At 46.1% G+C, this 72089-nt stretch overlaps 2 protein-coding genes and 1 long non-coding RNA gene across 4 annotated transcripts; 1 reads left to right on the top strand and 2 right to left on the bottom strand.

The window, feature by feature from the left end:
* Positions 1-25235: 25235 nt before the first annotated feature.
* Positions 25236-31659, bottom strand: ZNF485 (zinc finger protein 485). Its single transcript, XM_069460946.1, is given in 8 exon segments — positions 25236-25474; positions 25477-25770; positions 26115-26255; positions 26258-26588; positions 26590-26658; positions 30893-31010; positions 31463-31545; positions 31654-31659. Coding segments are annotated over 8 exon segments (1281 nt in total).
* A 4899-nt stretch (positions 31660-36558) lies between these two features.
* LOC138376367 (uncharacterized) lies at positions 36559-38688 on the bottom strand. 2 transcript variants are annotated; one of them, XR_011231660.1, is made up of 3 exons: positions 38368-38688; positions 38197-38274; positions 36559-37063 (listed from the first exon to the last, which is right to left on the bottom strand). It is a non-coding gene; the product is annotated as an uncharacterized lncRNA (long non-coding RNA). The 2 variants fall into 2 exon arrangements; XR_011231661.1 differs by having other exon boundaries at positions 38375-38688.
* A 5698-nt stretch (positions 38689-44386) lies between these two features.
* On the top strand, positions 44387-56740 carry ZNF239 (zinc finger protein 239). Its single transcript, XM_069460700.1, has 2 exons — positions 44387-44461; positions 54880-56740. The coding sequence occupies exon 2, from the start codon at positions 54972-54974 to the stop codon at positions 56358-56360; it is 1389 nt and encodes a 462-aa protein (XP_069316801.1). The 5' UTR covers positions 44387-44461; positions 54880-54971; the 3' UTR covers positions 56361-56740.
* Positions 56741-72089: the final 15349 nt, after the last annotated feature.

The following is a 72089-nucleotide window of genomic DNA, read 5'->3' as shown; positions in this document are numbered from 1 at the left end:
TAGCTGCTGCGGTGTGATACAGTGTCAGGCGGCTCCCTTCCCCCAGCCGGGGGAATCTCCTGAGGAGCACTGCCCTTACACAACCTACATACGGTCAACTAGCCTAACCCATTTTGATGTGTAAACTCTGAGTGCTTCTCCGTCCTAAGAGACTAGCGCCTGGATCTTGCAGCCGCTGGGGCAGGGGAGGCTATTGCCTTTAGGACTTGCAACCGCTGGGGCGCTGGGCAGACAGTGGCACCAGCCCTTCCCCCCAGCCAGCATCTTTTGCGTGGAAAGTGGTAGGCACCACCTCTAGAGGTAGGGAGAGACAAGAAAAAGCCACTTTCTTTCTGCAACTAGTGTGAATCTTGGCTGCAGATCAAAAGTCCTCAGCCCAGTGACTTTACTCATCAGACTGGTTTTTGATCATCTGATCAGATCAAAACCCTGGGGCTGGACTTTTGCCTCCAGTTGGCTGCCAACAGTAGGAACAGCGGCCAGGGAACAAAAACCCTGGCAAGAGGCCAAAACAGGCTCCCCAAGTAACCTCTCCCACCAGGAGCAGCCCCCCAACTGTGGTAGAAGAACACTGAACAACACATAAGTGGCTCCCCCTACTGACACAGCAAGCAAGCATAGACGTGCACACATCCAGGCTGTTAGGCAGCAGCAGCAAACTGCCTTGCCCCTACAGCATCTACTGGAAGAGAGTATGCACATGGCGTGTTACTTTCCAAACGAAAACTGAAAGGTGGGAAGCAACCATTGATCCAGATGGGAAGGGCTCAGTGAAAGAACTCTGGAAGTATGAAGAATCAAAAGGAAAACACACCCCCAAAGAGGAACACCAGCTCTCTAGCAATGGACATTAACCAAATTCAGAACACTAAAATGACAGAAGAAGAATTTCAAACATGGATCATAAGAAAACTCAATCATATGCAAGAAAAAATGGATAACCAACACAAAGAAACCACAAAAAAAAAAAATCCAGCAGTTGGAAGAAAAATTCACTAAAGAAGTTGAAATATTAAAGAAAAATCAAACTGAACTCCTGGAAATGAAGAATTTATTCAGGGAATTACAAAACACAGTTTAAAGCCTCAAGAGCAGGGTAGATCAAACAGAAGAAAGAATCTCAGAGATTGAAGATAACATCTCCCAATTAAATAAGTCAGTCACAGAGATAGAGCAAAGAAATAAGAGAAAAGACCAAAGTCTGCAAGAAATGTGGGATTATGTGAAGAAGCCTAACGTGACAGTTATGGGGATTCCTGAGGGTGAAGAAGATAACATGCAAGGGTTGGATAAGCTATTTGAAGATATAATTGAGGAAAATTTCCCAGGCCTTGCTAAAAATCTAGATATACAGGTACAAGAAGCCCGAAGGACCCCTGGGAAATTCATTGAAAATAGGAAGACACCACATCATGCAGTCATCAGAATGACAAAAATATCCACTAAGAGGCCCCTCTTCGAGCTGTAAGGTGAAAGAAACAAGTGACATACAAAGGAAAGCCCATCTGAATAATGCCAGAGTTCTCAACTGAAACCTTACAAGCAAGAAGACACTGGGGCCTCATCCTCACTCTTCTGAAACAGAATAATGCCCAGCCTAGAATTTTGTACCCAGAAAAGCTAACTTTTGTATACGAAAGAGAAATTAAGACATTCTCAGATAAACAAAGACTGAGGGAATTCACCAAGACAAAACCAGCCCTCCAAGAAGTACTCAAAACAGAGTTGCACACGAACCAGCACAAGAAACACTCACCAATGTAAAACTACTCAAAAGCTAAAGATCAAAGGCCAGATACCACAATGGCTCAAGAGAGAAACATAGCAATAAAGTTCTACCCAACAGGATGAACAGAAATCTGCTCCACCTATCAGTTCTCTCAATAAATGTGAATGGCTTGAACTCCCCACTCAAGAGACATAAGCTGGCCCAATGGATAAAAAAATACAAACCAAGTATCTGCAGTCTCCAGGAAATTCATCTAACCTGCAAGGATGCATTTAGACTGAAAATAAAGGGGTGGAAATCAATATTTCAAACAAACAGAAGCCAAAAGAAGGCTGGTGTGGCAGTTTTAATTTCAGATAACTTAGTTCTTAAATCAACAAAAGTAATGAAAGACAAAGATGGTCACTATATAATGGTGAAGGGTACAGTTCAACAATAAGATATAACTATACTTAATATGTATGCACCCAACTTAGGTGCACCCAGATTCATAAAGCAAACCCTACTTGATCAAAACCAAATGATAAACAGCAACACCATAATAGCCAGAGACTTCAACACTCTTCTGACAGTATAGGACAGATCCTCCAAACAGAAAATAAACAAAGAAATAATGGACTTAAACAGAACACTAGAACAAATGGGCCTGACTGACATTTACAGGACATTCTATCCAAAATCCACTGAATATACGTTCTCCTAATCAGCTCATGGGACATTCTATAAGATTGACCATATCCTAGGACACAAAGCATGTCTTAAAAAGTTTTTAAAAATAGAAATTATGCCATGCATCTTCTCAGATCACACCGGAATAAAAGTAGAAATCAACCCTAACAGAAATTCTCATTTCCACTCAAAGTCATGGAAGCTAAACAACCTTCTCCTGAACGATTATTTTATAAATGAAGAAATCAAGATGGAAATCAAAAGATTCTTTGAACTAAGTGAAAAAGGAGGCACAAGTTATCAAAATCTGTGAGACACAGCTAAAGCAGTCCTGAGAGGAAAATTTATTTCCATAAATGCCTATATCCAAAAGACAGAAAATTTACAAATAGGCAACCTAATGAATAGACTCAAAGAGCTGGAGAAAGAAGAACAGACCGACCCCAAACCCAGCAGAAGGACTGAAATTAATAAGATTAAATCAGACCTAAATGAAATGGACAACAGGAAAACTGTATGGGAGATTAATATAACAAAAAGTTGGCTCTTTGAAAAGATAAACAAAATTGGCATGCCTTTGGCTAGACTAACTAAGAGCAGAAAAGAAAAATCTCTAATAAGCTCCATCAGGAACATGAAAGGAGAAATCACAACTGATGCCATGGAGATACAAGATATTATCTATCAATACTACAAAAATCTTTATGCACACAAACTGGAAAATGTGGAGGAAATGGACAAATTTTTAGAAACACACAGCCTCCCTAGGCTCAACCAGGAAGAAATAGAAGTCCTCAATAGACCAATATCAAGTACTGAAATTGAAACAGCAATAAAAAACCTTCCCAAAAAGAAAAGCCCCGGACAAGATGGTTTCACACCCGAATTTCACCACACCTACAAAGAAGAACTGGTGCCTGTCCTCCAGAAATTATTCCACAACATTGAGAAGGAAGGAATCCTCCACAACACATTTTGTGAAGCCAACGTAACTCTGATACCAAAACCAGGAAAGGACGCAACAAAAAAAAGAAAACTACAGACCAATATCCCTCATGAATATAGATGCAAAAATTCTCAAGAAAATTCTAGCAAATCAAATCCAAGTGCTTATCAAGAAAATAATCCATCACGACCAAGTGGGCTTCATCCCAGAGATGCAAGGATGGTTCAATATACGCAAATCTATAAATGTAATTCACACATAAATAGAAGCCAAAACAAAGACCATATGATCCTCTCAATAGATGCAGAAAAAGCATCTGACAATATTCAACACCTTTTATGATAAGAACACTTAACAAAATAGACATAGATGGGTCCTACCTAAAAATGATACAAGCCATATATGACAAACCCACAGCCAACATCATACTGAATGGGGAAAACTTGAAAGCATTCCCACTTAGAACTGGAACCAGACAAGGTTGCCCACTGTCCCCACTGCTATTCAACATAGTGCTGGAAGTCCTTTCGAGAGCAATCAGGCAAGAGAGCAGAATCAAGGGTGTCCAAATGGGGACAGAAAAGATCAAACTCTCACTCCTTGCTGATGATATGATATGATATTATATCTAGAAAACCCCAAGGATTCAACCAAGAGATTCTTGGAATTGATAAATGAATTCAGTAAAGCCTCAGGATACAAAATCAATACACACAAATCAGAGGCATTCATATATGCCAATAACAGTCAAACTGAGAACCAAATCAAAGACTCAGTACCCTTCACAACAGCAACAAAGAAAATAAAGTACTTAGGAATATATTTGACTAAGGCAGCAAAAGCATTTCTGTGTCCCTGGAGCCCCAGACAGGGCCTGGCCCTGAGCGCACTCCATCAGCGTGTGTGCAGGGCAGACAGTGGCAGGGTCCCGTGGGGGTAATGGGCCACAGACTGGGATTCTGGCCCCTGTGGCCAATCGGAAAGCTGCAGAGACTGAAGGGCGCATGTCTCCAAGACTGCAGAGGCCCTGCTGGGATCCCATGAGAGCCTGCAGTGGGGGAGGGGAGCGGGGCGCTCCCTGCAGCAGTCCCCACTGAACTGCTTCCTGCTGTTGCAAGAGCTCTCGGACCAGCTGGAGGCTGAGGCCCTTCGCCTGGAGGAGGAAATGGGCCATGCCAAGGGGGGGTGAGTCATGGATGAAGCCGCACAAGATCTGGAACTGGATGCCCTTGTCTGGGCTTCTGTGGGCAGGGGAGAAGCACCAGAATGAGCCAGGGCCGCCATGACTTCTTTCCTCTGTGTCTCCCAGCCCAGGAAACCCATAAAGGTGCCCAGAGGTCCCTGGAAACCAAATTCCCAGGAAATGCCAGGATCCCTCCAGATGGGAGTGTTCCCCATTGGAAGCATCTCTCACCAGAGCCTCCTGAACTTCCTCACACAGAGGACAGTGCGGGCCGGAGACCAGCAAGGGGCATCTGGTAAGGAGCAAGGCGCATCCCAGAGCAGGTGGAGGAGAGAGGCTCTTTCTCTGTCCCTGCCTCCAGGATCTTACCCCAGGCCTGTCAAGGACGCCCTCCCCCTGCCTGTATCCTGTTGTCAACACCCAAGTCCCCACCCTTGAATCCCCCACCCTGGAGAGAGGGAAAGGGAAACAGAGGTGGGATCTCCCACCACGTTCCCTTTCCCAGGCCTGAGTCTCTGCCTGCGGACGGGGTACCCTGCCTTAAGGGCACCGAACCCCGGTGTGCTCTGCAAATCCATGCTGCTCCTTGAGCTGTTTCTTACTGGCCCGGGGGAGAGAAGTACAGAACCAGAGGGTAGCATTTAGAACCTGCTATAGCACTTTGACATTTCCGGGACAACCAGGCCTGTGATTGTTTTCCTAGCAACTCGTTTTTATTGTATTTTACAAAAGTATCAGCCCATAGCATACGGGGGCTGAAAAACTAAACTGGTCCTTAGCTATAGTTTCCGGAGGGAGGCGAGTATCTGCGTGAGTTCCGTGTGCACACGGCAGAGACGCGGTGGCTGGCGGGGCGGGGCTGTGCTGGCCAGGACGGCAGCCTGACACAGAAGAAAGAGCAACAGATCTGGCTTCGCCGAGGTCTGCCGGGGACTAGCTGCGTGTCAGGCAGCTCGCCTTACTCAGGTGAGCCTGTTTCCTCTTCTGGGAAACAGCATAACACGCACCCCCAGATACTGCTGGGAAGACTGCAGGTGCTGTAAGTCAGGTGAGCTGTAAACAGTAGCTACTCCCCCTGGAATACGAGCTTCTTGAGCCCAGGGACGTGTCCCACTCACCTTTGTGGTCGCAGTGCCTGGGCTCAGCGAAGAACAGTCGAATGGGCAAATGGACGCAGGTGGGGCGGGAGCCACGCTGCACGGGAAGGGGACGGCGCAGGTGCAGCTGCGCCCCTGCGGGACGGCGCTTGGCCCAGCTGTGCACGTTCTGGTCACCGGCTGGTCTGGCTGGGGTCTCAGAGCTGTGGCAATCCGTCCTCTCTCCTTCCATTCCCCTGTTCTTCTGTGGCAACTCTGCCTGCTTCACTCTCTCCCTTCTCCTCTCCTCCTCGCACCCCTGCCCTCCTCTTGCCCTCTCCCTGTGTTCCCTACACCACCCAGGCCCCGTGAGACATTGCTGTTTCCCCAACTCCATACTCTGCCCTGCTGATTTCTGCTCGATCCTTGCACTGCCTATACTGTTAGTTACTTCATAGTGTCTTTTCTTTTAAATTCTCTCATTTTTCAAGCCCTGGCTTCATCTTAAACAGTGACAGTTGTGAAAGCATGTGTTTGATGTGTTATTTTCCCCCTTAATCCTTCTTCAAATAAACTCAGAAGGATTAAAAATAAAACGTGTACTTCCCAAGCACTATCTTGGGGATCAGGTCTGGCACACATGCCACCTGAGAGGTCCCTTGGGGGTGTGGTAAATTACCCACAGCCTGCTAGGAGGGAGAACGGGCCCCATACATGCAAGCCCCTCTCCAGGGCCCTGCCCAGGACTCTGGCACTCGGGGCCAGTGCTCACTTACTTGTGGAAGAGGCTGAGGCACACGTGGTAGGGCCGGTGGGAGCCTGGGCAACTTGCAGCTGGCTGGCAGCTTCATCCGTGGCCCCCTGTGGCCGCCAGCAGGGCCTGGTGGAGCTGCTGAGCCCTGCTCTCCTGCAGGGAGTACGGAGTCTGGAGGTTCCAGGCGCGGATGGCATGGGCAATTCACTTGGCCAGGAGCACACCTGCCAGGGAAGGTGTCCTCCAGCTCGAAGTGGGGCGGCACAGAGAGGGAGTGCGCCAGGGTGGTACCGAGCCACACAGGGACCTCCCCTCGGAAGGCAGCTCTCCAGGAGGGGATCTTCTCCAAGTCCTTGCTGAGCTGGCAGAAAGCAGTTTGGATGGTACAAGCTGCGCATTCCAGGACACTAGATGGGGCCGGTGCTTGTGTTCCAGCATTTCAATCTGCAGCAAGGAGGACAGGGAGGAGGAAGGGCTCGGTTGGTGAAGGGGAGTTGCTGCCGAGGGTCTCGCTTTGATGCTGTCCTCAGTGCTCTTGTTGGGGATTTTCTTGTATTCCTCAAACACTGTGGAGAGAGGGCTCTGCTTTGGGGACACTAGGACCTCTGTGTGACGCCCCCCGAGTCTTGGATCAGACTGCACATCCATGTGCCAGTCTGATCTCCCACGTGGAGACCAGGGAAAGAGCCCAGGGCCCTGGTTCTCTCCCCAGCTCCAAGCACGACAGGCCGCAGCACCAAGGCAGAGGCTGCACAGCCAGGGCGCGCCCTGTGGCCCCGGCACTGCGCCCCGCCTCCCCGGTACCTCTCAGCGGGTGAGTGGCACTGCGAGCGCACAGGACGGTGATGAATTTCATCTCGTCAGTCCCTCGGATCTTCTCGCCCGCCGCATACAGATCCTGGCATTGAGACCCCACAACAAGGAAGGAGAGTAAGGAGGTGAGGGACAGAGCCCAGAGTCCCAGAGCTGGGACCACGTCAGCCCCAGTCCACTCTGCCAGGCCAGCACTCTCCTCTGCTCGGCTGTCTCCTCTTCCCCCAAGAGCTCTGGCTTAAAATCTCTTCACTATGGGGGCCACAAGCTGCTCTAGGGACTGCCCCTCCCCGGCTGCCCTCTCTCCGGGCAGCCCTGATCCCCAAGTGCCCTGCCAGCAGGCTGACGTACAAAGGCCTGGACACACAGGCCCCGCCCTGAGCCCCGGCGTCCCCAGGTGTGGGCTGTTCCTGCCAGGACAGAGCTTCAGCACCCCCACCCCAAGTCACACTCCTTCCCCCCGAGTCTCCCCAACACCCTCACTTTCATCCTCAGACACCACAGGGCAAAGGCCTGCAGGGACCTGAGCTGGTGGGTCCCAGCCTAGTGTCAAATAAAGCCCCCATGGGCAGCGGGGCTGCAGTCTGATGGCAGGGGGAGAGGCCTTGTGGCCAGCAGGGCGCAGCCCCACCTGTGCATCTTGGAGAGCCTGTCCTGGGTCCACAAAGCCGCTCACGTCATCCCTGCTGCCCTGGGAACAGGGGAGGTGGCTCTGTAAGGCAGGCTGGCCGACCCGAGCAGCCGGGCTGAGGGGAGGGCCAGGCTTGGGGGGAAGGCAGGGCTCTGTGCTTTTTGGCCGCAGGACTTTCAGCAAGCCAGTTATCCTCTCCGAGCCTCGGTTTTCTCATCTATACAATGGGGTAGTGAGGGCCGCCTCACAGGGAATGGGGGATTCAGTGAGCTAAGGGAAGCACGGGGCCTGGCATGGGGCCTGCGTCAGGGACCCGCTCTCTTCCCACTTTCAGGGTACCCGTGTGTGGCTGAGTCAGCACAGTGCAGGGCCTCTCCCGTTGGGACCCTCCGACCACACTGACACACTCCCAATGAGCCCAGGCCACTGGGGCTGTCCCACGCCCCTGCCCCGACCCCAGCTGCTCTGTTCAAGGGCTGCTCCCTGGGCTGGGGCTGTGGGGATGCCCAGGAGCCTGGCTGTGATACCTGCGCAAGGCACACCAGGGTCCTCTCCAGGGCCGCTGGTGTCTGCTTGGATGTCCTCCTCCAGGCTGGACCTGTAGTCCGCAGGGAAACAGGACCATGATAGACCCGGGCCCTTCCCAGGGCTGCTTTCCTCCTTCCAGCCCTGTTTCCCACACTTCTCCTAACTAAAGCCTTCTAGGAAGGACGAGTCCTGGGCACGGGCGTGGATGCAATCCCAGGTGTCCAAATGGCAGCTGTCCGTCACCTGGGAGGTTGTTCAGAACTAAAAGCGACGTGGATGCCCAACCAAGCTCTAAGCACAAAGATGGGCCAGGCTGGAAAGCCCGGCCAGGGCTGCTGATGGAGCTCCACTGCGTCTCGGGTTCAGCAGAGCCAAACCCTTCAGGCAGCCCCACCAGGCACACGGCACGGGGGACCCACTGGCCTCTGCTAGCCTGTGGTCCACACCCCACTGCAACAGGGCCCGGTGGATGACTCTCCGCAGTCCCCTGGGCCAGCCTGTGCCCAGCCAGGAAGGGGCCAGCCCTGTCCACCGCTGACACAGCCTTTGGTCCACAGCACTGCCACGGCCCTCAAGGGCAGAGAGTTTAGCTGGGCACATGCCCCTCTGCCCAGCAGCTGTGAGCCACAGATGGGGTCTGAGTCACGCCCAACCTCACTGTCAGGCCCAGGTCTCAGCACGCAGTAGGCACTCAGCACCACGGACCCCAAACGGTCCTTTCTGATGTGGCCCAGATCAGCATATGACCCTTGTTCCCTGCCAGGCTGCCAGAGCTCGTGGCCACCCCCAAGGGGAGCTTTCCCTTGGGCCCTGTGCCCCACCTTGGCAGCCCCCTTACCCTCCTCCTACGCCTTCATTGTCTCCCGCAGCTGGTCTTGGTCCGAGTAGCCAGGATCTCAACAATGGCGCCTCCTTGGTTCCTGAGCCCTGTGGACAGGAACCTCTGCATGCCGGAGCGCCTTGCCGCGGCCCTGTGCTGCCCACACCCTCTTTCCTCCAGAGGCCTGAGCCTCAGGGAGGACCGTCACTGCTCTGCCCTACTCTGCTGGGGGCCTCGGCTGCAGGATGGTACGGGGGAAATCACAGGGTGGTCTTCCGCGATGGGCGCTCTGTGCCTGCTCCCCCTCCTCAGCTGGGTGGTCTCGGACAGGTCGCTCCACCTCCTGGAGCCTAAGCAGCCTCACCTGGGATGGGGATAAGAAGCCGCCCCCACCCTGAGGGAGCCCTAGAGATTGTGGCTGGAGATCACGGATGTCCACACGGGACATGTCCTTTCCGCGGACGTGATTACGGTTACTGGGTCCCCATTCCCCTTAATCTGCAGAAGCAAAAGGAGTGGCAGGAAGTAAAGGGGAGCCCGAGGGGCCGCACGGACTGCAGGGCTGGGTCCCGATTCCGCTGCAGACCTGGGCTAGTGAGGTTCTGGGAAATCAGGGTTTTGGCGGCATCACGGCCATTGGAGGTGTCAGTCGGGGGCCAGTACGTCCTGGCGTTGGATGGCAGTCTCAGCAGCAGGCAGGGCCCAGGACCCCATGTCAGATGGTCACTCAGGGGAGCCCAGGGCTGCCAGTGCCGGACCCCCGACCCCCAAGCCACTGGGAGCGTCTCTGCCCTGCCCCCGCCCCACTCGCCTAGTTACCGTCATGGCATCCTGCAGCTCCTTGGCCTCGTATCTGTGTGGCGGGTACCTGAGGGCCACGATGAGCCTCTCAGACTTGCCACTCCGCTCTGGCTTCAAGGTCTCGGCGAGATCCTGATGCAGGAAAAGGAAAGGTGAGGACCGGTCCTAAGCCGGGCACAGCTGAGTGCAGGCAGCAGGGCGTTGGCCGGGCCCAGGGCTGGGGCTGGGTCCCGAGTGGGCCCTGCCACGTGCTCGCTCTTTCCTCCCTCTGAGCATCAATGCCCTCCCCTGTTCAACAGCGACGAGGGCGCCCCTGCTTCTGCCGCTGCTCCAGGGCTGATGGAGAGACGTGTGTGACTCAGCTCAGCGCTCGACGCAGTGCTGGGCACGCCATCAGCCCCCAGTAGAATAGAATTGCCATTGCCCACCAGACTGCAAGCTCTGAGGTGGCATGGCCATTACGTGCCTGTCACTGGCCCACAGGCACTCAGTGAGTGAATGCAAGGATGAATGAAAGAATCCGTCTCACGTGTGGCTCCGGAGAGCACGTGGGCTCCGAGGAGCCGCAGCCCAGCTGGTCTGCACAGAGCAGCAGCAAGGTCAAGGGCTTCGCCAGGCCCGGGTTTAAATCCCAACCTTGCTGCTACAGGCTCTAGGATCTCGGGCAACTTTCAACCTCTCTGAACATCAGTGTCCTCAAGCTGCGAGGACTGAGAGAGAAACTAAAATGCAGGTGGCTTTCTCCAGGGGATATTTGGGCTTCATCACTGACCTTCCTTCGTTAAATCTCCAAACTAACGATTTGAGCCAGTGGAAGCTTCCGGGCAACGGTGGCTGTGCGCACGTTCACTCCTGTGCTCGCTGAGTCCCCATGCGTCGGGCTCTGTCCTAGGGCTGGGGCAGCTGGGAGGAGAAACAAAGGGTCTGGCCTGCTGGCTCCCTGCCCTTAGAGCTCCCCTCTGGGTGGCAGAAGGGACGGGGCATGGGCACAAGCAACGCCAACGTGAGGAGAGCGCCCAAGCCACAGCACAGGACGGAGCCGGCCTGCACATCTGGGCTGGGGAAAGAGAAGGGAGGACAAGGCTCAGGGAGCAGGACCAGCACAGCCTGGGGCGGGAAGCAGCTCCCACTGGGGCCCCTGGGGCAGCATGAGGGAGCTCAGGGAGGGAGGGGGAGAGGCGGGAAAGGAAGGTGGGGCCAGGGCAAGGGGGCTGATGCCAGGCCAGGGCTCTGGGCAGCTATCAACAGGGCTGCCAGGTGAAACACAGGGCGGCCAATTAGATTGGAATTTCTGATAAATAAAGGAGACTGGTTTTGGTGTAAGCGGGTCCCATGTGCCCGTGTTTCCAGTGGGCTGGCTCAGAGAAAGGCCTGCTCCAGGGGCAGCTGCATCCCAGGCTGTTGCCCCAGCCCTTCCCCCACCCAGGCACCCCAGCCCCCTCACCTGCCAAACTGAGCCTTGAAGGACTTGGCCATCTGCTGCCTCTGCATGTTGCTTCTCCTGGTGACCACATCAGTGATGGCCTGCTCATTGGTCCCTGCAGGGGTACACAATGTGACCACCCCCTACCCCCAGGGCACTGGTCCCGGCTGGGGAGGGGGAGGCAGCTACTTGGTGGCTGAGCAGCGGGGACACGCCACCTGGATAGCTCCAAATGCTCAGATCATTTTCATGGTGTAAACAACACACTTAGGAAACCCACCTTCCCATTTCCCAACCACCCGCACCCACACAGTGCTGGGGTGTGGCCCAGGTCCACCCTCACAGTCACAGCATCGGAAGATCAGCTGGCTCTGGACATCGCCCCTGGGCCTTTGGTGCTTAGCCAAGCGAGGTCTCCTGCCCTCCTTGGTGCTGGTCGCAGTAGGGGCAGTTGGCACTAAGCCCAGACCTCTGGGTCTGAGGCCTGGCCCAGCTACACCTGTCCCTGAGCCTCCGTTTTCTCATTTGGAAGTGGAGACAATGGCACAGATTTCACTGAAAGGGGAGGCTTGTCTAGGAATGGTGGTTCCCATTAATGCCCAGTTCATGGGGCAGAGCCAGCTAAGAGGTAAATCCCGCCTGGGGTGAGATCAGGGCTGGGCCAGCCCTCGCCCACTCGCAGGAATGCTGAGGGCGGCCCAGGGCGGGTGCTGGAGACAGAAGGAGGTGGCTCTGTGGCCAGCGGCATGGGGCAAGGGGACCCTGGGTCAGCCCCACACCCCTGCACACCCCCGTGCCAGGCGCTGTTCCAGCAACGTCCCACCCAGAATTCGCAGACACACATGGGTCCAGAGTTCATGGGGCCATTTTATGCGTGAGAAGCCCAGACTGATGGTGAAGTCGCTTGCACAGGGACACACAGCAGATGGCCTCCCCCTTCCCCCTACTCAGTGATCAACAGCCGCCCTCCCCCATCCAGGCTTGGGGGAGGCAGGTGCCGACCACTGCTGGGGAACCTGGGGCCTGTGTGATTTTCTGGGTATGGGAGTCACTCTCAGAGTATCTTGGGGACACCCCAACTCCCTGGCTGTCCCCAGCACCCACTTTCCAGGGCTGTGAGTGGAAGGGTCTTGAGCAGAGAGGTGAAGCCCCAGAGAGGCCCAGCCTGGCGAGGCTGCAGGCGCCACTCACCGATCCCCTTCGTGGCTTTGTAGAGGGTCTCCGCGTCAGGGTCTGGGTTGAAGTGGGAGCTGCGCTTCACCGTGACGCCCTCCTGTTCAACCTGCAAGAGAGCCAGGCCTGCTCACAGCAGGAAGGGGCCGGGAAGGCAGCGCAGGCTCCCGGCCCATCCTGCGGCCCGCCAGGCGGGGTGAGACCTTCCCTGGGCTGTGAGAGCAGCTGGGCCCTAGCAGGCCAGTGCAGAGCCTTCCAGCACCTTGGCCTACAGGCCAGAGCAGCCAGAGCCACAGCCTGTGGGGAGAAGCCGCATAAACTCCTGTCCTTGCCTGCCCGCCTGAAGGCAGGTGCAGCATCACGCACAGACAGCAGGAAGGGACAGACCCACCCAAAGCTAAGAGACAAAAGAGCACCTGAGTAACGGCTTCCTGGAGCTGAACACGCTGCCTTGAGAGCCGGTAGACAAGCTGGGAGGCTAGCGTGGTTCTCTGCCTCTCAGGAATGCTTTGAGCTCAGTCTGCCCTCCTCCTGAGGCGTGGGGGCTTACAGGACCTCAGGGGGTGGGAGGCCCACCTGAGCATCCTGACAGCTCAGGGTGTTTGCGAGTCCATGGGCTCATGGGGCTCAGATGCTCTGCAGATTGTGACATAACCCAGATGACCGGAGTACCCTGGCCCTTGCCTTCCAAGCCTGCAATTCAGGGCTTGCCTGAGGAATCTTTAAACTTGTGCCCTGCGCAATGTCTCAGATGCTTAAGATCGGTGACCCCTTGTAAGTACATTTTGGAGGAGGGATGGTAAAGAGTGGATGCAGATTGGACACGGTCATTGAAGCAGAGAAAGACTCAGAGATCCTCAAATGGAAAGGAGTTTATTGTCTGATGGAGTCTGGTCTTCCACACACCTGTTCACCTATCCGCTCTGTCGCCCCCACCAGCCATCTACTTTTCCACCGACCCGCCCACCCATCCACCCGCCCACCGACCATCTGTCCATCCATCCATCCACCCATCCACCCAGCCAAGCCCCAGGTTACATCCTGAAAATACAGAACAGATTCCCATCAGTGGTATGTCTGTAAGGATCTTTCCTTTGAGTAATAGCTAAATACCTTTTGTACACTGTACCTTTTGCTTGACATTCAAATGTCTGGTGACATGTCTTGCTGACTCATTTCTTAGCACCATGTTTCACAGTAGAAATGGTTAGAAGTAGTTCCTGTGGAAATTCCATCCAAAGAGAACCCGTGTGTTCCCAGATGCTGCCCAAACGTGGGCAGACTCATGGTACCCCTCGCTTGTGGTGTCACGCGCTGCAGCTCCTCCTGTTAGTGATTTGGTACATCGTTTGTGCCAGGTGCTTTAGGTGCAATGCTTGTCCCCTGCACGTCTCCAGCAGCTGTGCTAGGTGAGTACTGACGCCCATTTCACAAGCAAGGGCGCAGGGCTCGGTGAGCTTGCCCAGGTCACACAGCTGGCACGCGGTAGTGCTGGCACCTCCCCCACAGCCTGGCTCAGAGCTGAGCTGTGTTGACCGTCCCCACGCTACCAATGACTGAACCTTTCCCAGGGAATGAGTGTTCCTGGAACGCTTCACGGAAGGAAGCCCTACCCACAGGGACGCGGGTCATCTGGGAATGTGGGGGCATCCCAGCTCTCAGTGCCTGACTCTGGTGACCCCCCAGAGGGGCTTCCGTCTGCACCCAAGTGGGCATTAGGGGGCTGTGGTGCAGCAACCTCTGGCCAGGCCGTGTGGCTGAGTCACCGAGGTGACACTGTGTGTAAGCAGCTCCCTGGGTGGTTCTGATCTCCCCACATCAAGAAGCCTCAGGCCCACTTCCCACTCTAAGGTCTTAGGAAAAAGTGGGGGGCAATGTTCTTGGAATCAGAGCCCTGGATGTCAGCCTGGAGTGGGAAGGAAGCCCCAGAGGTTTCTATCTGTTGAAGGAGCCTCAGGTTCCAGCTGGGTCTTGCCCAGGGCTGGGCCCATCCGGACAGGCACGTTTTCACTGAAAAGGTGACCCGGACAACCCGTGACTCTACGTCTCGAACACATTCTGTAATGGCACAGGGGAGCTGCCACTCCTTTGCCTTCCCTGTCACGGGGCTGCCAGAGAAGCTGGGAGACAGAGTTTGTCTCTCCAAGAGAGGCGTGGGGGTGGGGGGACGTCCTAAAGATGGAGGGTGTGGCTCTTCCATCCCCCCAGTCCTGTTCCCGGCCTGGCTTTGTGCCCAGGAGACGTTTGGTCTTCCCTGGCAGCTCAGCAGTCGCAGGTGAGGTCCACCTGTGCACTTGCTGCCCCGAGCCAGCTCTGGCGTGGGTGGTAGCTGGCCCAGGACACATGTGGGCTCTGGAGCCAGGCTGCTCAGATTCTAACCCAGCCCCTGACGCTTACTAGTGTGGCAACCTCAGGCAGCTGCGTAGCCTACTTGTGCCTCAGTTTCCTCATCTGTGGATAAGGATACTGGTATCTATGTCACAGGCTTGTGGTGAGGCTCAAGGGAGACACTGAATGTGACGTGCTCAGAGGCGTGTCTGGCCCACGGTGGGGTCCGTGAATGCTGTCGTGATCCTGCCAGTTTGGCCAGGTCCCCATAAGGAGGCCCCTTCGCCTCTGCTGCACTGGTGCAAAGCCCAGTATCAGACTGTCTTGGTCAGTGCCCAGCTTTGGAAACCGCCCAGCACTGGGCTCTCCGTGCAGGCCCCAGCCGGCCAGGTCCTCCTGCTCACTCTCCTCCCTCCCCAGTCTTGGCAAATGAGCACCTCTGACCCCTGGAGACCTGCAGCCCTCCCATGCCCTGAGGCGTGGGCACGGACGTCCCCCAACATCAACATATTCAATCAGGTTACTCTGGAGCTCAAAGCCCTTCCATGGCTCCCCATTGCCCTTAAGGCAAAGCCCCAACTCCTTAGCCTGCCTCTCAAGCCACTTTAGGACTCGGCCTTGCCTGCTTCCCCAGGTCTGTGTCTTGCCCACCCAGGATCCTCAAGTTGTGCGGAGCCACTTCTCTCCAAAGCAGGTCCCCATCCTCTGTGCCTTTGCACACACTGTTCCCCTGCAAGGAGCAGTCTGCCCGAGTCTCCCCAAACGCACATGCGCACTCACGCAGCACACACAGCTCCACCTGACACGCCCTCCTTCAACTGGCAGGACTCCTGTGGGGGCCCTTCCTCTGGACTCCTCCAGCCCCTCGACCTCCCCTGTTGCAGTTCAAGGTTTCTTTACCTGCCTGTCTCCCCAGCTCAGGTCCCGTCCCTGCGGTGAGCACCTCTAGGCCTGGGACAGCCAAGGTCTGCCTTTATGTTCTCTCGGGCCTCCTGAGTGACCAACACCCAACGGCATGCTGGAACCTGCCTCCCCACCAGCTCCCACTTACCCAAGCTTTCCATCAGGCCATCTCCTTCACCTTGAGGCCATCTTTCGCAGGGAAATGGAGAGACACCTCTTAATCATGCCGCGACCTCTGTCCTCTTGAACCTTCCACTCAGCACAAAGACGCAGGTATGAGTTCCACGTACTGGAGGAAGACACAGAGGCTCAGGTGGTTAGGTGATTTGCCCTAATCACACTTCTGGTGACAAGCAGTGTTACCACGCCCCAGGTCTCTAGGTTTTGCAGGCTCCCGCTCTCTGCTGGGGCTCATGAGTCAGCAGCTCCAAAGCACCCCAGCCCTGAGGCCGCGACGCCCCGAATCAAGTGCAGTGGTGCCCAGCGGGCCAACCTCGAGCCTGTTGCTTGCACGAGGCCCGGGCACACACGCGACCCAGATGCGCATGCTCCGCGGCCGGGGGCGTGCCATCGCAGTAAGCCGGCGGCTGTGCTCACGTGGGACCGTATCTGCAAAAGGGCGAGGTGAATCAGCCTGGGAAAACGGTCAGGAACTACAGGGACGGCGCCAGTGTCTGATTGACACTCGAGGGGACAATGGGAGAAGGAAGGCCAGACGAAGGAACGCGCCACCATCAGTTAAATTGTCAAAGCGCCTGAGAATTCTAACAGGTATTATCTGTCACGTTCTTAACTTGGCTCGGCTCCGCTCGGCCCAGCGCCCTCAAAACTGATCTTTTCTGGCGGTCTGTAGAACGCATTCGTGGGCTCTATCATCTGTCTTCTGTACATTTCTCCGCAAGACCTTGGTGAGCACTATTACCATGTCCATTTTACAGGTGCGGCAACTGAGGCTTAAGAGATACGAACCTCAGCAAGGACACAGTTGGGATCCCAATCTTGGCACCTGACCCTAGAGCCCATCCTGTCAAGGGCTCTGCAGTTCTACTGGCCCATAGACATGAGAATCAGGGCGGAGCAGGATCCCCTAAAGAGACCGGGATGGATGCAGTTGAGCAGATTGCTGGCGGAAGTGTCATAGGAGTGGACATAAATAGTAATAAATAGCTGGTTGGGTCCCACACAGTGCGAGAGCCCAGAGGATGCAGCTGGGAGGGGAGCCAGGAGAGAGGAAGGTGAGACTGTGGGTGTTATGGGCCAGGCTGTCCCCCGGCTGGCGGAGCCTGGCAGCCCTGCAGTATGACGTGGCTTTGGGTTGCCGGCAGGTGCAGAAAAGCTGCTCTCTTGGGGCTGCCAGGGCGTTTTCCAGGTGTGAAGTTCAGCATTTTAGGAGCACAGCAGTGTTATAGTACCTAGGAGACAGTTGTCTCTGTCTGCTAGGGCTGCGATAACAAAATACCACAGACAAGGTGGCTGAGACAGCAAGTTTATTTTCTCACAGCCCCGGAGGCTGAGAAGTCTGAGATCAATGTGCTGGCAGATGTGGTTCCTGGCCAGGCCTCTTTCTGGCTTGCAGACGGCCACCTTCTATCTGTGTCCTCACATGGTAGATCGAGGTCTCTCTCTCGCTCTCTCTCTCCCCTTATAAAGCCACCAATTGTGTTGAATTATGACGGCATGCTTAGGACCTCATTTAACTTTAATTGCCTCCTTAAAAGCCTTATCTCCACATAGAGTCACATTGGGGGTTAGGCCTTCAACACATGAATTTGGGGGACACAGTTCATTCCATAACAACGGTTCATACTCGGTAAGTATGTGACAAGTGATAATCGAGGACTGAAGAAATTGAACAGTTTGAGAACTCACATGTACCTGAAGTCCTTCCACAAATCTTACCTGGTTTAATGGGCATGAGACGCGCCGTGCTGGTGTGTGCCTCAGCCGTGGGGGAACATTCTGAGGAGAACTCGCGTGGGAGCTCACGGTTGTCCTCCCATAGCCACCACGAGGGGGTCTGAGAAAGTTACACCAGGTGTCCTTGGTGGGGCTTAGTGAATCCATTATCCTTAGATTCCCCTAAACATTTCTTGAACTGTGATGCAGCTGGTGCAGCTTCTGGAATAATCAGATCCCTCATGACCACCCCCAGGGAAGCGAAAGAATAATGACTTTTATTTTGTATTGTTTGATGTTGTCCTCCTAGAGTGTGGTGACCAAGTCTGTCTTTTTCATCCTACTTGCCCTGGTGGGAGGAAGAGTGATGCAGTGTGAAGCTCAAAGCCTTCAGGGTCTGGCTGATATGCTTCCATTTCTGGGTTCAATCACCTATCCAGTGACCTTGGGCAAATCACTTCACTTTTCCTGAATCTGTTTCTTCACCTATAAAATAAACCTAAGAGAAATATTGACCAATAGTGTAGTCATGAGGTTATATGAAAACAATCTGAAATCATTAAAGAACTGGCCCTTGGACTAGATATTCAAGTCACGAGACCCCCCTCTATCCACTCTCTTGAGAATAGAGCCCTCTGCTGACAGGCCCACATCTGGCTGGCTAGTCATTCATTCATCAGAGTGTTGTTATCTTGAATGCCTGCAAGGAGCTGCAACTCCTAGTGCTGAGTCCTGGGGCCAGGGAAGAACAAGACAAACAAGTTTCCTCCCTTTATGCAGCTTGTGTTCCTGGAGGAGACCAACAAATAAAATGAGATGGGATAGTGCTAAGAATGAAAGAAATTAAATACAGGGTAATGTGCTAAGAGAGTTACTGAAAGCTGGGGTGTGGGGGGGGGGGGGATGTTGGAACACTGTGTCGGTGGCCAAATAGAGGGGGAGGCTTATCTGAGGAGGTGAGTTGAGTCCTAAACATGGAGGACACATCAGTCTCCAGGCAGGGGGAGCAGCAGTGCAAGGCCCAGCTGACTGGGTCAGGCTGGGTGCCTGACCACACGGTCTGTAGGCTGACCGGTGCTCTGACCTTTCCCTTGGGATTTAGAGGTAGGAAGCAGGGCAGGAATTTTCACTTGGCAGTGGGAGCTGAAGGTAAAAGGTAGAGGGATGAAAGTTTGGGGTAATCAGAAACTCTGAGCCAGCTGAGGAAGTCAGATCATGGCTCCATGTGGCACCTGCCCGAGCAGGAGAATGAAAATACAGGGCATTTACTTGTCGGTGAGGTTCCTGGAGCTGTCTTGAAATCCAAGCCACCTTGCAGTTCTGGTCTGCAAGAAGTCCCACCTTGTCATCAGCTTCTGTCCTTGCTGTTCCCAGATAGACTTAGTTCTTAATCTCTCACCATGTCTACTTTTGGCACACCTCCCTTTTCCTTCTGCTGGTTCTCTCGCAACCAGAGAACTTGACTGGAACAGAGCCATGTGGACCTGGGTTTGAATCCCTGGCTTTGCCCGTATTAGCTGTGACTTTGAGCACAGCTTAAGCATCAGTACACAGCTGTATCCTTGTGGTGTTGTAGAGAGTAAAAGAGAGCCTAAAAGGAAAAGGGCCTGCAGAGGGTTTGGCACCCAGCAGGTGCTCAGGGTGTGTGGCGTCCCTTTCTTCTTCCCCTTTCTCTCGTGCTTTAATGGCTTTTCAATGGCATGTCTCCCTCTCAGTATTGAATTCTCCTAGTTTTATGGAGTCATCCTTCTTATGGTTATCCCTCCACCCGTGTGTGTCTCTGGTCATTTCAGTGGCCCCTAAATTGTAATTGGAAGAACATAATGGCAACTACCTTCCCCCTTCTAAATGGATCGACACTGTCACTTGTCTTCATGTGGCCGGGTTAATAAGGATGGGTGTTGGATCTATTCATATTGACAAAATTGGTTTTAGACTTGTGAACATTTGCACTTAGATGGACCTGGAAATGGCTTGCAGTGAGAGAGGTGTGGGGACCAGGATGGTAGAGTCTGTCCTCCAGATGGTGACTGAAGGAGGAAAGGAGTAGGTAAAAGCCATCTCGGAGAAAACAGGTTCAGAAGAGGAGACAAAATATGATATAAACATGGAGCGGAAGTTCTCTGTAGACCTTGGTCCAGCAGGGAAATAGAAATAAGGTCATCTCAGTATTGGGAAGCTGTTCCAAGCAGAGGCCAGTGTCTTTGAAGAGAACTCTGTAGTCTGGAGCCAAAGAGAAAGCTGTTATTTCTTCAGGCCAGAACAATACAGGAGGCGCTCTTATCTGTACTGGAAATGGAGGCCAGGGTGAACTAAGAAGCAAACTAAAGGTATCTGTAAGGTGTGGGTGTGTATGCTCACCTGTGCCACTCCTACAAGCTGTGCTCATACTTGTCTGCCTGAGTGCCATGATTTCCACGTGTCCACAGCAGGGTAAAGCGGAGCAGCCGTGGCATGCAAAGGCTGCACTGCAGACACATGGGAGCAGAATGGTGCAAAGGTCCTCACAGATACCCTCCCTGACCCCAGGGGTGCACATCTTCAAGAGGACATCTGCAAGCCTTCCATAGAGGCATTAGAGTGGTATCCAAGCAGTGGTAGATGGTAGTGGAGATTTGGCTTGGGGGCTCTCTTAGGCTGCATCCTGCTATAGCCACTTATTGTCCCCTGGATGCATTGCACGATTCTGGTGTGGCTTCACATGGGCAGGCAAAGGATGGAGAGGACATGGTCTCTGCTTGCAAGGAAATGTACAACCAAGGAGAAATCCTGTAACAAGTACAGAGACTGCTCTTGACTTCAATGCTCTTCCTCCTGGCTCACGAGAGAGCCACGGTATTTATTGATTTTTTTTCCCAGGACCATGGTTGATAGAACCCAGGAGGTTCATGGCTTCCATTTTGCATTTCCTTTCATGCCTTATTCCATCCAGATCTCTTCTTCCTGCCCAATTCCAGGAGGGGCAGAAGCCCCAGGGAACCTCATACTGAGAAATAACAAATCTTTTCATTGCCATCTGATCTGCATTAATATGCAGCCTGGCTTCTCCCCATCCTTCAGCTGAGGGACACACAGACGTGGTGGCCTTGAAGGGCAGGATTCCTTATAATCCTCAAGGACAAGGTATTATAGAATGTACTCATCAAACCTTAAAAAATATGTTATTTAAACAAAAAGGGGGAGGTATATGGTCCCCCAGAGATAGAAAAAATCAAGCCTTATTTACTCTAAATTTTTTTAATATTCGTAAAAAAGACAATTTAACAGCAGTAGAGAAACATTGGAATGGGAGTTGACAACCAGACTCTTTCCCTCACCAGCCTATCTAGTGGAAAGCTGATACAGAAAATAAATGGAGAGAAGGATAGGCAAAGGTGTGGGGTTGAGGTTTTGCTTGTGTTTTGACAGGTGACAGACAAACCATATGGATTCCCAGTAGAAGAATCAAGCCCAGAGTCGAAAACCAGAATGGCAAAAGCGGAGGATGCCACCTTATATGGCTGAAGCCTTGGCCAAGGATTTTAAAAGGATGAAACTAAAGTGCAAGAGACCCTGAACCCAGAAAGCACAACAGGCGAAAGCCATAACATGGGGCCAGCTGAAGAGGACCTGTGAGGAAGCAAGATATTGGATCAGACATCTGTACCTAAAATGTCTGTAAACCTTTTTCTTGCTTTGATCAGCATGGTGAGCTTGGTGGTAGGTGTATCTGGCAACCAACCTATCACTATTGGGCCTATATTCCTAACCCACCTTTAAATAAAATTGTCAACTGGGCTGACACCCCTTTCTTAGTATCTGTTAATGATTCCAATTGGCCACCGGGACCCTATGACTATCGAGATCGAAATCCAACAAGGAAGGCACTAAAATTAATAAATATGAAGTTGGAACAGAGGGCCCTCACATATGTATTGGTAAAGATATTCATTGCTTAAAACCTGCTACCCAAACCTGGCTGGTCACCAGCAAATCAACCAGTGATAAAACTAAGGCCTGGTTGTTCCTCCTAACCATTTCTTCTTTTTCTTCTTTTGGACATTCAAGATTGCACCTACAGATGTACCCAGTTGTAAAGAGGTAGTAATTACTGACTCTAAAAAGTGGGTACAGGCCGGGCGCGGTGGCTCACGCCTGTAATCCTAGCACTCTGGGAGGCCGAGGTGGGTGGATCGTTTGAGCTCAGGAGTTCGAGACCAGCCTGAGCAAGAGCGAGACCCCATCTCTACTAAAAAAAATAGAAAGAAATTATATAGACAGCTAAATATATATATAGAAAAAATTACCCGGGCATGGTGGCACATGCCTGTAGTCCCAGCTACTCGGGAGGCTGAGGCAGGAGGATTGCTTGAGACCAGGAGTTTGAGGTTGCTGTGAGCTAGGCTGACGCCACGGCACTCACTCTAGCCCGGGCAACAGAGCGAGACTCTGTCTCAAAAAAAAAAAAAAAAAAAAAAAGTGGGTACAATGGGAAAAGTGTAGAACCCACATGGGATGCTTTCTTACTAGACTACCATCTTACAGTTAGTTACATACTAGACTGGAGTCCCTATGGGCATCCTGCCTCCTCTCACAATCTTAAGAAATTTCACTGGAATAAAAGTGCCACCTCAATGTCTGTAAAAGATACTGGCTTTTAAAGTCATATTAGATGGCTCAGTAACAGTATGAGCCCTCCGGCCCCTCACATTTTAAATGGCCCTATTCATGATCAATTGTGGAAACTGTCAGTTGCTTTGCACCCTCTACAGGCTTGGATTGGCACACACATTAAATACAAACAATAGTGGAGAGTGGACTTTTAATTTGAACTCTAATCATTATATCCAAGCTTGTGTTAAACTGCCTTATTCATGATTAGCCCTGCCAAGTATAAATACCTTCCTTTCTTTCAGCTGCATGGTTTATCCTAGAAAAATTTTGTAACTGTTTATTCTTGTAGACAGAATTAAGTAAGGGTCCCTTGAAACATTTAGGAAGCACTTGAAACCTCAACAAATGAGCTGTACACATAGTCTTTAACCAATGACAACTGCTTGCTCTAACAATAAATACTGATGTGGGATTTCACTGAGGGCCTCACAGCTCACAGGAATGCGGAGGACCTCTGACTCCCCCATCTCTTTAAACTGCACTTTGTCTCTGTCTCTATTATTTCCAAATCTCTTGTGACCATCCCGCCTGGGACCTGTTTTGATGGGAGAGTAGCTAACTCCCAGCAACACTAAGTCTCCAAAATCTGATGCATATTTTACGCTTACAACACATCTCAGTTTAGACTGGCCTCATTTCAAATGCTCAATAGCCATTTACAGCTATGTATTGCAGCAGCTTAAGATGATTCCATGCCCAACTGTCAATTCCAGCCTTGAATTCACCAGCTGAAACCTCAGAACTAATGAAGTCACAAAGCTGTTCATGCTGTGCCCTTTTGGAATTCTTGATTCACAAAATCTGTGAGCATAACAAATGGGCAACTAAATTTGGAATGGTTTATTTTGCCTCAGTAGTAACTAGGCTACTCTCCTATGAGAGCTCTATTATTTAACATTTCCCTACTTAGATATTTTTCCTGACTCTCCAAGATTTTATTATAACCAATGCTGTGATGAGCCAAGACAAACTCTGTAAGCTAGTCTAATTATTTCCTTACATAGCTTGAGGGTGGCATTTCTAGGTCAATGGGAACATTGATTAGGTAGATTTACATTCATGTTGCCAAACTGTTATCCAAATCGACTTAACCAGTTCTCACTAACAATAAACATATGTCTACACAACTGTGCTTCTCTTCACTCAATATGGCCCTTTTCTAGTTTCTTGGGTTGAATGCTGAGGTCCTTTCTTTTCTATTTTATAACATTCTTTTCTCAGTTTGCTTTAGTTTCTTTTCTATTTTAAAGTACTTCGTTGATATACTTTTATCATAAAAGTTTCAGGTTATCTGTAAACTACATGAAAGGGGTACTATGCCATTATTCTATGCTTTGGATCTTTTTCAAGTTAATGTCGTAGACAGCTTTCCCTGTTGGTTCGTACAAGTCTAACTCATCAAACATTAGTTGATTAATTAAACAACTGCCTTTTAATTAATCAAATGTTAAGTGACTGCATGGTAGTCCAAAGAATGCATGTATCTTAACCATTGCCCTCACAACAGACATGAGTCCAACTTTTCATTACTACAATACTGTAAAGACCACCTTCACTTTTTATTAGATTTTTAAGAATGTTAGAAATGTTAGGTCAAATGGTCAAAGTTGGTAGGGTCTAGTCATTTATATTCTTTTGATAACTTTTCATTCATATTCAAGACTATTTCTCCACCGGGATTTTTATATTAATGTTTCTTATGTATTTTTATGTACTGTCTAGATGTTCTAAGTGTTGTTCATCAAATATGATGACAGTAATATTTTCTCCAAGTATGGTCCTGTGTATTTTAATACTCTGAAGCATCTGGTCATACAAAAGCTCTTAGTTTTTATGTGGCATTTTTTATGGCTTCTGAATTTTCTCATTTAGGAAGAAAACTATATCATAGAAGATACAGGAATGTATGCTTGATTAAATATTTCAGATAACAAAGCCAAAGTCAAATTTTTACTTCATCATACCAATACAGTTTGAGTATCCCTTAACCAAAATGCTTGGGACCAGAGTGGTTTGGATTTCAGATTTTTTTCAGATTTTGGAGTGTCTGAATATACATGATGAGATATCCTGGGGATAGAACCCAAGTTTTCACTGCATTTTGACTGAGACTCATCACATGAGGTCAGCTGTAGAATTTTCCACTTGTGGTGTCTTACCAGTGTTCACACATTTTTAGATTTTGGAGCACTTCAGATTTCAGATTTTTGGATTAAGGATGTTCAACCTGTATCACAACCTCCTCAAAGATGACTGCTGTTGAACTTTGGTCTTTATTTTTCCAGGTCTTTTTTAATGCATATAACATATATATACAAGCAAACATAGCATCATTTTAAAAAACATAAATAAGACGGTAATATATAATTTTATGCAATTTACTTAAGTTAACAAAGTACCATGAGGGTATTTCTACTGTTTTTTGTTTTTTTTTCTTGGTTTTTTTGGTTTTTTTGTTTGTTTGTTTGTTTGTTTTGTTCTTTTACTTATTTTTAGAGATGGAGTCTCCTTACATTGCCCAGGCTGGAGTTCAGTGGCTATTCACAGGCATAATCATGGCATACTAAAGCCTCAAACTCTTGGGCTCAAATGATCCTCCTGCCTCAGCCTCCTTAGTATCTGGGACTGCAGGAGTGTGCCACCACACCCAGCTTTGTACATTATTTAGAGCTCTATCTCATGCCTTCAAGCAGCACACAGTATTCTATAGTGACTATTTTCACACCAATAGACATTTAGTTTCTTCAAATATTTCACTAGTACAAACCTCACAATGAATATTCTCGCAAGTGAGAAGTTCTCTCAGATAGAGGTACACAGGATATTTTTATTAAATGTGTACTTCATTGAATGTTTCATCTATGATGGTCAGAAGCAATAAACTAGTTCTTCATGATTTACAACACTAACTACATTTGATGGCTTTCTTTGTTATGAATCTTCTTATGCTGTTTAACTGCTGAACTTTGGGGAAAAGCTTTCCCACATTCATTATATTTATAAGGTTTTTCTCCAGTATGGAGTCTCTGATGTTCAACAAGGCCTGAGCTGTGCCAAAAGGTTTTCCCCCATTTCTTACAGTGATAGGGTTTTTCTCCAGTATGAATACTCTGATGTCCAATAAGGGTTGATATCTTCATAAGGCTTACCCACAGTCATTGCACTGAAACAGTTTGTTTCTACCATGAATCTTCTGATGTTCAGTAAAAAATGAGCAAAACCTGAAAGATTTACCAAATTTACTACAGTGATAGGGTCTCTCTGCTGTATGCATTCTTTGATGACTTATAAGAGTTGAACTTGTCCTAAAGGCTTTTCCACGTTCATTACATCGATATGGTTTCTCACCAGTATGGATTTTCTCATGTTCCAATACAGTTGAGTTATCCCTGAAAACTTTCCCACATTCATTACATTTAAAAGGCTTCTGGCCAGGCGCGGTGGCTCACGCCTGTAATCCTAGCACTCTGGGAGGCCGAGGCGGGTGGATAGCTCGAGGTCAGGAGTTCGAGACCAGCCTGAGCAAGAGCGAGATCCCGTCTCTACTAAAAATAGAAAGAAATTAGCTGGCCAACTAAAATATATATATAGAAAAAATTAGCCGGGCATGGTGGCACATGCCTGTAGTCCCAGCTACTCGGGAGGCTGAGACAGGAGGATCGCTTGAGCCCAGGAGTTTGAGGTTGCTGTGAGCTAGGCTGATGCCATGGCACTCACTCTAGCCTGGGCAACAGAGTGAGACTCTGTCTCAAAAAAAAAAAAAAAAAAAAAAAAAGGCTTCTCTCCACTATGTATTCTTTCATGACAAGTAAGCGCTGCATTCTAGGCAAAGACTTTCCCACGGTTGTTACATTTGTAGGGTTTCTGACCAGTATGAATTCTCTGATGATTTAAAAGGATAGAGTTCTTCCTGAAAGCTTTTCCACATCACTGCATTTATGAGATTTCTCTCTGGAATGAATCCTCTGATGATTAATTAATGTTGAGTGCTTCTTGAGGAATTTCCCACATTCAATACATCTATAAGATTGCTTACCTACATGAACTGTATGATAATTTAAAAGAGATGAACTGCTCATAAAAGCTATCCCACATTCTTTACATTTATGTGGTTTCTCAACACTATGATTTCTCTGGTGGCTCACAAAGGAGGAATTATATTTGAAGACTTTCCCATATTCCTCACATTTATAGAGCTTCTTCCCTGTGGAGTTTCTGCCCTCCCAGTGCAGGTCTCTTTCCATCATGACATTTTTTTGTTCCTTCTCCCAGAGCAGATCCTTCAGAAGTATTTTGCTTTATGGCTGAAATCTTTGTTTCAAACCAGTATTCCTAGACTGAAAGAAAATTTTAAAAATTCAAATGTTCTCTATGTGGAAATACTAAAAATGAGAGTTGCCCAAGGACCTGGATAATGCTTTAGTCTACATAACTAAGGGTTATGTAAAATTATTAGTGTGTCCCACTTGTTATTCTTGCTAAGAATAGATGGCAAGACTAGAGATATAAGATATATGTAGGATTCCAAAGACATGAAAAGAACTTACACTGTAAACAATGCATATAACGAATGTAATGAGCACCTAAGAAGTTGGTAAGTTAGGAAGGTAACACAGCAACCAGCCAAAAATGAAAAAAGAAAAATGACAATGTGTGAATAAACACAAATTTAGGGAAAAACACCCAGTATCTCAAAGCAAACCATGGCTCCTACTAGAGCAGATTCCTGCAGGTGGTACATCTGAGAACATTATGATGTCTCCGAGAACTTAAGAATAACATTTCTTAGTGAGAATTTAATAATGAACCAACATTTAATGGCTCAGAGGGAAAAAAATAGAAAACAAAATATTTAAGAAACCAAAATAGTTCTCAGGCCAACAAGATTTTACTATAACCTAATTTAAATGTTTAACATATCTAATAAAGAACATACCAATCAAAAGGTGAACATGCATTTTCTCTAGCTCTTTACAGACACCAGATCCAAGAGAAACTAAAATGATTCTGACAAGAATGTTCTCAAAATCTAACGGAGTCAAACTTGAGGTAAAATTAACAATCACTGACCAATTCATTTACTGAATGCAATTTTTGTTATAAAAAGAAGTTATGGCCTGGTGCGGTGGCTAACACCTGTAATCCTAGCACTCTGGGAGGCCAAGCAGGAGGGTCGTTTGAACTCAGGAGTTCAAGACCAGCCTGAGAAAGAGCAAGACCCCGTCTCTACTAAAAATAGAAAGAAATTAGCTGGACAACTAAAAATATATATAGAAAAAATTAGCCGGGCACGGTGGTGCATGCCTATAGTCCCAGCTACTCGGGCGGCTGAGGCAGGATTGCTTGAGCCCGGGAGTTTGAGGTTGCTGTGAGCTAGGCTGACGCCACGGCACTCTAGCCAGGGCAACAGAGTGAGACACTGTCTCAATAAAAAAAAAAAAAAAAAGAAGAAGAAGAAGTTATATCTAACTGTATCTATAGGCATATACACATGTGTATATATATACTTATATTTGTATATATTTATTATTTATTTCTGGGGAGAAATTCAATACATCAAATACTAGAGCTGAGATTTATTTTTTCAAGGAAATGCAAGTTGAAGGTGAAACTGTAAGAAACAGCCCAAATTATTCAATGGCCTTTGGTGGGATATTTATTTAATGTATAAGGATTAGAGAAAATTTCCCCAGACGAGTAGCAGTATCAAGATACTGATTATAGGCCCGGCACTGTGGCTCACGCCTGTAATCCTAGCACTCTGGGACGCCGAGACGGGAGGATCACTTGAGCTCAGAAGGTCACTTGAGCTCAGGAGTTCAAGACCATCCTGAGCAAAAGCAAGACCCCGTTTCTATTAAAAAAAAAAAAAAAAAAAAGTTTTTTGAGACAAGATACTGATTATAAAGCTAGGTGGAGGCAAATTAGTCAAATGAAGAGAAAGGCACACGTATGGACACTTATTCTGTGACAAAGGTGGCACTGCAAAGCAGTGAGGAAAAGGGGGCTCTGCATTAGCACATTTTGCGGGGGCAGGGGGGAAGTAAACATAAACCCTATCTCATACCATGCACAAAACTCCATCCTAAGAGGATGGTAGATCTAAATGTAAAAGACAAACAACAAAGCTTCTAGAAATGAACACAGGAGAATATTTTCATGAGCTTGGCAAACGAAAATAAAAACAGGAAGAACATAAAATAATAATAAACATTAATAAATAATTATTAATAATACATAATTTAGGCTGGGCGCGGTGGCTCACACCTGTAATCCTAACACTCTGGGAGGCCGAGGCGGGTGGATCGCTCGAAGTCAGGAGTTCGAGACCAGCCTGAGCAAGAGCGAGACCCCGTCTCTACTAAAAATAGAAAGAAATTATCTGGCCAACTAAAAATACATATAGAAAAAATTAGCCGGGCATGGTGGCGCATGCCTGTAGTCCCAGCTACTCGGCAGGCTGAGGCAGTAGGATTGCTTAAGCCCAGGAGTTTGAGGTTGCTGTGAGCTAGGCTGACACCACGGCACTCACTCTAGCTTGGGCAACAGAGCGAGACTCTGTCTAAAAAATAATAATAATAATAATACATAATTTAAAATAAGTATTTTTAATAAGGCAGGACACAATAAGAAAAACTGATAAATTGGAAGGACTTCTATTCATCAAAAGACCATTAACAGTGAAAATGTAAACCACACAGAAAGGGACTACACTATACATGTAATCAACAATAGGCTCTTTGAGAGCTTGTTTGGAGGTTCTAGCAGGGGAGCGCAGCTACTTACATACCCTTGACCAAAGAACGTCCCAATGAGAGTACAGCTTCGGGAGGGATACACATGGAGTGGTGAGGGAGGAAGAGGACACCCACCTAGTCAGCCAGATCAGCCAAATCAACCCTGGCAATCAATGGGGTGACAGATGTCACAGCCAGATCACCCTCACATCCAGCAATAGGCTCTTTGAATAGCTATTCAATAAAAGATGATATATAATGGCCAACGGATATCTTCAATTTCATTAGATATCAAGGGTATAGACATAAAAACCACAATGAGATATACTGTACCAGAATGACTAACTTCAAAAAAAATGACATTATCAAGTGTTAGCAAGAATATGAAACAATGAGTACTCTCATACACTGACAGAAGTACAAATTAGCACAAAACTCTGGAAAATTATTTGGCATCATGTACTAAAGCTGAATATATGCATATCCTATAAATAGAAATTCCACTCCTAGGTATATGCCCAACAGAAATATACCCAAATGCAAACTAAATGTGTAAGAATGTTCATAGCATTTGTGTAGCCAAAAGCTGAAAAATCCAAAATATCCATCTGAATATAAGAGATAAACCGTGGTATAGTCATATAGTAGAATACTCCATTGCAGTGATTTTCGGGGCATGGTCCCCAGACCAGCAGCAGCAGCATCATCACACCTGACACTGTGCTGAATAATAAGCTCAGAGGGTGGGACCCAGCAACTGCACTTCAACGTGCATCTGATGCATATCAGAGTTTTAAAAACCACTGACCCACAGCAAAGAAATGAACAGAAATGGATTAATTCCACAAAATGTTATGTATAAGCCAGACAAAATAATATATACATTCTATGATTCCATTCATATAAATTTGAAAACAGGTAAAAATAAACTATAATGTCAGTTCAGGGGAATGGGTAATGATTGGAGGAATCAACATGTGATTTACTGGGGTATTGCCAATATTCTGTTTTTTGACCTAGTGTTGGTCACACGGGTATTCACTTTTAAAATACTAATTTAGGCTATAGATATATATTTTATCAACTTTTCTAGGCTTTAACAAAGAAAAGGAAAGGCTAGCTAATGAGTCTCTTAATACTTCAATCAGTGAAATCAAAACACAAATTGCAAAATATCTAAAAAATGATCATGAAAACACCATATGTTATAACTTATTAAATACAATAAGAACGCTGTACAGACAAAATTTCAAGACTTTAAATATTTGCATTATATAAATAACAAAGAAGAAAATTCAATGAATTAAGTAAATAACTAAAAATGTTAGGAAAAAGTAAATAAACCTAAGGAAAGCAAAAGGGAAAAGGAATTAAAGATTCAAAAGACAGATCCAGGACAAGATGGACGACTACAGTCAGGGCTTGTTTGACCTCCCCAAAAGAGGAGTTGAGGTTTGGACTGAAGGAAGCAGAGAGTGATTGCTGATCAGGAGTGGTCCACCGGGTCTGACACCAGAGGAATCCAGGACACCACCAGCAGAAACTGAGCAGCTGAGAGAGAGGAGGATAGAAAGGAGAAATGAGCACAAGCCAAAACAGGGGAGTTCGAGAGGCCAAGGAAAGGGTAAAGGAGTTTTCCCCCTTCCTCAACCCAGATGCCTCAGGCTTGCAACGGACACGGGCTCTCATCCCATGGGGGAGTGCCACGAGGAACCAGAGATCCCCCGACACTGAGTGACCGAACCTTCCTTGGGCAACGGAGAGTGTACAAGCCAGCCTGCGCTGAGTGACTGAGCCTGCCTGGGCGGGGAGTGCACTCCCAGCCAAGCCTGCCTCGGACAGAGCGGCCAATGCTGCAGGCTGGAGAGGAGGTGGTCCCGGTGCCGGTGCCGGTGCCGCAGCCGCAGCCGCAGAGAGGAGGGCGCACCGGTGCTCCCCCTGCCCCAGCTTGAGAGCAGTACAGGAAGTCCGTGGCCCCTTCCCCCCCCCCCCACCATAGCAGCTGCTGGAATTCTCTGTGCTGAGTGACTCCCTTTCAGTGACAGGGCATGTCTCCACCCCCTAGCACAGCCTGCAGGGCAACCTCAGTTGGTGGCCTTCATGCCCACAGGCATTTGGTGCATCAGCCTGCGGACAGCAGAGAGGCTTGTGGGAGAGGTCCCGCTCTCAGGGTCAGGCGGAGAGTCAGAGCCTGGGCCCATCAGAAGGGTGCCAAGGAGCACAGGAGTCCAAAAGTGCACCCCCTCACTACCACCACTCCCCCCTCTCCCAGGAAAACCACCATATTGGATTTTACTGAATCTCGGAAGCTCAATTTGCATAACTACCGGTTCCCATGGCAACAGAATGCATCTGGTGCCTCAGACTGAATCAGAGTAGCTGCCCCCACCATCACTCACTTTACTAGGGAGTTCAGCTTGATCCAAGAGTTCCTTGAGATGCCACTCTTCCCCTGGTGGAAGTGTCCCCCTAGCAGAGTTTCCTGGGGATAGGGAACAGACTCTCTGGTTGAGTGGGGCCACTTCAGCCCCTCCCAGGCAGTTTACCCAGAGGTGAGGAACTGGTCATTTAATCCCTACATACCCCTTACCGGCATTTGTGGAGCTGGAGGACAGGCTCACACAACCTAACACAGCCCAGCCTAATTCCGCCACCCACCTCTGCTGTGGCGGTGAATAAAGAACTCCCCTGGAAGTACCAGGGCCCCATCTACCACCAGGGCATCAGAGGGCTTCTCCTGAGGACCTAGAGCAGGTCACAGGATCTAAAAACAACTGTGCAGCTTGTATCCTCCAGCAAACACCACCTACTGTCAGGGAGGTCAATTTGTATGCCCTTTACAGCATTTATTGACCCAGTCATAGATCTTGTGGTTGATTCTCACCCACAAGCACCACCTACTGACTCAGAAATTACACTGGGCGTGTCATCACCTAAACAAAAGAAAATCCAAAAGAAACAGTATCTACTCCAGATAAGAAGGAACCAGTGAAAGAACTCTAGAAGAGGCCGGGTGTGGTGGCTCATCCCTGTAATCCTAGAACTCTGGGAGGCCAAGGCGGGTGGATCATTTGAGCTCAGGAGTTCAAGACCAGCCTGAGCAAGAGCAAGACCCCCGTCTCTACTAAAAAGTAAAAAGAAATTATCTGGACAACTAAAAATATATATAGAAAAAATTAGCCAGGCATGGTGGCGCATGCCTATAGTCCCAGCTACTCGGGAGGCTGAGGCAGAAGGATCACTTGAGCCCAGGAGTTTGAGGTTGCTGTGAGCTAGGCTGACGCCACAGCACTCTAGCCTGGGCAACAGAGTGAGACTCTGTCTCAAAAAAAAAAAAAAAAAAAAAGAATTCTAGAAGTATGAAGAATACGACCAAAAGATCACCCCCACAGGTGAACACCAGCTCACTAAAAATGGATACCAACCAAAAGCAGAATATTAAAATGACAAATGAAGAATCTGCAACATGGATTGTAAAAAAGCTTCATGAAATACAAGATGAAATAGAAACCCAACACAAAGAAACCATAAAAACAATGCAGGAAATGAAGGAGAAATTCACTAGAGGAATTGAATTATTAAAGAAAAATCAAAGAACTTCTGGAAATGAAAAATTCATTCAAGGAATTGCAAAACACAGTGGAAAGTACTGAGAACAGATTAGATTAGGCAGAAGAAAGAATCTCAGAGCTTGAAGACAATACCTTTCGATTAAAAAAATCACAAAGATAGAACAGAGAAATAAGAGGGAGCAAAGCCTACAATAAATGTGGGCTTACGTAAAGAGGTCTAACAAAGAATCACAGGCATCCCTGAGGGTGAAGAAGAAAATACACAAAGGTTGGATAATTCATTCAAGGGAACAAAGGAGGAAAATTTCCCAGGCCTTACTAGAAATCTAGACATCCAGATACAAGAAGCTCATAGGACTCCCGGGAGATTCCTTGCAAAGAGAAATACACCACAACACATAGTCATCAGACTGGCCAAAATAAACATGAAAGAGGCCCTCCTACGAGCTGTACGGCAAAAGCAGCAGGTAACCTACAAAGGAAAACCCATTAGACTAAATGCAGACTTCTCATCTGAGACCCTACAAGCCAGAAGGGATTGGGGCCCCATTCTCAGTCTTCTCAAATAGAATAATGGCCAGCCTAGAAGTACCCTGCAAAACTAAGTTTCACATATGAGGGGGAAATAAAGTCTTTCTCAGACAAGCAAACACTGAGGGAATTCATCAATAGCAACAAAAAAAGTAAAATACCTAGGAATATATTTAACTAAGGAGGTAAAAGACCTCTACAGGGAGAACTATGAAACACTTAAGAAGGAAATAGCAGAGGATGCAAACAAATGGAAAACCCCACCATGCTCATGGATTGGCAAAATCAACATTGTTAAAATGTCTATACTACCCAAAGTGATCTACAGATTCAGTGCAATCCCTATTAAAATACCAGCATCATTTTTCACAGATATAGAAAAAATAATTCTATGCTTCGTATGGAACCAGAGAAGACCCCATATAGCCAAAACAACCTTAAGCAAAAAGAACAAATTGTGAGGCATCAGTTTACCAGACTTCAAGCTATACTTCAAGACTATAACCACCAAAACAGCATGGTACTGGTACAAGAACAGAGACATAGACCAATGGAACAGAACTGAGAACCCAGACATAAAACCCCCCTCATATAGCCATCTGATCTTTGACAAAGCAGTCAAAAACATACCCTGGGGAAAAGAATCCCTAGTCAATAAATGGTGTTAGGGAAAATGGATAGCCACGTGTAGAAGACTGAAACAGGATCCCCACCTCTTGCCTCTCACAAAAATCAACTCACAGTGGATAACAGACTTAAACCTAAGGCATGAAACTGTAAGAATTCTAGAAGAAAATGTTGGAAAAACTCTTACAGACTTCGGCCTAGGCAAAGAATTTATGAGGAAGACCCCCAAAGCAATCACAGCAACAACGAAAAAATTAAATGGGACTTGATCGAATTAAAAAGCTTCTGCACAGCCAAAGAAACTATCATTAGTGCGAACAGACAACCTACAGAATGGGAGATAATACTGGCATGAAACACATCCAACAAAAGGCTAATAACTAGAATCTATACAGAACTCAGGAAAATCAGCAAGAAAAAAGTCAAACAACCCTATTAAAAAGTGGACAAAGGACATGAACAGAAACTTTTCAAATGAACATAGACTTATGGCCAAGAAACATATGAAAAAACACTCAACATCTCTAATCATCAAGGAAATGCAAATCAAAACCACAATGAGATATCACTTAACTCCAGTGAGAATGGCTTTTATCAAAAAGTCCCAAAAGAACAAATGTTGGCATTGATGTGGAAAGACAGGAACACTCATACATTGCTGGTGGGACTGCAAACTAGTACAACCCCTGTGGAAAGTAATTTGGAAATACCTCAAAGAGCTAAAAGCAGAGCTACCATCTGATCCAGCAATCCCATTACTGGGTATTTACCCAAAGGAAAAAAAGACACCTGCACTTGAATGTTTATAGCAGCACAATTCACAATTGCAAAGATGTGGAAACAACCCAAGTGCCCATCAATACATGAGTGGATTAATAAAATGTGGTATATGTATACCATGGAGTACTACTCAGCCACAAAAAACAATGGTGAACTAGCACCTCTTGCATTATCCTGGAAGGAGCTGAAGCCCATTCTATTACATGAAGTATCACAAGAATGGAAAAACAAGCACCACATGTACTCACCATGCACATATCGTAGTAACATTTACCAGGTGTCAGGCAGGTGGGAAGGAGGAGGAGGGGATAGACAAAGTCACACCTAATGGGTGTGGTACGCACTGTCTGGGGGATGGACACACTTGTAGCTCTGACTCGGGTGGGGCAAAGGCAATATATGTAACCTAAATGTTTTTATCCCTGTAATATTCTGAAATTTAAAAATAAATTCAAAAGACAGAAAACAGTGACACTAATACATACATCCAAATGCTCTTCTTTGTAAAAAATTAGTGCAAATGGTGGGGGGGGGGCAAGACAAATAAAGTAAGGCGCGGGGAAAAGTAACCAAAGATGCAGAGGATATTACAAAAAGAGTCATAAAAGATTACTTTAACACTATGCAAATAAATTTGAAAACCTGAATTACTGGACACTTTTCAGGAAATTGTAAATTACCAAAATTATTTCCTATAGAGAGAGAAAATCTACTCAGGCAGTTACCATGTGAGAGAAAATACTGTCAAAGGAACTACCCCAATTCCTTCCCTCTCTGATCCTCACCCCAATTCCTTCCCTCTGCTCCCCACCACCATGAACAAGCACAAACAAAACAAAGCAGCCAAATCTTTAGGGAACAGCTATTACGTGAGTTAAACTATACTAAAAGATAAAAATAGGAAAGATCCAAAATTTGTTTATAGAAGTACTACAAAATTAAAATCAAAACCCAATGAAAATGCGCAGATGAAAAAGAAAATGTAAACACATCCTTTTTAAGTATCAGCATAAAAATTTAAATAAAATATTAGCAGAAAGAATCACCTACTGGCATATTGAAAGAATAATGTAATATGTCATGGCCAAGTGGGGTTCTACCAAGAATGCAAAGTCATTAAGATAACTGAGAATAAAATCTACCATAGTAATAAATCAAACAGAAAAGACAGATATTTCCATATATGGTGAAAAGACATTTAATAAAATTTAGCATCCATGCTTGATTTAAAAAAGCAAAGATTTCTTAACAAAAAATGTGAATACTTCCTTTACATAACAATATATATGTATCCCAACCTAATAGCCAGCTCAATTACAGAACCCCTAGACACAATCCCATTAAAGACACAAAAAGACAAGCATATCCATCATTATCCTTGTTAATATTTTAAAAAGTCTATATAACAAACTTTTTAAAAATCTGTGATATGTGTCATATCATTTCATGAATGTATACAGAACCAACATTGATAACAAGAAAGACCAATAATCCAACAGTTAAATGGGTAAAGGACAGAAAGAGGCAGTTCTCAGAAAAAGAAACACAAGGATTCCTGAAAATGTTAAAAACATGTTCACCCACACTCCTAATAAGAGAAATGCAAATTTAAGTTACAATAAAATAAATATTTTCACCTGAGATTGGCAACCATTGATAAGTATAAGACATTTATTTCTTTCAGCAGGATTTTAGGGGAAGAAAAGTATAAGACACTGTTGATAAATTGTGATCAGGCTGGCACTCATTCCCTGTTAGCAGAAGTACAGATGTATATAATCTCTATGAATAGTGGAAATATCCACCAAACTTGAAAATATACTACTCTTTAACTTAGTAATTCTTCTTCTAGGAATTTATTTTATAGATTTACTTGTACAGTATACATTTACTTGTATAGAGAACTGATGTATAGGAAAATAATTATTGCAATACTGTTCACGGTTGTGTCACTAAAGAGAACCGATTACATAAATTATAGGACATCCATAAAATGGAACAGTATAGAGGCATTAAAAAGGAAAACAGCAGCTCTAAATCATATAACTATGAGAAATAATTTCCAAGATGTAAGTGCCAAAGTAAGATGTAGAATAGTGTGCTACAATGTGCTTTTAAAAAACAATGTATATTCTCACTAAGTAAACATCGTGTCTGGAGAATGAGAGGAGGCTGTGACCCCTCACTAGAGCCACACTGCCGCCTTGGACTCTTCCAACGTGCAGTTTGCTCATCCTGCTCTTCATCAGTCTTTGCTCGTCACCTCATCAGAAAGGTCTTCTATGTTCTACCCCATCCTCCACCACTCTGTCACATGACCCACTTTGTATTTCTTCACAGGATTTCTCACCACCTGGCAGGATTGTGTCCTTTCTAATGTGAGCTCCAGGAGGGCTTGATAGCTTGGGTCATTGCTGCCTCCTGGCCTAAAACACTGCCTGCTATTTAGAAGTATCCAGGATTTGTTCCATCAACAAATGAACAGAAACTCTGAAAAGACAAGGAAAGTGATACTGATTTATCCCAGAATTTAGGGAGAGTATGGTCTGACTCTGGGGCAGAATTCTAAAGAAAAAGAAAAACAATTTAGTTGCTTTTCATAACAGTAACAACTTAATATGTACCAGGCACGGTGGTAAACCCTAAGATATACATCATCTCTCTGAATTTCCACCACAACTGTACACAAGTATTATTGTATCTAATTTGTTGTTAAGGATTCTAAGGTTCAGAGAGTTGGAAGAACTTGCTCAAGGTCCCAGGACTGGTTGAAGGTACAGTATAAGCAGCATAAAAAGTATTTTACAGTATAAAAAGTGGTAATGAAACTGGAACAAATTTGAAGAAATGGCTATAAAATATTAAAATGAAAAATGGATAAGCCTAAAAAATACATATGCAAAGTAAAATGAAAAATGGATAAGCCTAAAAAATACATATGCAAAGATGTTTCAGATGAAATAATTTGATTTGTTAGAGCAGTAGAAATGTGGATGATCTTTAATTTTTAAATGTTCTTTGTTACTCTTGTATAATAAATGTAAATATTTATCATTTCCTTTCAAAATGCTGATTACTTCCTGTCAACTTCTCAAAAAACTTCAAAACCCAGTTTTCTCCCGGGCATTCTAAACCATTAATCTTTCCAACTTTCTGGGGGCCAGTTGGTTCATGGTTGGGCCATAATGACTTCACTCATGCTGCAGCACCTTCCCCTAGTTCCCCCATCCTCTGCAATTATGCAAATTTCATTTATTCTTCAGGAAGAACTAAAATGCCCCCACCCTACCCCGAAGGTCAAACGAGCACTGCCATGTGTATCATTCACCGACTCTGTAGCCTATGTCTGTATATGTTAAATGTGTCCACTTTTCATCGTCTGCAAGTTTGCAAAGTATTTTTCAGTTTCTAGCAGAAAGCCTAAGTGGCACAATCTATTTGTTGTGTGACTATGTAATGGGTAGAGAAGAAGGAACTGAAGGGATGACAGTGGGGAGAGAGGTGGATTGGTTAGGCAGCTTGGTCCATACACAGGGTAGAGCATCTTCTGGGCAAGAGGCATAAACCCCACCTCGCTTTGAAATGCTTGTTGACACCTCAGAAAATGAAAAAATCAGACTTGCCTGGACCTGGGCTCTTCTGGCCATCTGCCTCCTGAACTGTTCTCCCAGACAAGGGCAGAGAATTCTGCGTAAGCCAATCTGGGAAAGAAGAAAGGAAACGTGAGAACGTCCCTGCACGCCCTACACTACAAACTGCAACTTGCCCTCTGGACGAGTCCACCACCGTCTTACTCCCTACAAACGTCGGCAGACAGGTGAAGGAGGGTACGGGCAGGAGGAAAGGGCCCGGAACGCGAGCCCCGGCGCTCCAGGCCAAGCACCTCTGCCAACACGCGTGGACTGTCTCGCCGGTGGCTCCATCTCCCCGCCTGGACACAAGCCGCACGCTCCCCGGGACGCGCCGGACTCAGGCGGTCGCTCCGCACTGAGCAGCCACCGCGGGTGGGCCCAGGCGGCACCTGCCGTCCGCTCCCAACCCCGCTCTCCTCGACCTGCCGCTGGGGAAAGGAGGGAGCAGCCACCAGGTCCGAGGCCTCAGAGTCCCAGCCCGCCAGCCGCCGCTCCCGCACCGGGCCGGGCTGGCGGAGCTGCGCAGCCGCAGGCGCACAGAGGCCGCGACTCGCTAAGCCAGGCAGGCGGCGCTCGCCCACGCGGCCGCGGGCGGGGCCGGAAGCGGAAGTGGCCGCGGAGGCCTCGGGGAAGTGTAGTATGGTGCCCTGGGGTCCGCGTCCTCGGCGCGGTCTGGCATCGCCTGGGGAACTTGGAAAAGTAAAGCAGCCTGGGTCCTGTCGCCAGAGATTCTGCGCTAGTCGTCCTGGTTGTGGTCTTAGCAAGTGGATTTTTAAAAGCTCCCAAGTGATTCTAATGTCCTACCAAGATTGGCACCCGCCACGAGATTCTGATGAAGATATGAGAGGCATATTTTGTTACTTTGGATAGCTGTTTATGATTGCTTGTTTTATGAACTACAATAAAATTTTAAGACTCGCGCCCGGCCGACTAGATTTTTTTTAAAAAAAACATTTCTATTACCCAAATACAACATCTAAAAAGCCACAATTCTTTGGTTTAACGTCTAAATCGTTAGGTATGCACTATGTAAATACATTTAACCCTGGATTAAGGGATTCCTCCCTTAAGTTGTGATCTGCTCATCCGTGTCCTTAGCTGGCTGTACCCAACATCTTTTAAAAAGTCTTTGGGGCCGGGCGCGGTGGCTCACGCCTGTAATCCCAGCACTCTGGGAGGCCGAGGCGGGTGGATCGCTCGAGGTCAGGAGTTCAAGACAAGCCTGAGCAAGAGTGAGACCCCGTCTCTACTAAAAATAGAAAGAAATTATATGGACAACTAAAATATATATATATACAAAAAATTAGCCGGGCATGGTGGCGCATGCCTGTAGTCCTAGCTACTTGGGAGGCTGAGGCAGTCGGATCACTTAAGCCCAGGAGTTTGAGGTTGCTGTGAGCTAGACTGACGCCACGGCACTCACTCTAGCCCGGGCAACAGAGTGAGACTCTGTCTCAAAAAAAAAAAAAAGTCTTTGGGTAGAGTTTGAAGAAAGGTGGGGAGGTGCAGCCGCAGCACAGGACTGGGGAGAAGGAGCTGACAGGAGGGAGAATCCATGGTGCTAGAAACCTCTAAACTCTCCTTGGCTGGTGCTGGCAGAACCCTGCAGAGAAGCAGCATTTTGTGTGGCAATGTACACAGTGTACATTCAGCGAATGCATTTGAGTAAGTGCAGGAATGATGAGTTTCTGCATCCTGAGACCATTTTCCCTGGACCCCGAGCAGGGCAGCACCAAGAGCCAGGCAGGGTTCTTCCCTTCTCCCTCCTCCTCCCCACTTGCCTGGGTGCACTCGAACAATTCTCTTCTTTTCTCTGAGTCTCAATCCTCAGTCTGAAGAGTGAAGAGGGCTGGATGAGACCACCCTTACTGCACTATCTCTGTGGCGTCATGGCATTTGGGGACATCCTGAGGACAGCTGGGAACATTCTTGGAACTCACAGAGATCTGCAAGGAGAAAGTCCCATGTCCCCTGCTGTGGGGATCAGCTGGGTTGGGGAAAGTGCTGGAATCCACACAGGAGAGTCAGGAGGAGAGGCAAGGAGTCTCAGGCCCTGGCCTTCCCTTCCCTTCCAGCTGCTACTGTGATTTCTTCAGCTTTCCCTGGAGTCCGTTATAGCCAGGCCTGAATCTACCACCAACCCTGCTCGGACTGGTGTCCAAACTTTCTGTGTCAGAGCACCCCCCACGGGCTGGGCTGGGCTGGGAGGACCACTCCAAAGGGCTCCACAGAACCCCCTTTCCTCCAACCTAGCCTGTGCCATGTGCAATCCCCGAGACGACAAGGTGCTCCCAATTCATCACACAAGTTTGAATCCCAGCTCTGCCCTTTACCAGCAGAGGGCAAGTCGCTGCCTCCTGTCCTCTGTGCCCTCACCTTCAGAGGAGTGAGCAATCACCCTACTCTGCAGCGCCGTTAGGAGGCCAGGGCAAAGGCTGGGCCCCAAGCCGTGTAGGGCACCAAGAAGGAAACCAGTAAACGTGGTGGGCTGTTCTGTGAACAAGAGGGTGAGCACAAAGAAGGGGTACAGAAAGTGCATGTCTCCGTCTGCCTGGGGCTGCTGACCACAGGGTGCCTTACTAACAACAGAAACTTATTTCTCAGTTCTGGAGGCTGAGAAGTCCAGGACTAAGGCACTGGCACATTCCGTGTCTGGTGAGGCCCCGCTTCCTGGCTTATAAGTGGATGTCTTGTCGCTGTGTCCTCACATGGCAGAAGAGGCAAGGAGTCTCAGGCCTCTTTTATAACAGCACTAAGCCTATTGATAAGAGCTCCGCCCCTGTGACCTCCCAAAAGTCCCACCTCCTAATACCATCACCTTGGGGGGTTAGGATTTCAACATATGAATTCTGGGGGGACACAAACATTCAGCCCATAGCAGCGTGTATGTGCGAGTGTGAGGTTGCATGCAAACAGGGAGACATATGATGTGTGAATAAATGATGTGTGGAGGTGGGTTTATAAGATAAAGTGTGACAGTGTGCTAGTTAGCTATTTTCACACTATTATGTAAAAAAAAATACCCCAAAACGTGGTGGCTTGCAACAATCACTTGTTTTGTGCTCGTGCATCTGCAGGCCAGCTGGGGGCTGGATGATCTAGGCTGGGCACAGTTGGGCTTGGCTTTGGGCCACAGGTTGGGTTCAGATCTGCTCCATATGTCCCTCATTTTCCTAGGACAAGAGGACTGCCCAGGGCATGTTCTTCTCATAGCAATGGCACGAGAAGTGCAACAGAACAAGTACAACCCTACAAGCATTTGAAAACATCTGTTCGCATCACATCTACCAACATTCTATTAACCAAAGTGTTGCAAAGCCCAACATCAATGAGCTTGGAATTACATCCTTCCTCTAGTAAAAGAAATGCAAATTTATATGGAAAAGAATGTGAATAGATGAAAAATTAAAACAGGGACTTCTTGTTCCAGCCAAGATGGGTTATTCCCAATTCTCCCAAGTCCTCGCTCCTATGACTAACACATTCTGAATATAACACAGTTAACAGGCCCAGAAGGACCTTCAAAGGTGGGATAAAAAGGCAGACTGCCTACAGACCTTTGGACTTGAATAACAATAGCAAGTTCCCACGTTTTCTTTTATGCTTTCCATATATCCCAGACAGGGTTCTGGGAAAAACCTACAGCCCAGAACTACCAACAATCACAGACCAAAAAAAAAGTGAGAAAAACCTGGTCCCCTGGCCAAAAGACTGGGAAAAGAGGGGCTCAACAGACAATATATTGACAATAACCTCCCTGCTCCAGCCAAATGCAAATGGAAAACCTCTCTGCCCAACCCCCCCCCCACACACATGTTCAGCAGAGCCAAGTGGATAGCTGATTTTACACCTGCCACACGGCCCCTCACCCTACAGAAGGAGGTGGGAGTAGTGAGCAATGCTCCACTTCTCCCCACCCCGCCCCCAATGGTAGTAGCAGCAGGGCTGAGCAGGTAGCTCTTTTTCTGTCCCCTGCCTGGAAAAAGCAGGCAGGGCTCTGATTTCCTGCTGGGTGGTATTGGCAGGGCTGAGCAAGGAGCAGATCTCTATCCACTGCATAGCAGAAGCATGTGGTTCCAGTTCCCTCACTGGGCGAGTGTCAATGGGGTCCAGCAGGGAGCTGAGCCTCTATGCTCACTTGGCAGTGATGAGACGTTACAAGGTGGTGCAAGGAGAGATAACTATGGCAGTGGGCAGTCTGCTTTACCCTCCACCCTGTATCAGGAGGCTGAGTGGACAGCAAGCATCCACCCTCACCCAGCAGCAATGAGGTGCAACAAAGGGTGAGTGAGACAGGGCTGGTCCACACTCCACCTTCTACCCATGCTAGTGCCAACACGACACAGCTGGGAGCTGAATCTCCAACTCCACCCAACATCAACTAGGGGGAATGACATGGTAGGAGCAGTTGTGGTCAGTTCGTTGGTGTAGATTGGGGCTAGTCAGCGCTACCCTCCTTCCACTGAATGGATTTTTAAAAAGTGCTGACTATATTCTGTCTTCAAGAAATTCACTCCAAACTTAATGACATAGGTAGGATGAAAGTAAAAGAATGGAAAAAGATATATTATGCAAATTACATGATAAAAGGATCAACCCATCAGGAAGAAATAGTCATCATAAATGGGTATACATCTGTCAACCTAAATGAAAGGACACTAGAGAAAATTATTTCTAAATATGTTGGGTCTACTTGGGAATAAAAGTAAGGATTAGAATCTGGAATGCAAGAAATGACAAGCTACCAGTATATTCTGTGAGGGAAGGGTAATGGGAGCTTTTATTAGCAAAAAAAGAGATTTACATAAGCTACTTAGAAACAGAGTTCATTGGTTCTAGAGGTTCAAAGCCAGTGTTGTGGTCAGTTCTTTGGTGTAGATTTTGTTACCTAAAGGCTTGAAGGGCTCCCCTGTTTGATTCAAACAAACTAGCTATAAAAGAAATATTTGAGGCACTTAGGGAGATTGAAGTCATGCACTTTGAAGATGGATGAAAGGGCCACAAGCCAAAGAATATATGTAGTCACTGGAAGCTGGAAAAGGCAAAGAAATATTCTTCCAGAAGGAGCTAGCCCTGCCCACACATTGACTTCAGCCCAGGGAAACTGACTTCAGACTTCTGACCTCCAGAAGCTTAAGAGACTAAATCTGTTGTACACCACTAAGCTTGTGGTGATTTGTTATAGCAGCAATTGGGAACAGACAGACCAAGGAAAGGGGAGTATATAATAGAGAGGTCCAGGCAACAGCGCTTTCATCTTCAAAATACATCCAAAGGAAAGGAACTGGGAAGAGACCAAATGGGCAGCTCTTTGTCACTCAGTGAGAAGGGAAGGAATTGGGATACAGCCTTGGAGAATGTTGGTGCCACCCCTTGAAGGCATAAACAACTAAAAGGGTCTCAGGAGGCAAGATTTCTGCATCCCCAGTAAATCTATGATACACAGCACTAGTGAATTTTAAAAAGCAAACTGCAGGCCCATATATACGCCATGACCTCATTCTTGTTTAAAAAGTATATCTACATGTGCAAGTAGCTATGTCTGCGTAGGTTTAGGAGTTCTGACTGCTGGGTGCCGCATGACTAATCCCCACACTTCCTCAGTCTTTGCTCCAAGATCCCCTATTTATAATTGCAAAGTGCACTCCCAACCCACACACGCCCACACAAGCACCCCTCAACTCCCAACCCAGCTCTATTTTTTCCATAACACGTATCACCTTATAACACGCGATGCCATTTTTTAGTAGCCAGGCACTGAACGAGCTATACCATTTATTAATTATAGTTATGGATTGCTTGTTTCCCCCATTAGAATTCAACACCCACGAGGGCAGCGATTTTTGCGTAAGCGTCTTTAACAGCTGCTGTTACACAGCTGCCTCTCAATATTTGTTAAACGAATGAACTTCAGAGATGAGATGGAAGATGCCGAATGGTAAATAATTTCAGAATAGTTTTAAAGGTACAGACAAATTATGGGTGGTATTTACGTCCTTTCCCCCCAGTGGCACTTTAACAGGTATTCCTAAAATAATTCTTACGTGTTTCTAATGAAAAAAACAGGATAACTTGAATGAAGTAGTCCCTGAGGCCAGATCCGCTCTCAGCGCAGCGCCCCCAGACAGCCCGGGATCGGCGCCGGAAGTGGGCGTCGCCCGCGCGCGGCTCTCTGGGACTTGTAGTTCGGGGCCGCCGCGCGAGAGCCGTCAGTATCCGAACCCGGCGCCGCCAGGTCTGGGATTCCACGTGGGAGGTGAGACGCACCCGGTTGCCCGCGCCGCTGGCTGAGGCGCCCCGGGGTCAGGACGTGGGTGTGTCGCGGAGGAGGCGCTGGGCCGCCGAGCCCCGGAAGGCGGGCGGGGCGGCCGTGGGAGGGCTCGCGACCCGCGGAGGCGCGGCCCGCGGCCGCACGTGAGTCCCGCGCGGCGCTTCCGAGCTGCTGGGTGCACCCGGCCCGGCAGCGGTCACACGGAGGCAGGCGGCCCCTGCCGCCTAGCCGGCCGCGGCTCCGGACCACCTTCTCTTGCTGGCCGTGCTCTGGCCTGGGCCGGCCTGGGGGCTTCTAAGTTGGCCTTAGGGGCCTTTTCCACGCGAGGGACCGGGCTTATTCCAAGGAGGTTTTCGGAGAGCGTTAGGTGACGGAGAGGGGCTCCTGTGAGGGACCTAGTTTTCTGCGCCGCAGCACTGCCCTCGCTGAAAAGAGGTTGCGTCTGATCCCCTACACCCCAGTCGGGCTCTGTCTGAGGACGGCGTCTTGGCGACCGTAACCCATCCGGAGAGGCGACACAGCCAACCCGAGAACTCCTACTCTAACTACAACTTGAGGCGGAAATCGAAAGGTCTGCGAAATGGGCACATCTTAGACCTGCTGGCGGCTGTGGAATTTACTAAACCTTATGTGTTTTGGGGGAAGGCTTTGCCTGTTTGATCCAAAGCCCCGAGGAGAGAGCTGAGGGAGGTGACAGGAAAAGCGCCCCAGGAGAAGGGAGTGCGAGAGAAGGGGTGGCTCAAGGAGGGGCCAGGAGCAGGAGCTGAGTAACTCCCTGCAGTCTTGCTGGGCTGGCTAGTGTGTGTCCTGCAAGGTGGGCTAGGTGTGCGTGGCCCTTCCTTATTACCTAACTCTGCCTTTCCAGGAATCTGCCCCCCCACCCCCCAGTGGAGAAAATTACCAAGGTCCTGGTGAATTGGTGTTTGTTTTTTCCTAAAATGCCATCTCTCTGAAATGTCTCTGTACTGTGTGTTGTTTCTCTATTGTCAGACTCAGTGTGAGACATACAGTATGTATAGCTGTGGATATAGGGACATTAGGATACTCAGGGCATATAGCTAGCAAATGATGTCACCAGGCTCCACACAGAGCTTTCTCTGTCTTACCCTGCCTCTGTGAATTTGGTCCACTCCTCAAAGCACTGAGCTGTGCTCTTTTATAGAATCCCCAGAGCATCTTTGCCTGGTCCTCTCAGAGCCTGCCTTTTCCTGCCAGACATTTCACTGCCATTGAAAGTCATTCAAAGCTATTCCATGCTCAGCCCAGTCCTAAGAGGTCTGAACTATGGTGCTTTTCTTCAAGGAGTTTACCATTTTGATGAGCAGATTACCTGTAGGCAAAAAGTATGCATATTAATAGCGATCATTTATTAACCATGGAAAAGTTAAAAACATGAGAAAATCTGTTAAATGGCAACACAGTAGTTACGAAATCACTCCTAGAAATGCTCCTGAACCAGGCTGTGCATCAGAATTATCTGTGGTGTTAAAAATTAAGATTTCCTAGCCCTTTCCTCCACACTTACTGAGAGTTTCACTCCGTTTTTATCTGGTTGGTCTTTGTACATCCAAAGAGTTCTTGCAGTTATTGTAAAATCTCTCTCTACATACTTGATATAAGTGTCTCTAAGGTAGATAAAATGAGTTACTCATCTATTATGTTCTGGTTGCTTTGTTCCCTTTGACCAACATGTCCATATATTTAATTGGTACAATAAATTTCACAGTACCAAGTAGCACTTTTTAAAAATGATTTCCCATTTGTCTCCATAAAACCGTTTGTAGAAAGTTACCTCAGGATTGGCACTGGGGGTGTTTGAGAGGGAGGGCAGGGGAGATCCTCTGCCCAGTCCTGGCTTTGGTGGAGAGCGGGACTCTGAGGGAGCTGAAGGGAAGTGCCTTGTCCTTTAGGGTAGAGAGCAACAGAGGCAGAAGTAAACCCCTTCTTTGCTAACTCCACACTGTTCTTTCTCCGCAACTAAACAGGTCATCACACCGGGAGCTATTTGCATAAAATATCAGGCTGAATTGTAAGGGGAAAAATAATTGGTTCTTAACACTACCAGCAAAGGCCATTGTTTTGCTTTGCAAGTACAGCCCTCACATACATAAAAAGAAACCATGAGGTCTTATAAAAATCTGTTTAGAGGACAGTAAGCTGTCTCGAGCTACTGAGAGTATGGCATCTCTCTGCCTTGAAAAGTAATTGAGGACTTCAAGGGAGATGAACATAAGTAAGACCCTGTGATCAATATATTTTCCTTCCTTTTCTTCTACCTGTCCCCAATGAATATTTTATTAACTGCTGCTGCATTTGGGAATTGCTAGTATAGTAAAATTTAAGATTCTGATATATGTTACATAATAACTTTGAATTTAAAGGAAGGACTTCACCAATCCTTGATGCCTATTTTCTATGTATCAGACACTGTCCTTGCGTCTGCTGAAAGGCAGGAGTCCCAGTTTAATCTCACCCTCCCTTTGTGACCTTGGGAGTCACTTCACTGTTATCTGTAAACTGAAGATGTTAGGTTTCACAGTCTTTAAGTTTTTCTTTTAGTTGTATCTATTCATTTAAATCACATGTGAATTTATAAATATTTAACATTTAGACTGAGTCAGTTGTGCTAGTTGCTTGGGATTTAAAGATCAGTGGAGAGTGGCCACAGTCCTTCATAATCTTATAGCCAACTTGAGAGACAGACTTAATAGCTACAGTAGAAGTATGTGGAAACTGCTATGAGGCGAGGCACCTAACTCATCCTCATGCTTCAGAAAGGGGCTGTTGATTGTCCTGACACTGAAAGGAGTTCCAGAATGGATGAGAGGACGCTAAGTCAGGGCTGACACAACGTGAGAAGGGCTGTGCTAGACCTGAGCATGACGTGTTTGGATGACTGGATCCCTTATCTGCTTCCTACATTACTGTTTCCCACCCCTAAGTAAATGTGGGCGATACAGCAGGGATGGGCCCTGGAAAGAAGTGGAAGGCCACATGATGACAAGTGTGTAATTTTGAGGAGTTTGACATTGGTCCAGTGGAAAGAAGAAACTACTGGTCCCTTGACCTTCCTCTTTGGTTGGCCTTCAAGACACTGAGTCCACTTTCCCCTCCGTGAGCAGGAGCTCAGCTGTGGGGTGACTCAGTAGCTCTGCGGATACCCGAGAGACTGTTCATTTTTGAGTCCTTCAGTCCCAGCTCTGTCTTGCTTTAACAGGAGCGGTATTCTCTTTCCCTTTCTCCCTTCCGCTGTCACAAAGATCCCTCTCGTTTGGTCCACTCTCGTCATTTTTACCAACTACAGAGTTAGTAGCCCATCAGCATGTCCTTTCCATTCTCGGCATGCAATTCCCCCCACACGTTATCTGTAGGATCTTAAAAAATTAATAACTCTGATCTATGAATTGGAAGACGATGAACTTTGTACTTATGAAGAATTGATAAGGAGTTATTGTGGTCTAGGTTAAAAAAAATGAGGGTTTAAGACAGTAGCACTGGAAATGGAGAAGAGATAACATGTTGGAGGGAAATTTAGGAGGAAGAATTGACAAGATCTGCAGTGGTTTGAATATTGTTGAGGTAGAGGAGGAGGCTTAGACAATCCAGATGATTGGGTAGAACGTGGATAAAAAATAAAGGGAGAAAAGATAATCGATGGGCTTGAGTCTCAGAAGAGAGAGGAAGGGATGGATCTAGAATGCACAGGGAGAGATTAGCCTTGAACAGAAGGAATCCTTTTTTCCCTGCACTCGGAAAGAAAAGCTCTGGTGGAGAGGAGCGGCCAGTCTACTTGCTTGATCTTGTCAGGGTCGCGCTTTGCTGGTGGGTGTGGTGCTGAGGCTGTAAGCTGCCTCCACTGCTTCTTTGTCCCACCCTTGCTCAGGACTTGTGGGCTTCTCTTTCATGGCAGAGTGGAAAACAGTGACCTCCAAAGGAAAGTTTAGGAGAAAGCTCCCGCTTTCCTCACCCTGACCTTCTCTGCTGGTGACTAGTTGGGAAAGTCATGTCCCTCTGCAGGGCAGGCCTGAGGAGGAAGGAAGTGGTGCCCCTTCAGCCTCAGGCTGAAGCTGGCTTAGCTGATGCTGTTTACAAGACAGTCTTCATTGTCTTTTATAGACTCTGTCACTCTGCTTTTCAAAGTGTGGCTTAACGGACTGGTGCCAGCCCATGCACCATGCAGACACAGGACAGAAATTGAAAGTGTTTGGAAAACAAAAACCTGGTTCTTCACCACATGTAGCTTGGGAAGTATTGTTCCACCAGAGGGAACCAGATTCCCTGAAGTTAACTGAGTAAATATTTGGACTGCTTTTATGTGCCAGGCCCTGTTGGGGCTTTGGGGATGCAGTAGGGGACAAATCAGACAGCCTCTCTGTTCCCAGAAAACTTAGGTCTCAGTGGGGAGAAACAGACAGTAAATAAGAGAGCAAATGAATAAACAAGAAAACAAGGCGAGGCGTAAGTAGTAGGAAGAAATTAAAACCAGGAAAGTGATGGTTACTGGTGCTACTGTGGATTAGATGGTAAAGGAAATGCTTTTGTGAGGAAGCAACAGTTGGGCTGAGGCCTGAAGGACAGGGAACAAGGCATGTGAAGGTGTGGGAAAAGAACATTCTGCAGAGAGGGCAACTAGTGCAAAGGCCCTAGGTCGAGAAAGAGTTTGATGTGGCTCAAGGGCCTGCAATGTTGCTATGGACATGTGTGATCGTAAGAGAGGACTGACTCAGGCCACGGCTGGGAGGTGACAGGAGCCAGGTCTGCAGAGCCCTGCGGGCCAGGGTAAAGATTCTGGATTTTACTTGATGCCCACTGAAAAGCCTTTGGAGGGTTTCACACCTGACCTGGTGTGTGTTTTGAAAGGTCACCCTGGTTGCTGTGTGGAAAACTCGTGCAGGGAGAGCATGGAGACAAAGACCAGGTAGGAGGCTAGTGCGTGAGATAATGACGGCGGGACCTGCAATGCAGGGTGGGGAGAGGTGGGTAGATGCAGACATGCTTTAGAGGCAGAGGAGTGGGACGTGGTGATAGGTGGGATGTGAAGAAGAGAGAAGAGCATCAAATGACTTCTGGGATTTGGGTTGAGCCCACTTGGGTGGGCCACATGGCTGTTTGCTGAAGTGGGACAACTAGGGGCGAGCAGGCGGTGAAGGAGATTGCCAGGGCAAGAGTTCTGTTAAAGCCTTCTAAGCTTTAAGCACCTTTTAGACATCCCGGTGTGGCTCTTAGGTGGAAGGCTGGAGTCTGCAGTGGAGGGGAATGGTTAGGGCTGGATATAAAGATTTGGCAGTGGAGGGTATTTTAAGCCTCAGGACTAGATGGGATGGATACCTAAGGAGTGTTTTGTGGTTGAGTGTATATGTGCTATTTTATTTTTCCAGTAATATTCAACTACTGAGGTAGGAAGAAGAAAGGACACGTGATTGATACGGCTAGGGAAAACCTTCAGGTAGAAGTGTGCTGTCACTAGAGAAAAAAAGAGGAAGGGTTAAAGGGTGGTGATCTTGATAAAGCAGGTGTGAGGGAAGAGAAAGAACAGAAAGAATGGACAATATCTCTAAGGTGTAGGATACTAAGAAATTAGTATTTGAAAAGCAGAGGGGTCCAAGTAGTGAGCCAGACCTAATTATGTTTATTGCAGTTTGATGAAATGAGGCAGAGATTATTGGCACTGTCGAGATTGAGGTCAGAGCATTGGGTAAATTGTCTCAAATGTTGAGGTTTTGGGGATAATGGCTGGAATAGGGTGAAAAGGACAACCTAAGCAATGACCAGCAGATGACAGTGACAAGGAAAGATTCAGTAGCTGATAGCTTGAGCTTGGACCGGTTGGGGGCAGGAGGGGAAGGATTTGGGTGGGTGTAGCAAAGTAGGTGAGAAAGGAGAGATGCTCTAACAAAACTTGACTTAGCTCCCTCACATCTCCTGAACTGCATGCTAGTCTTCCCTTTTCCAGTGCTGCCAACGTCATCCCCCCTCCAGGGCATTTGTGCAGATGGTTGTCAGCTGAGGAGAAACGTGCTTAATGTCTTCGGAACCAGTCACATTCAAAGATGTGTCTGTGGACTTCACCGAGAAGGAGTGGGGTTGCCCTGACCCTGCTCAGAGGAAGCTGTGCAGAGGTGTGATGTGGAAAACTGCAGGAACTTGGTCTCAGTGGGTCAGGCATATGAACGTGGACACTTACCCCTTGGAGTCTTTGTTTCCTAACTCTTTTTTTTTTTTTTTTTTAAGAGACAGAGTCTCGCTCTGTTGCCCGAGCTAGAGTGCCGTGGCATCAGCCTAGCTCACAGCAACCTCAAACTCCTGGGCTCAAGCGATCCTCCTGCCTCAGCCTCCCGAGTAGCTGGGACTACAGGCATGTGCCACCATGCCCGGCTAATTTTTTCTATATATATTTTTAGTTGTCCAGCTAATTTCTTTCTACTTTTTAGTAGAGACGGGGTCTCGCTCTTGCTCAGGCTGATCTCGAACTCCTGACCTCAAGTGATCCTCCCACCTCTGCTTCCCCGAGTGCTAGGATTACAGGCGTGAGCCACCGCGGCCAGCCCCTAATTCCTTTTGGACACAAAGGGATGTTTCCTGACTATTCTAAGCAGCTAAAGAACTTTACTTAGTAAGAATTGGAGAATGGTGTTAAGAGCTTTGCTGAGTTTTCTCAGAAAGCATACCTGTTCCATCCCTTATAAGCCAGAGCTTGGGACTGATTTTGCTTTCTGCACAATCCCCCACTCCCTGTGTGCTTCCCAGATGTGATCACTCAGCTGGAGTAAGATGAAGATCATTATATAATGGAGAATGAACTCCAAAGAGCATCAGGCATCATGGCAAGTTCCAAGCCCAGGCTAATCCATGAAAGAGAAGTCCCTTTGATACATGTTCTGGGAGTTCTCTAACATCCTGTGGTCTGTGTAGAGAGCAGGGCTTCTGGGACACTTTCTATACACTGTTCTACCTGGATCTATTCACTGACTCTGCCTCCTACCTCTCTGGAAGGTTATGGTCTTCTCCAGTCACGATGGCTCTCTTCTCTGTATTCTTATCTTTTCCCGTGTTGCTCCCACATCGGTCTTGTACAGTCTGCTGAGACTAATTTTCATTGAGTACCCTCCCCCTGCCTCGAGATATCTAGTTTCCGTTGTTTCCTTTCTTACATAGTCAGGGATTCATCCATCTCCCCTCGTGAAAATGAGACAGTCGTTGCCCTGCTCTGCTGCTCCTCCAGCCAGCGTGGCTTCTCAGAGGCACTCCGTTTTAATCCTGTCAGCTGTTCCCTGCTGAGTTTGTCTTCAGACATCCAAGCCATGTGCTTATACAGTTATTTCTTTTCTCTGTTTCTTTTAAACGAATAAATGTATTCACATGGTTTATAAAAAAGAAATATAAAAAGACACACAATTAGGGGCACATTTCCTCAGGACCTCTCGAGGCCATGTGCTCCGGGCTAGCCACACACATTTGGCTCAAAATAAGCCTCTTTAAATTAAAAAAAAAAAAAAAAAAGTACACAGTGAAAAATTTCTTTCATGTCCCTAACTCCGGTCTACTCAGGTTCTGGTCATTGGCTTCTACAAACCATCTGTTATCTCATATAAATGTCATTTCTCAATTATGCTTGGAAATCTGAAGAGTAAAACCACCAAGCTGCAATGCTGAGTGTACACATTTATGATTTTGATTGATAATTGTCAAAATGTCCATCCGTCATCATGGGTGATACCAGTTTATATTCATGAGCAATGTCAGTCTTCAGACTTTGGGTTTGTGCTGATGTAATAGATGGAAAATGGTACCTTGGTATCGTTTTAATTTGAATTTATTTATTGTGATATACTGCTACGTCTCAATTTATCACTATTTTATATTTTATATTGACTTTCTTGTATCATAGATGAGGATATAGCTTTTTTACATTACTTCCCCTAACATGCCCAGTCTCCCAATAATTTATGTTAGAGTCATGTCAGGGATTAGTGCGTAGGTTCCTTTGACTTAGTAATTATTGTTTACTGTACAGGCAAGTGGTATACTATAATCACAGTTCCTTTTCCTTCCTCTGAAGGCAATACTTGCTTTTAAAAAATATTTTTTATTTGGGGGGATTTCATTCCATACTGTTATTATAGAGTTTTGAGTAATTATTTTGTCTTTTATTTATCAGCAATTGATTCAACTTAATTATGTATTTTACTGACTTATTTGCTTACTGCAATTTCCTGTATATCATCTTTTTCTTAAATTAATTTTAAAGATTTTGCTATAGTACATTCTTGAGTAATTGTTTCAGTAATCGAATCCTTTCTTGTCTAAAAAGGTGTCTATTTTTTCCTTCCATTGAAATGGTTAATTGGCTGGGTAGAGAATTCTAATTTCACACTTTTCCTCCAAAATTTGAAGATATTGCTCTAATATCTTCAGGTATGAAGTATTGCCAATTAGTAGTTCCATGTCAATATAATTCTTACTTATTTGTACATAATCTGACTTTTTTGTGTGAATGCTTTTAGAATTTTCTGGGATTTTTTTTTTTCCCCCTAAAGTCCTAAGGTTTTATAAGGGTGTGTTTAGTTGTAGGTTTTTTCGCATACCATTTTTAGCATTCACTGGGCCCTGAATCTTGAGTTCTGGGAAACATTTTTTTCTGTTATGTCTTTGACCATTTTCTTTGTCTTCATTTTATCTTCACTATTCTCATGGAACTCCCTGAGATGGGCTTTTCCTTTTATCTTTCCGTTTGTCTATCCTTTTAATGTGCATTCTAGGAGAATCCCTCAGTCTTCCATCGTACCATGTTTTCATTTTGCTCTTCAACCCTCTAGATGGTAGGCCTTACAGAGATAGCCTGACACTTAGCTGTGAGACAAGTTATTTAACCTCTTTCAGCCTTGGTTTCCTCATGTTGAAAATGGGTGTCCTAATAGTTCCTCTCACATAAGATTTCACAACCCCTGGCTGAGAGCTTCAGTCAGACACAGTAGGTACTTCTTAGTATTATCATCTTCTTCAGTACATTTTACTAATTTAGAATTATGGTTATTTTTTGTAGCAATAGGTTTATATTTTATCATTAGATTGTGTTTAAATGTGATACCTTCTCTGATTTCTGTGGGATTTTAATTATGTACCTTTTAAATTATTTCCCCTGGTCACTATTTCTCATTTGTGCCTCTTTATTAACTTGCTACTTTTTTTTTTGTCTGCTTATATATTTTTTAACTATCTCCTTATAAATTTTTTAAAAGTCTTGTGTTTCTTGGTGTGATGCTGGAGTGTGCCTCCTCGGCAGATGTTCCACCTACTTTGGGGCACATGTACGTTCTAATTGAGCTTACTGAGCAGCACAGATTAAACAAGGCAGATTTTGAGTTTGTCATCCACGCCCTTCCCCACTCCAGCCTTGCCCTCCTGCATTTCCTGTCTTATTGTACAGCACCACTGTACCTAGTCGCTCAGGCAAGGAGCTCAGGGAGCATGCTTGGTGCCTCCTTTCCCTTGCCTTCTAAGTTTAGTTTGTCATCACCTAATTGAGAATGAATCTCTCTCCTTTTCTCTACAACCATCATCCTTACCATTTCTCTTCTGGTTTGCTATAGCAGCTGTCTCTCTGCCTAAAGCCTTGCTTTCCAGTGGTGTTTATAATCATAAAGTCAGTCGTTTCAGTCTGAATTTAAATCCTTTAATAGTCTTCACTCCCTGCAGAGATTAGCCCCAAATCCTTAGGATTAGACATCAAGCCCTTTGCCCAGGCTCCTACCTTCCCTGCAGGGTCACGTTCTTCACCGTTAGCTTTTTTTTTTTTTTTTTTTTATCTCCTTCACAAGAAGCTGCTAGTAGTCTTCCTGAACACGTCATATTTTCTCTATATATTTCACTATTTTTCCCCGTTGTTTTCTCCCAGAAATCTCCCCAATGCCCCAAAGTCTGAGTTGCGTGCTCCTGTTCTGTGCGCTCATAACTGACTGTGCATATATCTGTTGTATGTTCATCCATACCGCTTGCTATTATTGTTGGTATATTTGTCTTTCTCCCAAGAGGCTTTATCTTGCTAAGCAAAAGGATTTCTGTCTTCTCTCTTGTATTCACCACTCCTGTGACAGTGGAGTACAATTAAATGTAAATTTAAAGGGAAATGAAATGGAATGTTATTTGTGGCAATGTATAGGATTCAGAGCCTTCTGCAGGACTAGTAAAGGAATACTTCTATTGGCTATGCTTAAAAGCAGAGAGAAAATTTCTGTCTTCTGTACCCAGGTATTCTCTCCTTCTGACATTAACCCAAAGGATAGGACTATAAGGACAAGTTGAACATTTTCCTAGTTACTAAATTTTCAGGCCTTAGGCACTCCCATTCTGAAATCTGGAAATCTACCCTCTGTTCTTATCGCTGAATTCTCTTTGTTCCCTAGGAAACTTGAATGAAAATTCTGTGGAGCATCTTCAAGAGAAAAGACTTCAGGATCTGTCATATGAGCTTTCCTGCTGGCTAACTCTGGAAGAGATGGCCAGTACAATAACTGGAAGTCAGGATGGTGCTGTGAATCTCCAAGGGGAGGTGTATGGGGAGCCTGAACTAAATCTCCCCCCTTGTCAAAAGGGGGGAGAAGCATCTTCTAATATTTCCAGAAAGAACAGTGTGGCGACTCTTCAAAGTGATGATTTCAAAAACACTGAAAGTGAAAAATATTTGTCTTTGAAAGTCCCAAGCCAAATGGCCACACAAGACTCGTCAGTGAAGGTCTGTAAGGACGAGCGTCAGGATGCTCGGGAGAGCACGTGTCTCTCTGTAACTGAAGAAAGCGCTGAGAGCAAGGCGACAACGTGGGGAGGTTCTCCTGTAGACCATTGTGCAGAGAACCTTCAAGTTAAACCTGTATCTGATGCAACAGAACTGGCCTCACCATTGTCCAGGGGTGAAGGAACTTGCCAGAATGGCCAGTTGAAAGAATCTTTGGATCCCTTTGACTGTAACTGCAAAGACATTTATGGGCGGAAATCACAGTTGGTCGGTTGCAGTCAGCAGAGAGCTCCTACAGAGGAGAAACCCTGTAACCGTAATGACCGTGGGGAAGTACAGGACGCCAGCCGAGGTGCTCATCCATATGAGAAAGTCCACACTGCAGAGAAACCATACAGATGTGGCCGGTGTGGTAAGGACTTCAGTCAAAGCTCAGAGCTGCTACTTCATCGGAGAGACCACGTAGAAGAGAAGCCCTACAAATGTGAACAGTGTGAGAAGGGCTTCACCAGGAGCTCGAGTCTGCTCGTCCATCAAGCAGTCCACACGGATGAGAAACCCTATAAGTGTGACAAGTGCGGAAAGGGCTTTACCAGGAGCTCGAGTCTGCTCATTCATCATGCGGTCCATACGGGCGAGAAGCCTTATAAATGTGACAAGTGTGGGAAGGGCTTTAGTCAGAGCTCCAAACTGCACATCCACCAGCGAGTGCACACTGGGGAGAAGCCCTATGAGTGTGGGGAGTGCGGTATGAGCTTCAGTCAGCGCTCGAACCTGCACATCCACCAGCGCGTCCACACAGGAGAGAGGCCCTACAAGTGTGGTGAGTGCGGGAAGGGCTTCAGTCAGAGCTCGAACCTCCACATTCACCGGTGCATCCACACAGGAGAGAAGCCTTACCAGTGCTATGAGTGTGGGAAGGGCTTCAGCCAGAGCTCAGATCTTCGCATCCACCTCAGAGTCCACACTGGAGAGAAGCCCTATCACTGCGGCAAGTGTGGGAAGGGATTCAGCCAGAGTTCCAAACTCCTCATCCACCAGAGGGTACATACTGGAGAGAAGCCGTATGAGTGCAGCAAGTGTGGAAAAGGCTTCAGCCAGAGCTCCAACCTGCACATCCACCAGCGGGTTCACAGGAAAGATCCCCATTAAGTGATGTGAGCCACTCGGGTCTTCAGAGGGCTCGTACTGTTAAAACTGTCTCATATTTTTAACATCACTGTTATCTTTATATTCTACAAAGGAGAGAGATAGATGATAGGGGTTATTCAGATATGTTCCCTCACTGAAAAATCATTCATTCATTTAAAGTATTTAAGTATCAAGCACTTTGTTATGTTATACAAGGAATGGCTTGTTCTGATTTCTTAGATGAATAGAGTGAAAACATCTGTACTTTGCAATTCAGTCGGTATTATTAAAACTACATATTCTACCCAGTATTTTTAATTGCAAGAACTTTGTATTTGTCGAACCATGGCATGTTTCTCTTCACATTCTCTTAGAAATTGAAACTCTTGTTTTCCTTCAAATTTTGTGCCTTGTGTTTTTTGTATTTTTTGTATTACCCTCTAGTCCTGATTAGCCCTTTCTAAACTGTGATTATATTATATGGTATGCCCATTTTAGGCTGAGGGAGTAGTTGGAGATATAATGAACATGGAAATCTCTTGTGTTTATTGCAAATATTTACAGTAGTTTGTGGCCACGCCACAAGAAGGTAGAGAATTACTCGTTACTCATGTAGTACACCCTCATGTACTATTTTCACAGGAAGTGGAACAACCCCTTCCCTCCCAGGCAACTGTTCAGGAATGTAAGTAGTTCTTTTTCTTGAGTACATCTAGTTTACTGAGGGTACTTCCAGAGTGAAAGCAGGGGAAGGTCCAAAGCAACATGCGAGTGTGGGTGGCAGTGAATGGTGGTACCTGAGAGCAGGGGATACCAAGAGATAGGTTCCAGATGCAGAGCTGGGAAAAGGTAATACACAGGGAGCATGTGGCAACTGATGAGCAAAGGCTGCAGAAATCACTGGGACTTGGTAAACTATTAATAAAAAGGGCTAGCAGAGAAAGGATTAGAGAATGTGCTTTTGTTAAACATGTCTGATATCCCTGGACAACATTAAAATGCTAGGAAAAAAAATTTTTTTATAAAACCACAGTAATAGAAAACAGGGGAAAGACCATTGGCAAGTGAGATCTCAACACAAATTTGAAAGACGGAAAGAAAATGGAAGGATAGTTATTAGAGCAGAAGCGGGCACAGTTATGCTGCTTACATATGGGGATAAGGAAAAGAAGGAACCAGTTTGGCTCCAGGCTCAGACATGGTTAGTACCCTGGAGGATGGGAGTGAGACACAAAGAAAGCAGTGAAACTAATGGCCAGTTGTATATGGAAAATTCCCCGTTGTCCCATAAATACACATATTTTTCCCCAACCCCTGTGCATGGCCAACCAGGGATTTATCCTCCAGCTAGAGATGGGAAGGAAGTTTCTTCTCTGCAGAAGTTCAATGGTCCCAAGGGAAGGACCTCTATATTCTGCCATTTGGGAATCCAACAGTAAAGCAGCTATCTTTCTAGCTCCAATACACATATATTAATAATAGAGCTTCTAAACCCATGAAATAAAAACTGATAAGATTGAAATACATAGAGGTAAATTTTCAATTATAATTAGATATTTCAATAATCAAGTATTTGATAGCACAAGTAGACAGAAAGTAAGGCTATATAGACTGGAACCACACTATCAACTAACTTGTTTTGCATTTGTAGAACACTCAAGAGCATATTATACATTCTTTTCATGTGTACCTATTATGGACTATAAAATAAGTCTTTAAAAATTTAAAAGAATGAAAACCATGCAAAGTATGTTATTTCCCCAGGACAGAATTAAGTTAGAAATCAGTAAAAAAGGTATCTGAAGACTCTCCAAATATTTGGAAACTAAACAACACACTCCTAAATAAGCAATAGGTTAAAAAGGAAGTAAGAAAATTTTGAACTGAATGAATATTTTCAGAATTTGTGAGAATGCAGCTAAAGAAGTGCTTAGAGGGAAAATCATAATATTAAATACTTAAATTAGATAAAAAGAAATATCTCAAATCAATAATCTAAGCTCCAACCTTAAGAAAGTAGAAAAAGAGCAGATTTAGCCCAAAGCAAGCAGAATAGGAGATGGTAAAGATAAGAACTAAAAATCATGAAACAGCAAACGGACGATAGAGAAAATTTGAATGGAACCAAAACCTTGCTCTTTGAGAAGATTGAAAGAATTGTCAGTATCAGGAATGAAAGAGGAAACATACTACAGATTCTATAGACAGTAAAATTATAATAAGCAATTTTATTAACAATCTTATGCCAATAAATTCAACAACTTAGATAGAATGGAAGATCACTGAGTAACATTAGCGGGTCCCCCTAGTGGCAGATCAAGCAACCATAGAAGCACATACATCCAGGCTTGTAGGTATCAGCTGCAATCTGTCTTGTCCTTACCCACACTTTAAGGGGTAATAGGGTCCAAGTAACCCTCGGGAGTGGCAAGCCCTTCCTAAAGATCAGGGCATTAGTATTCCCCATCCAGGGGACCAGAGACCAACAGAGGCATCAGATTACCTGGATAACTGGCTCCTCCATGCAATCTACAACCAACGACAGATAGGGGTAACCCCATAGCTTAACACAGTGTCCTCCATCTCAAGCTATTAGAGGGCAGTGGATTTATACATACAGGTGCGATTCACCATGTGGGAGCTTAAGCTGGGGGACCAAACTCACTAATCGCCACTGGCAAGAGGTGAAGACAACAATTCATAGGTAACCCAACTTGATAAAGTACCTCTAAGGCAACATGAGACCAGTGCGCCTCTTGACACCACTGTTAAGGAACATCCAGTAGGGGCACCAACCAGGCCTAGCACTCTCAGTTCTCAATCAATTACCCTGATGAGAAAGAACCAGCAAAAGAATGCAGGAAACATGAAAGATCAGAGAGAAAAGACAGCCCCAAAAGAAATCATTAGACCCTCAAAAAGAGATACTAATTTAAATGAAATGATTAAAACGACAGAGGAAGAATTCTGAATATGGATTATAAGGAAACTCAGTGGAATTTAAGAGAAAATGAAAACCCAACACAAAGGAGCCATAAGAACAATACAGGAAATGAATGAAAAATTCTCTAAAGAAATTGAAATATGAAAGAACCAAACAGAAATCCTGGAAATGAAAGAGGCATTCAAAGAACTTCAAAACACAGTGGAAAGCCTTAAAAATAGAATGGATCACACAGAGGAAAGAATCTCAGAGCTTGAAGATAGTGCCTATGTGCAAAACAAATCAGATGAAGAAAAAGCACACAGAAACAAGAGACAAGAACAAAACATACAAGAAATGTGGGATTATGTAAGGAAACCAAATAAAAGAATTATAGGCATTCCGGAGAGAGAAGAAGAAAATACACAAGGGCTGGAAAATCTATTTCTTGGAATACTGGAGGAAAATATGCCTGGCCTGGCCAGAAACCTAGAAATCCAGATACAAGAAGCACACAGAACTCTTGGGAGACTCAATGTGAAAAGGCAATCACCACATCACATAATTATTAGACTATCCAAAGTAAAAATGAAAGAGTCAATCCTTCAAGCAGTAAGATGAAAACAGCAGATAACCTACAAAGGAAAACCTATCAGACTAACTGCAGACTTCTCAACTGAAACCCTACAAGCCAGAAGGGCCTGGGGACACATCCTCAATCTTCTGAAACAGAATAATGGCCAACCTAGAATTCTTTACCCGGCAAAACAAAGCTTCATCTATGAGGCAGAAATAAAGACTGTCCCAGACAAGCAATCACTGATGGAATTTGCGAAGACCAGACCTGCCCTGCAGGAAGTACTCAGAACTGCATTAGGTACTGAACAGCACAAAAGACACCCACTAAAATAAAATCACTCAGGAGTTAAAGACTAGAACCCAGATTCCACAATGGCTTGAGAGGTCAAACAAAATAATAAGAATTTACCCAACAATATGAACAGAAATCTACCCCAAATATCAATCTTCTCAATAAATGTGAATGGCTCAGCCAGACATGGTGACTCACACCTGTAATCCTAGCACTCTGGGAGGCTGAGCCAGGAGGAATGTTTGAGCTCAGAGGTTCGAGACCAGCCTGAGCAAGAGTGAGACCCCATCTCTACTAAAAATAGAAAGAAATTAACTGGACAACTAAAAATATATGGAAAAAATTAGCCAGGCATGGTGGCGCATGCCAGTAGTCCCAGCTACTTGGGAGGCTGAGGCAGAAGGATTGCTTGAGCCCAGGATTCTGAGGTTGCTGTGAGCTATTCTGGTGCCACAGCACTCTAGCCTGGGCAACAAAGTGACACTCTGTCTGTAAATAAACAAATTCATAAATAAATAAGAATGGTTCAAATTGTCCTCTGAAGAGACATAGACTGGCTGAGTGGATAAAAATTTATAAGCCAAGTATCTTCTGTCTCTAGGAAATGCATTTAACCCACAAAGACAGTTTCAGACTCAAGGTCAAGGATTGGAAAACAAACTTCCAGGCAAATGGAAGCCAAAAGAGAGTGGGGTAGCGATCCTGATTTCAGACAGCACAAACTTTAAAATAGCAAAAGTAAAGAAAGACAAAGATGGTCACTATGTAACGGTGAAAGGAAAAATCCAACAAGAAGACTTAATAATTCTTAATATTATGCACCCAACACAGGAGCACCCAGATACATATTGCAAACCCTGTTTGATCTAAATAGCATGATAAACAGTAATGCCATAGTAGCTGGTAATTTCAACACCCCACTGACCGAACTGGACAGATCCTCCAAAAAGAAAATAAGCAAAGTAACAATGGACTTAAACAGAGCTCTAGAACAAATGGGTCTAACAGACATCTACAGAACATTCCACCCAAATAAAGCTGAATATACATTCTTCTCATCAGCTCATGGAACTTTCTCCAAAATTGATCACATCCTAGGCCACAAATCAGACTTCAACAAATTTAAAAAAATAGAAATTGTACCACATATCTTCTCAGACCATAGTGGTATAAAATTAGAGATCAATTCCAGCAGAAACACTCACCATTTCATGAAGTCATGGAAATTAAACCATCTACTGCTGAATGACTACTGGGTCAAGGAGGAGATCCAGATGGAAATCAAAAGATTCCTCGAGCTAAATGACAATGGGGACACAAGTTATCAAAATCTGTGGAATACAGCAAAAGCATTCCTGAGGGGAAAACTAATAGCATTAAATGCTCACATCCAAAAGACAGAAAGCTCACAAATGAACAACCTAATAAACTGTCTCAAGGAACTGGAAAAGGAGGAGCAAATTAATTCTAAACCTAGCAGAATAAAGGAAATAACTAAGATCAGAGTAGAACTAAATGAAATTGAGAACAAAAGAACTATACAGAAGATCAATAGAACCAAAAGTTGGTTTTTCAAAAAGATAAACAAAATTGATAGCCCTCTTGCTAGATTGACAAGAACTAGAAAGGAAAGGACTTTAATAAACTCAATCAGAAACAAAAAAGGAGAGGTCACTACAGACATCACAGAAATACAAAACATTATCTTTAAATACTATAAAAATTGGGCCGGGCGCGGTGGCTCACGCCTGTAATCCTAGCACTCTGGGAGGCCGAGGTGGGCGGATTGTTTGAGCTCAGGAGTTCGAGACCAGCCTGAGCAAGAGCGAGACCCCACCTCTACTAAAAATAGAAAGAAATTATATGGACAGCTAAAAATATATATAGAAAAAATTAGCCGGGCATGGTGGCGCATGCCTGTAGTCCCAGCTACTCGGGAGGCTGAGACAGGAGGATCGCTTGAGCTCAGGAGTTTGAGGTTGCTGTGAGCTAGGCTGACGCCACGGCACTCACTCTAGCCCGGGCAACAGAGTGAGACTCTGTCTCAAAAAAAAAAAAAATCGATAAGCCCCAAAACTACAAAATGTGGAGGAAATGGACAAATTCTTGGAAACACACAACCTCCCTAAGCTCAGTCAGGAGGAAATTGAATTCCTGAACAGACCAATATCAAGCACAGAAATTGGAGCAGCAATAAAAAAAATCCTCCAGAAAAAAAAAACAACAACAAGAGAAGAAGTCCTGGACTAGATGGGTTCGAACTTGAATTTTACCAAACCTACAAAGAAGAACTCATACCTATACGGCAGAAATTATTCCACAACATTGAGAAGGATGGTGTCTTCCCCAACTCATTCTGTGAAGCCAATATCACCTTGATACCAAAGCCAGGAAAAAAAACAACAACTACAGACCAATCTCTCTCATGAATATAGATGCAAAAATCTTCAACAAAATCTTAGCAAACCGAATCCAATAGCACATCAAAAAAATAATTCATCATGACCAGGTGGGCTTTATCCCAGAGATGCAAGGCTGGTTCAACATATGCAAATCTATAAATGCAATTCACCACATAAATAAAAGCAAGAACAAAGACCATATGATTCTCTCAAGAGATGCAGAAAAAGCATTTGACAAAATCCAGCATACTTATGATAAAAACTTTTAACAAATGGGACATTCCTTAAAATTATTGAGCTCATATATGATAAACCCACAGCTAATATCATATTGAATGAGGAAAAATTGAAAGCATTGCCACTTAGAGCAAGAAGCAGACAAGACTACCCACTATCTCCACTTCTATTCAACATAGTACTGGAAGTCCTTGCCAAAGTAATCAGACAAGAGAGGGGAATTAAGGGTGTCCAAATAGGGGAAGAAGAGGTCAAACTCTCACTCTTTGCTGACGATATGCTAGGATATCTAGAAAATCCCAAAGATTCAACCAAGAGACTCCTGGAATTGATAAATGAATTCAGTAAAGTCTCAGGATACAAAATTAATGCACAGAAATCAGTGGCATTCATATAAGCAAATATAAGTCAAGCCGAAAATCAAATCAAAGACACCACACCTTTCACAATACCATGAAAGATAATTAAATATTTAGGAATATATTTAATGAAGGAGGTGAGAGACATATATAGGGAGAACTATGAAACACTGAGAAAACAAATTGTAGAAGAGCTAAACAGATGGAAATCCCTACCATGCTCATCGACTGGTAGAATCAATACTGTTAAAATGTCCATACTACCTAAAGTGATCTACAGAATTTATGCAATTCGTATCAAAATAGCACCATCATTATTTACAGATTTAGAAAAAAAATAATTCTAGGCTTTGTCTGGAACCAGAGAAGACCTTGTATAGCCAAAGCAATCTTAAGCAAAAGGAACAAATCAGGAGGCATCAGTCTGCTAGACTTCAAATTTTACTACGAGGCTATAGTAACCAAAACAACATAGCACAAAAACAGAGATATAGACCTTTGGAGTAGGATAAAGATCCCAGATATAAAACCATCCTCATATTTTCATCTAATCTTCGACAAAACAGACAAAAGTATACATTGGGGAAAAGAATCTCTATTCAATAAGTGGTGCTGGGAAAACTGGATATCCACATGCAGAAAAGACTAAAACTGGATCCCCACCTCTCACCTCTCACAAAAATCAACTCATGATGGATAACAGACTTAAACCTAAGGTGTGAAACCTTAAGAATTCTGTAAGAAAATGTTGGGAAGACTCTTTTAGACATCAGCCTAGGTAAAGAATTTATAAAGAAGACCCCCAAAGCAATCATAGCAGCAACAAAAATAAACAAATGGAACCTGATCAAATTAAAAAGCTTCTGCACAGCCAAGGAAACTGTCATTAAAGTGAATAGACAACCTACAGAATGGGAGAAAATATTTGCTTTCTACACATCCAATGAAGGGCTAACAAAAATCTATATAGAATTTAAGAAAATCAACAAGAAAAAAAATCAAAAACCCCATCAATAAATGGGCAAAGAACATGAACAGAAACTTTTCAAAAGAAGACAGACTAATGGCCAGGAAACACATAAAAAAGTGCTCAACACCTCTAACCATTAGGGAAATGCAAATCAAAACTACAATGAGATATCACCTAACTCCAGTGAGAATGGCCTTTATCAAAAAGTCCCAAAATAACAAATGCTGTCATGGATGTGGAGAGATTGGAACACTCTTACACTGCTGGTGGGACTGCAAACTAGTACAACCCCTGTGGAAAGTAATTTGGAGTTATCTCAAAGAGCTAAAAATAGAAATATCATTTGATCCAGCAATCCCACTACTGCTAGGCATCTATCAAGAGGAAAAAAAGACATTCTATAATAACGACATCTGCACTCAAATGTTTATAGCAGCACAATTCACAATTGCAAAGATGTGGAAACAACCCAGGTGCCCATCAATTTATGAGTGGATTAATAAAATGTGGTATATGTGTACCATGGAATACAACTCAACTACAAAAAACAATGGTGAGCTAGCACCTCTTATATTATCCTGGATAGAGATTGAGCCCATCCTTTGAAGTGAGGTATTACAAGGATGGAAAAACAAGCATCACATGTACTCACCATCAAATTGGTACTAACTGATCAACACTAAGGTGCTCACATGGTAGTAATACTAATTGGGTGCCAGTCAGGTGGGGGAGTGCGGGGGGGCTGGGAGGGTAAACCCACAACTAATGGAGGTGGAGCGCACTGTGTGTGGGAAGGACATGCTTGTAACCCTGGCTTGGGCGAGGCAAACGCATTACATGTAACCAAAATGTACCCCATAATATCCTTAATTAATTAATTAATTAATTAAAACTAATGTTTGAAACTTCATATTAGGAACGTGAAAGTTATGGACTGGGAAAATATTTGCAGAACATAGATCTGATAAAGAAGGACTTGTAGGGAAAATATATAAAGAACCCTTATAACCCAGTAATAAAAATACAAACAATGTGATTAAAAACTGGACAAAAGATTTGAATGGGCACTTTATTAAGGAAGATAAGCAAATGGTCAACATCTGAAAGGATGCTCAACATCATTAATCATTAGAGAAGTGCAAGTTGAAACCTACAATGAGATACCATAAACAGAATAACTAAAATTAGAAAGGCATAATACCAGATGTTAGCAAGAATAGAAAGCAAGTTACTGGCAGAAGTGGACTAGCCATTTGGAAAACAACGTGTCTGTTCTTATAAAGTTTGAGATAGATACTTATTCCACAGCATCTGGCAATCCCACTCCTAGGTGTTTACTCACGAGTAGAAAACAGGTTCATCCATAGCCTTTATGTGAATGTTCATAGTAGGTTTATTTGTACTAGGCATAATATTCATAATGGAGACAACCTAAGTGTCCATCAACAGGTGAGAGGGTAAACAAATTGTGGGATATATGATACTTTTTTCAAAATAAAAAGAAACTACTGATACAATAACAGCAGGGCTAAATCTCAAAGCATCATGCTGAGTGAGAGATATCAGGCTCAAAATGCTACATAGTGTATAGGAAACCCTAGAAGAGACAAATCTACAATGAGAGAAAGCAGTTTGGTGGCTGGTGGCGGTGGGAGGGAGGGGACTGGCTGCAGAGTGCCGTGAGGTATGGAAATACTTTCTCTCAGTTGTAGTGGCCATTACCTGGCTACATTCATTGAGCTGTGTACATGAATGGGGGGATTTTGTTGTATATAAATTGTACTTCAGCAAAACTAATTGAAACATACACATATACATACAGACACACACCAGTGCACATCACTGGGAATGCTGTATTAATAACACTGCTCTGATTTTCCACAGGATCTCTCAATTGGCAGTGTTGGCAGCTTGCTCTACTGTTGAAAACTGGAGTTACATACTCTGCTGTCAGGCAGACGTCAACCTTGCGTTTCTCTGGGCTCAGAGAAACATTCTCCTCACACAATTTTCACTCAGAGTGATCTCTATTTTCCTGAGAACACTGTGACTTGTCTACATGAATTTTCTTCCCAAAGTTCTGAGCCTGCATGAGTCTCAGGATTTCACAGGAGTCAAAATATTGATAAAGTCCAGTGATGCTTCTTCCTCTTGAAGATCCACCACACGCCCCTCATTGTGGAGAATCTGATGAGATATTCCTCCCTTCCCTCAAGACAGGAAAGATTTTGTTGTGGGACTCTACGCTTTTCCTTGAAGTTCTAATTCATAGATAATTGAGTGTCCATCTTTCCCAGATATGCCAGCCAGAGAGATCTTTATGAGAAAGGTCCATTTGTCTTTCTTCATTTTCTTTCTTCTTTTTGGAGACAGGGTCTTGCTTTGTCACTCAGGCTAGAGGGCAGTGGCATTATCATAGCCCACTGCAACCTCAAACTCCTGGGCTCAAGGGATTCTCCTGCCTCAGCTTCCTGAGTGGCTGGGACTACAGGTGCACACCACCATGCTCTGGTAATTTTTTTTTCATAGAGACAGGGTCTCACTATGTTGCCCAGGCTGGTCTCGAACTCCTGGCTTGATGCAATCCTCCCACCACAGCCTCCAAAGTGCATTTTCTTTTAATCTTTTTATTATGGAAAATTTCAAACAGAAACTAGACAGAATAATTCAAGGTCACTCCATTAACTGTTCAGTTTCAAGTGTTACTAGTTCACTTTCCCAGGCAGTTTTCATTATCATCTCCTATAAGAATTAAGAGGATTTAGTGTTCAGGAAACTAATCAATTAACTTAGTATTTCTTAAGTTATTTGTTCACAGGACAGTTGATATTAACAAGAGCTCATGAGTTATAATAGATGTTTGGATTAAAATGGCAATAAAAACTCAGAAGAAAATACATTCTTTTCATATTTCAGTAATACAGGAAGCAGCATAAAAGTTTACAATGTATCAATGGCTATCACAAATGCATTATAAAATTGGGTGACCATCACAGCAGGAATTATCAAACAGATTATACCTACATATCAACACTTAATGGGCAAATGCCACTTGTAAATCAGGGAGCAAACCCAATGCTCCACACTCCTACAGTTCTGGGGTGGGGTGTGGCACACTTTCTCAAGGAGCAGGTGGTGACATAATCAAAATTGTGTGTGAAAAAACAATGGTGATCTAGCACCTCTTGTATTATCCTGGATGGAGCTGGAGCCCGTTCTACTAGGTGAAGTGTCACAGGAATGGAGGAACAAGCACCACATGTACTCACCATCAAATTGGTATTAATTGATCAACACATATGTGCACATATAATAGTAACATTCACCAGGTGTTGGGCAGGTGAGGGGGCCAGAGGGGATGGGTATAGTCACACCTAATGGGTGTGGTGCTCACTGTCTGGGGGATGGACACGCTTGAAGCTCTGACTCAGGTGGGGCAAAGGCAATATATGTAACCTAAATATTTGTACCCCGGTAATATGCTGAAATAAAAAACTAGTGTGTGTGGCTTACAATTTTAGGAAAATATACTACAGTCCCTCAGAATAAACTTTCCTGAACTAGGCTAGTCTCTGTACCCTCTGCCTGTGGTTTTGCATGGCTGAGGAAGGAGCGGCAGACACCTATCCCCTATTCACTGGGCTCCTGCAAGTATGTGAGCTAAGTTTTAAGTTTGCATTTCCTGTGCTGTCCTCCCTGTTGACCTCCAGACTTAGTCTCTCCCAAAGCCAACCTGTCCCTCTCCCAGCCTTCCTCATCTGAGTAATGACACCATTGTTCGGTTGTTCAGGTCTAAAACCCAGGAGTCAGCCCTAATTTCTCTTTCTCCCTCACACCACACGTCCCACTCAGCAAGTCCCGCCATTTTACCTTCAGAACATAGCCCCCATCTGACCCCTTCCCACTTCCACCAGCACCGCCCTGGACGGCCATCGTCACTCGTCCGGCTTTACTGCAGTCATCCCCTTAGACTAATCACACAGGGGCCAGAGTTATATTTTAAAACATGTAAATCTGATCACATCTGATCACCCTGAACAGAAACCCTCCAGTGGCCTTTCGGGACACTCAGAATGAATCCTAGTCCCCCGGCCTGCCCCGGGTCTGCCCAGCCGCATCTCCCAATTGCTCCCCCACTCCTACCCCACTGGCTTCTTCAGCCCATTTTATTCAAGCCTTTTCTCAAATGACACCTCCCTGGGTGTGCTCCTCCCTGAACTCCCTAATTCGCTCCCTATTTTAACCATATCTGATTCTGTTAAATCCCTTCGCTCACTCAGGCTTAAAAGGTGCCCGCCTCTAACGGGTGGAGCGCGCTGAGTGTGGGCCGGACTCCAAATTAGAGCCCGGAGAGGGTTTCCCAGAAGAGAGAATGTCTTAAGTGAGTTTTGGTAAGTCAGGGAAAGGGAGGGGAGGGCCACAGCCTCGGAGGACAGGAGGGCTGAGCACGTGTCGCTGGAGCAGGAGGTGCCCTGACTGCAGAGTGCGACCGGCACACAGGAGGTAGCGCTGTGGCCCCAAGCGGCAGAGTCCCCGCAGGATGGCGAGCAGCAGGCCTCGTGCCCACAGGCCCCTCGGGCAGCAGCGCCGTGGAGGAGGGCCCAGAGGAGGTGACAAGGCGAGGAACACGGCACACCGCAGGAGCAGGACGTGTGGCTGCACGGAGACACTGGAAGGGGAGGAAGCGGCTTCCTAACGAGCTGGCGAGCGGGGACCGGGCTGTTGGGGGTGTGGGGTACGGGACTCCTTGCCATGGGGTGTTCGGAAAGAACTGCACCGAGGCTGGGAATGCAGGTGCGGAGCGTGGTGACGGTGGGGCGGAGGCGCCGCTGGGACGTGTGGAGGATGAGACGTTTACGGGACGTTCATCTGCAGAAGTCTAGATAAACGCCTGCTTTACAGATGACACTCTCCCCGCGAGGAAGAGTGAAGAGAGTGAGAAGAGGAATCCTACTAACAGCGACGCGAAGGGACAGACGTGCCTCTGCTGTGACGTGGAAAAGCGTGAAGGAGTCAAAAACGGGCGGCGGTTCCAGGAAGCCTGAGACAGGCGGCATCTCCAGGAGAGCGCGACAGCTCCCACCCTGTGGAGCTGGGGACGAGGCGTGGGCACAGGGCTGCAGATGGCGGGGACCAGGCGGGAGAATCTGCCGACCCCGCCCCAACAAACACTAATCCGTGCGGACCCCGGCGCCGCCCAGGGTCCCCGCCCCTCCTCTGCATCCCTGTGGCTGCGGAGATGCCGGCGTGGTGGGCGCGGAGCCGAGGTCCACGTGGCGCTCCCGACGCGGGACGCAGGCGCAGACGCCAACCGAGCGCCTCACAGCCCCGCCCCTCCCGACTTCCTGCGGACCCCAAAAATAGGCAGTTTGGGTTTCAGGAAGAAAGTTTACTTTGATGCCACACACCGGGAGGAGGCTTTTAAGTATTTGTGTCCAAGAGGCGGCAGCAGAGCCCTGGATTTGTATTTGTACGATGCTTTTGAGTCCTCAGTTGTGTATTTTACTTAATCCTCACCAACCACCCTATCAGATAGAAATTCTCATTATATAGTCTTAGGAATTAAAAACACTGAGACAGCTAGAAATCAGCGACTGCATAAAGTCGACGGTTAATAAAAACAGCAGCTAACAAGCACGTAGACCAGCATGATGTGCATCCTTCGCCTGTACGAGCCTGCGGTTCTACTCATACCCACCGACCCGGGAGGGAGGACTGTTGTCTCTACGTTTTACGGTTGAGGAATCTGAAGCGGAGAGCGTGAGTAGGTGACTTCTCAAGGTCACACAGCTGGCAAGTGGCAGACCTGGCATTCCCCGGGGCTGTCCGGCTCCAGAACCCATGCTCTCAGCCTCTGCTCCCTACCGTCCCAGGCTCAGGAGGGTCTCAGCTTGCACTTGAACTGATGTTCCTTTTCTCTCTCTCCCTCTCTCTCTTAAATCAGGTAAGTTCGGGTTTTCAGAACAATTGGAAAGGAACAATGAATGATAAGCCCTATTATAATTCTAACCCAAGGTTTCTCCTCAACACTATTGGCATTTTAAGCTGGAGAATTCTTTGTTCTGCGGAGCTGTCCTGTGCACGGTAGGATGTTCCATACCCAGCCTCTACCCACGAGCTGCCAGAAGAAAATCTCCTTTTCCCATCATTGTGACAACCAAAAATGTCTCCAGATATTTCTAAATGTCCCCTGGCGGGGGACAGCTTGCTCCTGGTAAGAACCCTACTGTAACTCTAACCCAAACTGGAATGCCTAATCTTTGAATCCTATCTAGGAATATGGGGCTGGATTACTTTTTATTACCACCATTACCACCTTAATGGTAACAACTTATTAAAAAAAGGATTTGTACCAAGCACTGTGTGTGTGTGTGTGTGTGTGTTAAGAGAGAGAAAGAATATATATTGGTGGTTCTCAGAAGGATGTAGAATTTCCACCACCACTGAGAAACAACATATTTTCGATCTATTTAATAAGTCTAAAATCCTCAGCAAACAGGAGTGATAGTGGCCACTAATCACAATACTGCTTGTCCACTATATCCCCAGTACCTGGGACAGTGACTGGAATGTAGTAGAAAACCAATAAATATTTGATGAATAAATGAAAACATTGAGCCTCTGCCATATGGCACCATGAATGTCCCAATCTAAAGTAGGCAGACTTTGCTATAATGTGGTCTTCTCTAGGGGAGGGGCAGTGCTCCCTCCCATGGACACGGTCCTCAGGCAGCAATGGGGGAACATGATCTGCTGGTTAAGCAGAGAATACAGATCTATTCATTTCTCTTTCAAAAAAGGACTCACATTGCATTTCAACAGATATGTGTTCAGGGGCACAGGAATGAAACATATAACAAAACAGCCCAATCAAACCTAGATGGATTTGGAAGGCCTGGGGTTGTGTCCCAAAAATAATCCTTAAAAAAACTGGGGACTGATAAGGGGAAGACCAAAGAGCACACTGTGGTTTGAAGTCCCCACACAAACAATGGCGGTTCAACCCCAGAGAGCACGTCACACAGGTGCTGGCCGAGAGGCCACAGCAGGGATTTCCAGCGACAGGGATCCCTCCTGGGCCGACAGCTTCAGGATATTTCTACCTGTGTGTGTTATCTTTGCTCAGATTTGTTAGTGTTCTCATCTTTGGTATAGTGAAGGCTTTTGTCTTGGGCACTTTTTCTCTATGAATTTCTTTATTAGATGTTTTAAGTACAGAAGGAAAATCCAGCAAGAGGGAGAAAGGTCTTTCCTGCCAGGCTTCCTCTTCTCTCTCCCGTCTACGCATTCTCTTGTTCTTGCAGTTCTTTCTCTTACCCCATTGCCTATTAATTTTTGCCATCCCCCTGCCTTCCTGTTTTGTCCTTCCAGAGATTTTATTAGGAAGTGGGCTGGAGACCAACTGCCTAAGTCAGGTGGCGGCATTTTCACATTAATTCCAAGAGACGGTTGTGGGTAGTTTCTGCGTGTAAGTATGTGGGACAGGGTGTGCATGGGAGGTTTTCTGTTCTTTCTTTGCCTGGTTGTTTATATAATAAATATAATTCTCTAGGCTTTGTTGCATAAATGATGGAGTTGAAACAATATAACAGATATTCAAGTGGAGAAGGCAGTTTGGCTGCAGGACCAATGAGCCTCAAGTTCAGGGGAGGGTTCTGAACAGAATATGTAAATTTGAGTGTTGTTATCATGTATTAATAGATGATTTTGAACCCACAGACTGGCTGCAACTTCTTAGGGAACGAGTGTAGATTTAACTAAGGAAAAAGGACTGAGCCTTGGGAGCCCCAGCAGTTAGAAGAGGAAAAGACAAAGAAGGACTGAAAGTGACAACCAGGGCAGCAGGAAACCCGAGAGAGGGTGGGGTCCTGGGAGCCACATGATGAAGGCATTTGGCAAGGGAAGAAATAAGCAGCCTGGCAATGATGCTTATTCTTAAACTCGGCTGTCTTGACATTTTATTTTATTTTATTTTATTTTATTTTATT

The sequence above is a fragment of the Eulemur rufifrons genome, chromosome 28 (assembly GCF_041146395.1).
Source record: "Eulemur rufifrons isolate Redbay chromosome 28, OSU_ERuf_1, whole genome shotgun sequence".
Taxonomy (NCBI): domain Eukaryota; kingdom Metazoa; phylum Chordata; class Mammalia; order Primates; family Lemuridae; genus Eulemur; species Eulemur rufifrons.
This window is presented reverse-complemented; position numbering and strand designations above follow the sequence as displayed.

What these genes read in the sequence shown, in the direction of transcription:
- ZNF239 (XM_069460700.1), top strand. Translation starts at nt 54,972, where the DNA reads ATGGCCAGTACAATAACTGGAAGTCAGGATGGTGCTGTGAATCTCCAA.